The 72,089-nt window shown below is 38.4% G+C and overlaps 2 protein-coding genes and 1 non-coding gene across 3 annotated transcripts; 2 read left to right on the top strand and 1 right to left on the bottom strand.

Annotated features, from left to right (window-relative positions):
- Window positions 1-22,264: 22,264 nt before the first annotated feature.
- On the bottom strand, window positions 22,265-27,782 carry LOC149685927 (uncharacterized). The gene is made up of 3 exons (XM_089871076.1): window positions 25,724-27,782; window positions 25,556-25,645; window positions 22,265-25,461 (listed from the first exon to the last, which is right to left on the bottom strand). The coding sequence occupies exons 1-3, from the start codon at window positions 27,780-27,782 to the stop codon at window positions 22,265-22,267; spliced, it is 5,346 nt and encodes a 1,781-aa protein (XP_089727202.1).
- Window positions 27,783-33,605: 5,823 nt separating this feature from the next.
- Window positions 33,606-33,678, top strand: TRNAV-UAC (transfer RNA valine (anticodon UAC)). The gene has a single exon. It is a non-coding gene; the product is annotated as a tRNA-Val (tRNA).
- Window positions 33,679-46,346: 12,668 nt separating this feature from the next.
- LOC149685925 (uncharacterized) lies at window positions 46,347-48,794 on the top strand. Its single transcript, XM_089871075.1, has one exon. The coding sequence runs from the start codon at window positions 46,347-46,349 to the stop codon at window positions 48,792-48,794; it is 2,448 nt and encodes an 815-aa protein (XP_089727201.1).
- The last annotated feature ends 23,295 nt before the right edge of the window (window positions 48,795-72,089 follow it).

Below are 72,089 nucleotides of genomic sequence, written 5' to 3'. Positions count from 1 at the left end.
CAGCTGATAACGCCTGAAGGGAATTTCCTTCTGATAACGTTCTTCATCAAAATACTGTATTTAATATCTTATATTTGATTTATTATTACAATTAACTAGTCGTTAAAACCAATTAGCAAATATGTGAAAACCAAGTACTACAAGTATTGGGGGAAAATTATTTATTTTAAAAATTTGCCCAGCCCGTTTTAAAATGGCTAGAAGTCATCCAGAGTTGAAAAAACCACAAACTGAAAGTTTGATAGTTTTTAGAAAAATAACTATTAGTCCTAAGCCTTTCAAAATATTTTCTAAATTTTTAGTGTACTTTAATTTACAAATAGTAAAAAAATCAGGAAGCTAGAGCTTACATTTTTCACTTTCCTATAAAAGTTTGTTCATCAACTTGACAATTCTCCCTAACATTTCAGTGCTTTTTGTCTCAAAAATCTAGACTCGTTCATGTTTTTACTAGCTTTTCCACTACATCCTCTCGATTCTTGAAAATGCATGGGTTTTGAATTCTTTGAACGGGCTTCTATAGCGCGTGCAACTTGCGTGATCGAGAGGGCTATGGCTAGATATAGGGCGATCTTTTATATTACTTCTAATATTAGGTTGACTAGGCGTAAATGCATTTCATTAGTTCACTATTTTTTGTAATGCAGTTCTTAAAATATAGAATTTTTTTATTTTTAATCTAAAATTTAATACCTAAATGAATACAAACTAAGAAAATTAAAAACCAAATGTGAGGGGGCTGCGCCCCCTCACATTTCGTTAGAGCAGGGGCTTGAGCCCTCCCTGCCCCCCCGGTTCCGACGCCACTGCTCTATAATCTGAGGTGTTGGAGTCTTTAACCCAGGGAGATTTAACACGAATGGAAACGTTGTTCCGTCAATCTGACAAGTTTTTGTACCAAAGTCCAAGATGGCACGATGTTTATAAAGGAAATTTTTCCCCAGAATAAAATCGTTTGGCAGTGAGGGAACTACGTGGAACTCTTGTTTTAGTTTTAACTGTCCTAAGCGGAAGTCTATTCGCGCGCGTCCCTTCGTGAAGGTATAACGTCCATCGCCTAGCACTATACATTGAGTCTCTTCTTCTTCCGGAAGTACTAAGTCTGGTTTTAAAGTTCTGACTAAATTACGCCACTGATATAAGCTGATAAAACAAGCATCAGCGCCTGAATCTAGTCTAGTCGCGAAAGTCCCATGCGAATACACGGCTTCTATGGCCACGGGAGGATCAACCTCACAGCGACGCACATCCATAGAGCCAAATTCTATAGGGGGCTTTACTTTCTTCGCGCGGCGGGAAGACGTTCCCCTTTCGCTCTTCCCGCTTTCGCGTTTCCCGAAACTTGCTGCTGCGCGACTTCTTGTTTGCTCGGACAGGCGGTAGCATAATGCCCTAGGAGTCCGCACTAATAGCACTCTACGCGACTTAAGTCGTTTGGTTCTGTCTGAGCAGGAGTTTTTGGTCTATTGGTATTTCTTGCGGCTGGTGTCGCAACCTTTGATGTCGCACCTCCCCCCGCTGGTTTTGTTAAAACTGCGGCGGTGGGAGAATTTCTTCTCCCACTGGATTTATGCGGGGTGGACTTTGCACTGTCTCGAGGATACAATGTGCTAGAAGGGGTCGCCCGTAAAATTTCTTCTGTTCCTCCGCTCGTCCCGAAAAGAAATAGTCTCTAAAAGCGCCTTTCATGGTACGCCACGTAATTGTTTGATTTGGCCTATTCAAGTCTCTAAACCAGATTAATGCACGACCCCTTAATATTTGGGGTAGAAGCGCGATAATGTCAGGTCCTGACATGCTGTGATAATCCGCGAATTCCGTCAAGGTCCGAAGGAATTCCGGCGCGCTTTCACCCTTCAACACCACTAAATATTAAGTGAGGGGGCGGTTTTGGCCTATTTTTAGCGGCTGGTCTAGTACCTATATTTGCTAACGTAGCTGCAAGTGTTTGAATAGTTTGGACCAAAACATTGGATGCCACACCTTGCGGTAGCGGCGGCGGAGAGTTGAAACCTCCAGCCACTTGTCCTTGACCATGCGCAGGACTCTTACCAGGGCTTGGAGGGGGAGTGTCCCCAGTCGGGGGAGTATAGACTCCCGGTAACGGCGCGTTAATCGCATGCGGATCGGCAGGATTCATGACGCGACAGTTAATTAGTTCAAGCAATGGCACACGTTATGTTCACAAGTACGCGTTAAAGCACAAATAGTATTGGCAGTCTTAACGAGTCCTGGCAAGCTCGCCACTTTATGTAACCGTAAAATTTAAATGTAGGAAAGGGTCCTAATTTCACGGCGCATAAAGATATTTAATTAAAACTAAGAATTAAAGAAATTCCCAGGTTACCCGTTTAAAGGTCTTATTGACCATGACTAGTGATAAAAACCATAATTACCAGATGATCCATTTCTCTAATGAATAACGCAGTTGTAATTTGAACTAATCACTTTATTCTCGAAACAAAACACGTCTCAACTTGAGACTGAACGTGTAGACTGAGTACTGAGTATACAGCGGAGGCGGGGGTTTTTATCCCCGCCAAATAGATTTTTTAACTTTTTTACAAGAGCGAGTGGCGCTTAAGGCGCCATTTGTGAGAGAAATTGTGAAAAAAATGATGAAGCAGACGACTTCGGAGGAACGTGGAGGTCGTCGTTACAAGTTTCGCCATTATTCTCAATTTTTATGAAATTTCAAAGCATCACATTTTTTATTATTTGAAATTAAAATTATCAGAAAATTCGGAATTGCAAAATATCACATTTTTTACGATTTGAAATTAAAATTATATCAAAATTTTATCACATTAGGTGTAATCTAATGGCTAGTCCAGGCTTGCTCAGAACGCGATATTGTTCTGCCTCCGCACTTATATTGTGAAATTTAAGTGCTTTTACAATTGTGACTATTATTTCAAAGAGATAGATTTATTTATGGACCTATGAAATACATCAGAAATTAAATTGGCTCAATGTTTATCAAATAGTCAAATATTAAATTTGTTCTCGAACAGTACAATTGCTCTTTCCATCACGTGATCAACACATTACACTATGCAAATGAAACGCTTAGAATATTTTGAAAATTATAAACTAATAATCTCCAAGTGGATTTTATAACCAGCAAATCCGGAAATGTGTAGCTTTTCTTGAGTACCACAAATGAACCATTCAAAACATGTAAACTATTGTCTATTTGTTCCATTTTCATCACGTTATGTTCGCTTGACGGGTAATTACACAAAGATCAGAGATAATTAAGATAGTTAAAGTAACCAAATTATTGGGCATTGGCTAAGGTGTTGACTAGGGCATTGCGTTTTTGTAGTTCTTGTCGTGTCGGAGGCACACCACACTCCACATCAATTGCACGATCTATATAGTCACACGTGTCTGATTGAGCGTTACATGTTTCATCACTTAATATAGTTTCCATGTCTTTGTCATTGGGGTCTTGGGACCAGTTGTACAAAACGGCACAGGATATTATTAAATCGCACGCAATTTCAACCTTCCTCAGGTTTACAAATGTTAGGATTAGAAATGTTCGTTTTAAGCGCCCGATAGTTGTCTCAATAACTACTCTGGTTTGGCTGTGTTTGTAGTTTTATAGCTTTTGTGCCTCACTTAAGCGACCATTTTGCTTAAATGGTACCATGCAAAACGAATCTAGAGGATATGCGCTATCTCCCAAAATGTCTCCATCTGTAAAATCAAGAAGCAGTCATGAAAACCGAGTTAAAACGACGACAGTGTTGATTGCCAAAGCAATAATCAGTTCATGCACAATAGTAAACTGTGTACATTGGGCCAGTCTTGTGGTCTAAGATGTCTGTTTACCATTAATGTGTGTCACATTATTGGCCGTCTTAGCCTTCTTAAATAGTATAATAGAGGCCTGTAATTAGGTACATTGATCCAGTCCATTCCAGGCTCTAATACCTCTACTTTGGGATTGCAAGCTTTCTTTGCGAATAGGGAAGTAAGTCAAAATTGTGGCAGCAAAGGGTAATTCACTTTGACACCCAACTGTCAGAAGAACCCTTCAAATTACACGCAGGGCCGATTTAACAATTTTTTGGGCCCAAGGCACGGCTTTAGTTCCGGGCCCCCAGCCCCCACAGGACAGTTTAAGAGAATCTAAGAGACATACTATTTTTCATATGTTTAATTGACTTAAGACTTAACTGCATATTTAAATTTCTTTTTGAACTCAATAGTAAAATTTCTTTCTTTCTAACTCAAAACATTTATCAATTATCTATAATAGTCTATGAAGTCGTTTAGTAAATCCTTTTCAATATATATCAAAGATAAAGATCTTAATTTATTCTGGGCTAATGTGGCTCTTATGTAGTTCTTAAGTAAATTCTCAAAATAAATTCTAAGTTTGGAAAAGTTGAAATGATATTATTGGTACGAATGAAGGAATGAAAGAATTCTGGTTTTTTTTTCATTCTTAACGAAATTCTTGAAATGTAGCAGTTTGTTTTCAAGCTCTTCAAAATTTAAATCATTGAAATACGTTTCTGCCAATTCTTGGAAAGATTCATCGGGCGAATTAATGTTAAAAATAGGTTTGAACTTTTCATCAGTGTCCTTGTTAACTTCAGTTGTTTTTTTTTAGTATTTGTCATTAGATTGTCACATAAGACATAAAACACTTGTTTTGAAAGCGTCCCGTCCTCTCAAAGTGTTATCATCGATGTGGTTCTTAGTTTGGCCTACCCTGTTGTACTCGTTCTAGTACTAGTACCCGTAGACGTGAAAGAGTAGCGCGTTTGGCAGTATAGAATTTTTCGTTCGTCATTTAAGGGAGAGTGAATGGGAGAGAATTGTGGTGAGGTGATTTTTACGTTCGTGTATTTTAAGAGGATGGGGATTATAATAGTAACTTTAAGCATTACATTTAATTGTAATTATTTTTGTTAGGGCATCGAGGGGTTATTCACTCTCATTTTCTGTACTTCTTTTAATGGACATTTACGGGTATTTCGTTTAACCACTGTTAAAGGATGCTCATAGTGGGGATACTCACTATTATAATTATAACAGAAGTAAAAAAATTAAGTAATCATTTTAAAATAGTTAAGGTAACGCATCGAGGGCTATTCACTCAAATTTTCTCTACGCCTGTCAAGTACGGTGCGATGTGGATACTATTACGAGCCAGACTTGTAAATAGGGGATACCAGAGAGTCTGTTACACCCAAGAAACTTCACAGGACACCCTGTGTCGGGTACCACCCTGGTACCCTGAAAAATTCGGGCAATGAGAACTCTCCCCCCTAACCACAGACCAAACCAGCTCACAAAAAAGAGAAAAATATAAAATGACGAATATTTCCCCTCAAAACTGTGGCCGGAATGCATCCGTCCCTCCCTCACATTTTGTTTTGGGCCCGCTTCCTTACTCCCTAGCCTCTGTTCCCTTCCCTCCCTTTAGGCGAGTGTGACGCGGTTTCTAGGATCAAGAGTTCAAGACTCAAAAGTTAAAAATACGCGGGTTGACCTCGACACCAAAATAGTTGTATGCCTCAGTATGATATTCAAGTTATTTTATTTTTTTTATTTTATTTTATTTATTTACTTTTGTTCACTAGGGAGCCCCGGGTAGCCAAGAAAACTGGGCTCCCGATGAAATTATCACTATTTACAAGTCTGTTACGAGCCCAACCCTTGGGTCGCTTTGTTCTTTCCTGCGCCTTCATCAAAGAACCGTTTACGTAGTTTTCCCCCTTTCTTCGTTACTTTTGTAAATTATCTCTTTTGTGAGCTGAGCAATTATTTAAAATATTTAAAGTTATCACGAACACCCTGAATAAAGCTTATCAAGGAATCATAAAATGCAACTCCAGTGTTTAATGACGGTCAGTAACAACACGGATTCAAAATGATATTTCTTTCTCCGAGGATTGCGACTTCTGAAAATACATTTCCATTGAATGTTAAGTTTATTTTCGTCTTTTTTTTCTTACTTTATAAATTGCCATAATGTTTTGGGTAACGGATTTTTCAACATTAGGCTGCCGTTACATCTCACCTGGCTTTTCCATGGTGTCAGTGACGGTATGTTTCGGTAGAGAAAGAGGGGGAAATATATTTTTTGGTTTTTTATTTTCTCAATTTTTGAGAACTAGCTGATTACGGGCCCCTCAGATATCCGGGCCCTACGCAATTGCCTAACTTGCCTAGTGGTTAATCCGGCCCTGATTACACGCATTAAATACCTGCACTTATTTCTGCCAACTTAGGGTAGATAAACGAATTTGCGTAAACTCGAGCGTCATGTACGGAACCAGGGTAGCCACAAAATACGTCTAATAAGCGATGGTTGCTATCGCAGATGACCTGAAACTTTCAACAAGTGTGATCATTACAGATCTGGTAATAGCGAGTGTATTGTAAACTTCAATCTAATCTACCTGAATTGAGTAATCCTTCTTGCGGTTAAAATACGTCTCTGGCTTGGTATGTGGGGCGTTTATTACGACATGACTGCCATCAAGTGCACCTAAGATTATGTGCGTGTAATATATAAATTATTCCAAACATATGTCACCTGCTTGATCAACAGACAATTTGCCCCTTACGCATAAAGGGTTATCCTTTCATAATAAGGCTCGTGGATCACATAGCAAATGACATACCTAGTACGTGTGGAATCTGAGGAATAGAATAGAACCCTTCCATTTCCGGTGATGTATTTCTTGGCCAGCAAATGATACTTTTTGCAATAGAATCTAAGTACGCATTAAGTCGTGAGATGATGTTTCGCACCGACTTTTTAGTGATATTAAAGCGGTCTGATATTTCTACTAGAGTTTCTCCACGGTGTCCAACAAACCATAGAAACGCTAATATGTGTTTGTTAGGTGACATCAATTCCCGTCCACCACCTTGAAATATTTACCTTTAGTAAAGTATTTTACCCTAATGCCTATTGAGATAAAGTGCCAATGGTTCAGTAATTACCTTGTGGTCTTTCTTTGAGATAGAACTCTGAAGCTTCGAACTTTGCGGTCAATTGTTCATAAAAAGCCTTCTTTACTCTGAAGAATGTCTTAAATTCGTACGCAGTATAATTGCTAACAACGGCGCATTCATAATGCAATATACTAACTCGGAAATCTCTGCCAACTCCCATGCAAACGTTTATAATGTCCATTTCTTCGTCTGACGATGAAGAAGATTCCAAAAACTGCATTATAATTTCGAGTTCTCTTTCATTCACTGCCACCGGTGCTTCGGACGCCATCTTGATTTATGACGATACAACTTCCAAGTCACGTGCGAAAGAAGCCGGGAGTCTGGGACTGCGAAAAGTCTGCAAAGAAACAAGACCGAGCCTAGGACTAAAAATCTTGGACTGCTGGCAGTCCCAGGGCGAACTTTTGGTTTTGCTCCAGTTCGCTGCAACGGGTCTGAAATGCTACACAATTGACCTTTGGACCTCACTTTTCCTTAACCCATTACTATCCTGTCAGAACCATAAGAGTGAAACTGGAACTGCTCATCTGTGCCAGGCCTGCTCAAGATCATCCATTAGATTACAGCTATTAATCTTTGGTTTTAGTGTTCTAAAATTGATTTAAGAAGATAATTTTTATCATCTAAGTTTTAAGACTAAAACAAAATAATTTTTATCATCTAAGTTTTAAGACAAAAACAAAATAATTTTTATCATCTAAGTTTTAAGACTAAAACAAAATAATTTTTATCATCTAAGTTTTAAGACTAAAACAAAATAATTTTTATCATCTAAGTTTTAAGACTAAAATAAAATAATTTTATCATCTAAGTTTTAAGACTAAAACAAAATAATTTTTATAATCTAAGTTTTAAGACTAAAACAAAATAATTTTTATAATCTAAGTTTTAAGACTAAAACAAAATATCACAAATGATCTTTAGTTTGTGGTTTGAGATTATTATTATAAAAATAATATTTTTTGTTTCATACGTTTTAGGTTTTGTGGACTAGATTTAGGAACATTTAAGTATTTGTACATTTTGTGGAATTTCCTCTGTTTTTTGGTTTTGAAGTTAAGGCTCTTGAAGGTTTAGGTTTCATCGCTCTATCTTGTGTAGCGTTCTTATGTTTATCCATTTTAACTTGAGTTTTCATTGTGTGTTTTTCATTGGTTTATCCTTTTGATGGATAGTTTTTGTAGCTTTTATTCTTTTTATCTTTAGTTTTGTCTCTTGTTGCTTCATTACTGCAATTCTTTTCTTTCTTGTCATTTTTTTAATGATCTAAATTTTTTTAATTTGGAAATAGTTGCGTAAAGTTTATCACGCAAGTTTTAACCTCCTTTGCAAAGATTGGAAGCCATAGTGCAGATAAATTACTGTAACTCAGCATTAGTAATTTTTCTCAAACAGATTTTGTAGAAAAACTCTATGCTTTCTGTATCAAATGCTTCCAATACTTCTGGGAGGGTTTTTAATCCTTCTTCAAATAATTGCCACATGTTTTTATTTTGGTGGACCTTTTTTATACAGACCTAGTTAAGTGATTAATTTTAATAATTATTTGCAGAAACCCAAAGTATAATTTACTTACTTTAATTGTTTTGCTTTTATGCTCCTTGAAAGCTTCTGAATTATTGTAGTTACGGACCGTATCATTCACTTCTTTAACAAAGTCACGAAAGGCTACTTTAGGAAAAAACATTCCTCCTCGATTTTTGTACAACAGTTCTATTGGCAGCTGCTTTACCTTTTCTTCATCATCAAGTGACAATTTAAAAGTTAAACGGTGAACATTACGGTACATAGGTTTAGATTTTGAAGTTAATCGAGTAGAATGTTGTAGCCGCTTAGAAACTTTCCACATTTCACCGAATGTACCTCCACCTAATCTCAATATTCCACTTAAAGTTTCTTGTTTATTAAAGCCCTGGCTTGACATGATTTTGTTATCACGAAACATTTCCTCAGCAAAGCCTTCTGGTGACTCTAATTGATTATCACAATTGTCATCCTCTTATGTGGCAGTACATAAAGCTATAGCTACTAGTTTGGATAAGTTAGTTAGGGATTTACCTACGTTAATAAATAGAAGTTCAACTCCTCAGCCGGGAAAAGTCCCTATCGAACCTCCAGAAAGGTTAGCTTTTATGGGATCATCTAACGATAACGCCACCGAGTTTTTAGCAGCTTTTGAGGAGTATGCAAAATTTCATAAGCTATCAAATGAAGAAAGGTTAGCTGCATTGCCTCTCCTATTACGAGGGCATGCCTTGTATTGGTATAGGGATTTAGTCCGTCAATATGACGATATGTGTAGTGTAAACCCTTCCCACCCTCATCTAGCTCGGAGAGCATTTAAGAGACACTTTAAAGTTCAGTTTAGAGATTCCGAAGCTGACTCTAAGCTTAAGATAGAGATAAACCATAGAAGTCAGAAAGATAAGGAGTCGGTGGAGGATTTCTTCGGGGAAGTTATGAAGTTGAATCTAGGGATGACCCATCCCCTTTCCGAAAAGGAGTTAGTTCCTATTATTAAAAGTAATTTGAAAGATGAACTTAGAACTCCCCTCCTTTTCTTACAATTTACCACTATGGAACAGTTAAGGAATTCCTGTAAAACCATAGAAAAGGATATTGAAGTTAGGAAAAAGAACGCTGAGAAAAGGGAAAAGACGAAATCACCCCCTAAGCCTAAAGTTAAAGCTGAGTCTTCTTGCCCAGCTAATAAGGGCTCTGCCCATAGTCAGTGTTCCCCCGGGCATTGTCGAAGCCCTTATCCTACTTCTCCTTTACATCCTAAATGGGAATATCCCTTGAAACCCTTAGACTCTAGATCGCAAGCTAGAGCTCAAAACACTTCAAATAGAGGTCAACGATCTTATAATAGATATTATAACCAGAGATCGAAGTCCCCTGGTCGTCAATTGGCCTTGTCTCACCCATCTACTCGTTCTATCACTTGTTTTAGTTGTCAGGAACCAGGTCATCTTGCACCCGACTGTCCAAACAAAAAGATGATCCAGTCGGGGGAAGCCCAGACGGGAGAAGTCCCTCGTGGTACCTCTCCCGGTGCCCAATAAATTCCCCTAACAAGAAGCGTGTCGCGTTGCCCCTGCGGATCGAATCCGTCAGGAAGGGTTCAGTTTATAAAAGGGTTACTATCCCCGTTACTTTTGAACACGCGACAGTTCACGCTAAATTAGATAGTGGGGCCGATGCCTCTTTTGTCAGTCTAGATCAATGGCAAAAAATTTGTAAACATAGAAATTCTTCAGAATTACCTGAAGATGAACAACTAGATTGTTTAGTTTGGGGCGACGGCCATTATACGTTAACAAAAGGTCCTCACGAACTTGAGTTTACTCTTAAGTCAAATGAAAGTGAGAAACAATTTAAATTTAAATTCTACATAGTTCCTTCCCTCAACAGTGACTTTATACTAGGTCAAGATTTTCTTGAGGAAAATAGGGTCAAATTAGATTTTGAATCATCTCAATGCTTAGTAGGTAACTTAAGGATCCCTTTTTCAATACCATCAGAAAAGGATCCAATAGATAAGGAGATTGTAGAGAATATTAGGGACGCAGTTTCCGCAGCCCCTATCTCTGAGGAACAACGTCATCAACTAGAAACCCTTTTATTAAAATTTCCTGAGTTGTTTTCTGATAAAGTAGGAAGAACAGGACTAGTCTTCCACGAGATTCATACGGGTACTAGTCCGCCCATCAAATCTCAACCTTATCGTGTTAATGACCAGAAAAGGAAAATTATTGAACAACATGTTTGGGAAATGTTGGATGACGGGATAATTAGACCCTCAGTATCTCCTTGGGCTTCGCCCGTAGTTTTAGTTTATCAAACAAAACGGGGTAAACCCTATAGGTTTTGTGTTGATTACAGAAAACTAAATCAAGTTACCATCAAAGATCCTTATCCCTTACCTAATATAGAGGATATGTTAGCTAGAGTAGGAAGGCCAAAATACATAACTACACTTGACCTTAAATCAGGGTGCTGGCAAGTGGAAATGCACCCTAAGAGTAGAGAAAAAACAGCTTTTGTGACTCATATGGGAAAGTACGAATTCAATGTACTCTCTTTTGGGCTTTGTAATGCCCCTAGCTCCTTTCAGCGCTTAATCGACGAGATTTTTAGAGATGCCGATTACTTCCAATTAATCGATTATTTAGATGATTTAATCTCGCTTAGCGAAGATTGGGATCAGCACTTAACGTGTTTAGAGTACGTCTTAAATAGATTAAAGGAAGCGGGTCTCACCCTTCAGTTGAAGAAATGTCGGTTCGCCCAAAAAGAAGCTACCATATTTGGTCACATTGTAAATGAAAAAGGAGTGCATATAGATCCTTCTAAGATAGAAGCCATTCAGAAATTTCCTCCTCCTAAAAATATTAAGGAGGTTCAGAGATTTTTAGGGATGGCAGGTTGGCACAATAGGTTTATTAGCCACTATTCTCAAATAGTAGCCCCTATTAATAAACTTAAAAGAAAGGATCAAAAATTTATTTGGGGTTTCGAACAACAACAAGCGTTCGAAAAAATTAAGGAAGCCATTTGTAAAGCTCATCCGTTAGCTTCCTTTAGAAGGGATTCCCCGTGCATTTTAACTACAGATGCTAGTGATGCAGGGTTAGGTGCCCTTCTTTCCCAAATTCAGGATAATATAGAAGTCCCTATAGCTTATGCTAGCACAGGGCTAAAAGATGCCGAAACAAGGTACTCCACTAGCGAGAAAGGGTGTTTAGCCATATTTTGGGCAGTTGAAAAGTTTAGGCCCTTTCTAGAAGGTCATCAATTCACTGTCCTCACTGACCATCAGGCTTTACAGTGGTTGTTTAATATTAGGGAACCTAATTCTCGTCTAGTTAAATGGGCAATGTACCTTCAGACCTTTGACTTTACAATTAAGCATAAAAAAGGAGTAGAAAATGTAGTAGCCGACGCTTTATCGAGAGCTCCGATAAACGTCCTTAGCATCAACCTTAGCTCTGCTACTTCTAATTCTACTAGTAATATGGATCCAACTAGTAGTAGTACCAGTAAAAATTCTACCGGTAGTAGTAATTCAACTTCCTCTAGTGAGCCTGTTGAAGGTCGGATACGTCCTCCAGGTCCTAGAGCTTTATATTCAGTCTTTACCATAGAAAACGTAAGAAAGTTTCAAAGGGAAGACCCATTTGCTTCCCCTATTATCACTCCCTGCAAAGACCTAACCCAGTTAGGCATAAAATGTTCGAAATGAAAAATGATCTTCTTTATAGAAGACCTTACAGGAACCATCCTGAAAAGATTTATTTACCTCCTCGTTTAAGGCTAGAAGCCATGAGGTTATTACACGACCACCCTTCATCGGCTCACAGGGGCAAAGATAAGACCCTTAGTAAAGTTACATATAGATATTGGTGGCCCTCTATAATTAGTGACGTCCAGGATTAAGTTCGAGGATGCTCTTTATGCCAACAATTTAAGGCTAGAAACAGGAAAAAGCCAGGGCTAATGCAACCCTCAGAAATAACAAGTCCTTGGGACCAGATTAGTGTCGACATAATGGGACCTTACCCTTCCAGTAGACACCACTATAAATATTTAATAGTCTTTGTCGATTACATGACTAAATTTGTGGAAATGATTCCACTAAAAACTATTACTGCTAAGACCTGTGTACAGGCTTTTAAGTCTATTATTACTAGGTGGGGAGCACCGAAAGCTATTCTTAGTGATAGAGGGGTACAGTTTACTTCAAAACTTTGGCTGCAAACTTGCAGAGCATTTCGAATTAACCCAAAGTTTACCACCCCCTATACTCCTAAGGGAAACCCCACTGAAAGAGTCAATAGAGTAATAGGCGAGTTAATATCGCTTTATGTTGGGAATCACCATGATAGATGGGATGAATCCCTTGACCTTCTTCAGTTCGCAATAAATTCCGCACCCCATGATACGACGGGAAGATCCCCTTTCTTCTTGAACTTAGGGCGGGAGCCACGTCTCCCTTGGGATTTAGATTTTGAAGAACCCATTCAGGACAATGACGACCCCAGTCGTGATAAGGCTTTGAAGGTTCTTAAGGAACAATTAGCATTCAGTAATGAATTGTCTATGTTAGCTAAAGCCCACCAAAAGAAATACTATGACCTCCGCCATGACCCTTTAGAGTTTGAGGTAGGAACTTTAGTATGGATGGAAACTCATCCTTAATCTAGTACGACGGGTCAGCTTATGAAAAAGCTTAGTCCTAAATGGGCAGGTCCGTTTAAGATAGTTGCAAAACATTCCCCCGTTGTCTATGAGTTAGAGGATGCTAACTCAAGGCAGAATGTAGGGAAGGTTAATCTCGAACATCTGAAACTCTACTGGACAAACGTAGCTGTCTTCGACCAGGCCGGAAATGCCCCCACTTCTCAATCGGACGTTGCAGACGAAATTGAACCTAGTCCTTCTACGGATGGTGATAGAGCGCTCCACCAGCCTGAAGAGACTTCCTCAATCACGTCATCCGAATCATCATCATCTTCTACGTCACCGTCACCGCCTCAGCTAGGACGGTCAGGAAATCAATCAACCGATTATTCCTGTTATGCTAGATGTCCTTCAAACCTCGACATCAACTACTCTAGAAGATCAAGCAGCGGATCAACAGATCCCTCCTGCAGTTCGAGATGATTCACATCAACCTACAGATTCTGATAGTGAACCGGGCATGGCCCTTTCCGAAGACCCACCTCTCCTCCTTTTTACCTATCACGATATGAGGGCTTTTCAGCTCGATCATCCCTCTAATGATAGTCCGCCTTCTGCGGCAAGGGAGGCTTCCCCGTCTGATCATGAATCAGTCGTGGAAACTAAGCTACCTACACCAACATCCAGTTTTACAGAAGAAATTGTAACGCCGGAGGACAAATCAACCTCTTCTGACCAAACAGAATCGGAACCGGCGTTGCAACATTCTCCTTCTTCTGGTTTTTCGGAGGAAATAGTACCTCCTGAACCGATTTCTACTCCTTCGGAGGAAATATCTAACCCTGAACAGATTCCTCAACCGCAATCCCAATCACAGCGTGCGTCTGACAGTTCGTCGACCACGTTGTCAGAATCAATGAGAACTCCTCGTCTAAATAGGGCAACATTACCCGACATTTATTTAGAACCGTTTAAATTGAGGTGTGTAAGAGGGCAACGGTTCAGCCCGGAGGTAATGAAGTAGACATCTACTATCGACCTCCTGATGATAAAAGGTTAAGGTCACCCTATGAGGTTCAAGTTTACCTTAACAATAATAAGATCACGACCCTAAAAAGGGAATACTTCTGTTTCTCCCGAGAGCCAATTTCCGTTTTTCCTTGGGAATTTATTTCCCAAGCAACAAAAAGAACATACTAAAAATCATTATTCTTAGATGGCCGAAGGAGGAAACGAGGGGAAGACACTTGAGAACTCAGGTGTACAATATGACTTGAACTCAATGTACTGTCAAAGCTGAACTCTGAGTTCCGAAGGATTTGAACTCGATGCGCTGTCAAAGCTGAACTCTTTTCAACTCAGGTGTACACAGAGATCTAGAGCGTCTACCCCCTCGGGAGGAAAGGATCAAGGACGCCTTATTTATTTCGACCCTCCAGTAGGAGCAACAATTAGAAATAATACAAGATCAAGCTTATCCAAAGTAGAATCTTCACAAAAAATCTGCGCCAAATACGCAGAGTTCTGCCTCAACTGCGGCCAAGACTCACACGAAGTAAAAGACTGCTATTTTCCTAAAAGGCAAAAGGGGGAACCTCTCCGTTGCATTGAATGCGGACGAAGGGAGCACTTATCAAAAGATTGCAAGACCCCTCCTGATGAAATACTGTTAGTATTAAATATCACCCAAGAGGAAAGAAGTTCCCTAATTGAAGACGCCTCATCTAGTCAAGAGCTCCTCAAGAAGGAAAATCAAAGAAAGAACGAATTGAAACCACAGTTGGCAGAGTTAAAAGGCCGAGGACTCCAGACTCACCTCGAGAAGAAAATAACGGAAGTAGTGAAACGAGAAATAGACAATAAAGGAGAATATCATGCTGGACGTGATCACATTGATATGGAGAACGAAGGTTTGGATGAACCTCCTACAATTCCGCCTTCTCCCACAGAAATCAAATCTGATATAGAGTCTCAGGCCAACTTTGACGAAGCCCAAGAAGCTCATGACGGTTATCAAGAAATCGAGCATGGCCCTGTTGCAGCCTTCAGGCATCAAAAGATACCTGATCTAGGTCACCGAGTACCGTGGCCTCAACCTCCGGCACGGTTTCCTGCCCCTCCTGCTCCCCAAAAATGGAGCCCAGTGTTGGATCTAGACGAGGAAGATAAGCTCCGTTGGGAACGCTTTGGACGATTGGGGTGGACCCCGAAATTACCTCCAAAAATATTAATTCCAGCAAAGGTTGAAGGGGCTAAACACCCTCTTGTTTGGAATACCATAGTCTGCAAACGATGCAGAAAAACGGGCCATCATGTCGTGTCGGATTGCCCGGGAGGACGTAGCAAAGAGTCTCTTGCCCGTCGGGAAGCCAGAAGACGTGCGAGATTAGAGAAAAAACATTCGTCTAAATGAAAAAAAAAATCTTGTGATAAATATGTGCCTTACCCCTGCTAAATTGTTAATGGTTCCTCGGGGTAACCTTTTTTTCTCTCTCTCCTTTTTTTTTTTGATTTTGTTCAGCGTTCCTAAAGAGGGGGGGATAAAACATGGCTGCCAGATTCCTGGAATTTCTACTCCTTGGATCTGGCAGGGTGTCATACCTCCATGTGTTATAAATGTAGTCATTACTCTATGACTAAGTTCTTATCTATTTAGTCTATTTCTATTATCTAATCAATCGGAGTTGTAGACCATTTGACGTAGAACCACATTAACTGTATATAAGCGAGCTCTTTAGCATAATAGGCCACTTCTTATCGGGCTATGTAACTGACTGCACATGTGTATTTTAACTGACGTACTACACGAGTAGGATAATAAATATACCTTTATGTTGAGTTAACTATCTTTGAGTATTATTAGTAACGAACATAATAATTGGCGACGGAGGCGAGATAGTCGTAGACTAAACTTTCGGACTCCCTACTCGTACGCGTAACGGAATTCAACATGGCGACATCCACCACAGGAGCGTCTGTGCAATTCGACAGTAAGATCCACACATGGACATTGTATTCAGAGCGATTGGAACAATATTTTGCGGCGAATTTGATCGAGACAACGGCCACGATGACCCAAGAAGAGAAGTCAGCCATCAACAAAAGAAAACGAGCTATTCTTTTGACGGTATGCGGAGACGATACTTATTCATTGATCAGAAGTCTGATTTCACCAGCACTGCCTAAAGATAAGACGTATGACGAGTTACTAAGCGCCCTGAACAATCACTTCAATCCAGTACCAAACGAAGTGGTCGAGCGACTTAAATTCTACGCAAGATGCAGGCTCCCGAACGAATCGGTCTCCACTTTCGTATCAGAGTTAGGAAAAATGGCAGAATTTTGCAACTTCCGGGAATTGGACAACATGATAAGGGATCGAATTGTTGGAGGGATAGAAGACAAAGCCATGCAAGATCGTTTAATCGACAAAGGCTCAGCTCTCACTCTACAAGACGCCATCACCTTAATCCAAACCATGGAGTGCACAAGAAGTAACACAAGTGCATTGAAAGCTGCGAATGGTCAATCAGGAGACATGGAGTCAGTAAACAAGATGTCAATCCTAAAGAAAAATTCCCGAAGCAGGATCAAGAGTAAACCACAAGTTCATTCGAGACAAGACACGAACCCATGTTACCGATGTCAAGCAAGTGGTCACGATCCTACAAGCTGCCCATTCAAAACCGCCAAGTGTTACGCATGTCAACGAATCGGACATATTGGCAAAACTTGTCGCAGCGAGAATGCGAAAACGGCAAAACCTATGGAGAAACGTAAACCAAAGCAGTTCATCAGAGCCAACCTCATAATGGAAGCAGAAGATGAAACTCCCCAAGAATATGAGCTCCATCACGTCAAAGCGAGGCCAGCAAAGTTTGCAGAAACGCCACCGGAACCTTACTTAATGGACTTCAAAGTCAATAATCATCCAGTAAGATTGGAGATAGATACGGGATCAGCGCACACGATCATCTCCAAGAAAACTTACCAGCGGATTGCACCGGAAATTCCACTTCAACCGACGAACGTTGGCCTGTACTCGTGGTCAGGTCATTCAGTTCGCATCGAAGGAGAAGTCAAATTGAAGGTCCAGTTAGGAGGAAAAACACTCGAATTACCTCTGATGGTGGTATCTGACGAATCAAGACCGGACTTATGCGGCCGCACTTGGATATTCTCCGAGTTTAACATCTTTACGAGAAGACGGGATCAGTCAACGCTATACAAGACTGCCGTTCAGAGGAACACAATTCCACGCTTCTTCAAATAGTGGATAAACACGAGAAACTGTTCGATGACGCTGTTGGTTGCCTCAAAGATGTCAAGATTCATCTTTACGTCAAACCCAACGCAGTACCACGATTTTTTAAACCACGTTCAGTTCCCTACGCTCTGAAGGACAAGGTCGATGCCGAATTGACAAGACTGGAAAAAGCTAACATCATATCACCAATCCTATTCTCGGAGTATGCAGCACCCATTGTACCAGTCATGAAGAACCACAACAACGTGAGAATATGTGGCGATTTCAAGGTCACAGCCAACAAAGTCAACAATATCGAGAAGTACCCGCTACCAAGGGCAGATGACATCTTTGCGTCCATGGCAGGTTGCAAGATCTTCACCAGACTGGACATGAAGGACGCCTACAACCAGCTGATGCTTGATGACGAATCAAAGAAACTATTCGCAATCAACACGCCCAAAGGCCTCTACACTTACAATCGCTTGCCTTTCGGGATAGCATCAGCGTCCGCTATCTTTCAACGATATATGGAAACACTACTTGGTCAAGAGCCCGGAGTATATCCGTATCAAGACGACATCCTTTTGGGAGGAAAATCAGCGAAAGATCACCTGCAGAAGCTGGACAGAGTCTTAACCATCTTCGAAGACGCTGGATTGAAATTAAGACGCGATAAATGTCTCTTCATGCAAACATCAATCGACTTTTTGGGCTATCGCCTCGATGGACAGGGACTACATCCTAAACAGGACAAACCTAAAGCTATCATGGAAGCTCCAGAGTCCAAGTCCGTAGAAGAGTTACGTTCCTTTCTTGGACTCTTCAATTATTACGCAAGATTCATTCCGGACGCCTCAACTCTTCTCGCACCACTGCACGAATTGCTGACTAAACACAAACGATGGGAATGGACCGAAAAACAATCTACTGCTCTACATAAAGCCAAAGAAACGTTAAAAGCTTCCAAGTTTCTGGTACATTACGATCCGAAGAAACAAGTCTCTCTATCCTGTGATGCGTCACCAGTTGGTCTAGGCGCGGTCCTGTCCCACCTGATAGAAGGAAAAGAATATCCTATTGCCTTCGCATCGAGGTCCTTGGCAACTGCGGAAAGGAACTGTTCGCAGATAGAACGGGAGGCCCTGGCGATCGTTTACGGAGTCACTCATTTTCGCGACTATCTGATGGGAAGAAAGTTTCATATAATCACCGACCATCAGCCTCTGCTGTCGCTGTTTTCCGAGAATAAACCGGTACCCGCCTTGGCTGCATCCAGAATACAACGCTGGGCACTCGTGCTGTCAGGATACGATTACACCATTAAATACAAGAAGGGAATACTCCATGGGAACGCAGACGCACTCAGCAGATTGCCATTACGAACCAGAGATTTTGAACCTCCAATGATGGCCGAACACGTTCTACTCATCAAAACCATCGATAACGGACCAATTAATGTCCAGAAAATGCGTGAAGGAACAATAAATGATTCTACCTTATCCAAAGTAGCGCAATATCTCAAAGATGGATGGACAACGAAGCCCATAGAAGACGAGGAACTCGCTGTGCTGTCAAAAAGACGCGAGGAAATATCCATGGAAAAAGGAATTCTGCTCATGGGCAATAGAGTCATTGTTCCGAAGAAATACCGACCATGGATGCTGAAGGAGTTACACGAATCTCACCAAGGGATAGTCCACATGAAGAACATAGCCAGAACTACGATATGGTGGCCGAAAATTGATCTTCACATCAAAGAAACCGCTCAAAATTGCTCAAGCTGCACAGAGAATGCATCAATGCCGCCGAAGTCATTTTCACCATGGCCAAGATCCGATGCACCCTGGACCAGAGTTCACGTCGACTATGCCGGCCCAGTTGAGAACAAATATCTCTTCATAATCATGGATGCATATTCCAAGTGGATGGAGATAGAAATAACGTCGAACATCACTTCTGCAACGACAATCAACATCCTTCGCCAAAACATAGCAAGATACGGCATCATGCCCACCTTGATATCGGATAACGCAACGTGCTTTACCAGCGCAGAATTCAAAGAATTTACCAGTCTCAACGGGATTAATCATCTGACCATAGCGCCGCATCATCCAGAATCCAATGGACAAGCCGAAAGATCAGTACGCACAGTCAAAACGGCGTTGAAGAAGATCACGAATGGCCTCTGCGAGGAAGTCAATACTATAGAGGAGGGCTTAAACAAATTCCAACAAGGAACCCTTCAGTCAAGAATTGCGAGATTTCTACTTAATTACCGTAGAACTCCCAAAGTTCAAGGGAAGTCGCCCGCTCTCTTGATGCTTGGACGCGAACTGCTAACAAGACTGGATTTATTCCACCCAAGATATGCCAGACATGACGAACCTAAAGCGGAATCCCAGCACAAGTTCCCAGTGAGAGACAACGTTTCCATCAGAAACTTTGGTAATGGTCCAAAATGGATACCAGGCACGATCAGTCAGCACTTGGGCAGAATGATGTATCTCGTATTAACGGAAAAGGGGAACCTGAGGAGACATCAAAATCAAATACGCACAGCCAGTCAAGTCCAGAGCAACATTCCGCAACAGGAACCAAACAACCTGGCCGATTCAGAACGACGGAGTTCCAGCGCCCTACCTATCATCGCCTTTGATTTCCAAGCAGTAGACGACACACGATCGAATCACCATCAAGCCCGAAAAAGCAATATCACGGATGAACCAATGTCGACAGAGCCCACGACTAATGAAGAACCATCTCTATTGAGAGCAGATCGACAACATCCCACGGCGCCTACCCATGAAAACAACAACGAGATGAAAGACACCAGAACCAGGAAATCTACCCGAATAAGAAAAGAACCTGATAGACTAAATTATTATGGAATAGAGTAACTTATTAACTTATTAATTTTAATCTTAAATTGGTAATGTCTTATAATGACGATTTTAAATTACATGTAACATAACCAAAAGAAATTTAAGGGAGATGTAATGTTATAGATGTAGTCATTACTCTATGACTAAGTTCTTATCTATTTAGTCTATTTCTATTATCTAATCAATCGGAGTTGTAGACCATTTGACGTAGCACCACATTAACTGTATATAAGCGAGCTCTTATAATAATAGGCCACTTCTTATCGGGCTATGTAACTGACTGCACATGTGTAATTTAACTGACGTACTACACGAGTAGGATAATAAATATACCTTTATGTTGAGTTAACTATCTTCGAGTATTATTAGTAACGAACATAATAATTGGCGACGGAGGCGAGATAGTCGTAGACTAAACTTTCGGACTCCCTACTCGTACGCGTAACGGAATTCAACATGGCGACATCCACCACAGGAGCGTCTGTGCAATTCGACAGTAAGATCCACACATGGACATTGTATTCAGAGCGATTGGAACAATACTACACGAGTAGGATAATAAATATACCTTTGTGTTGAGTTAACTATCTTTGAGTATTATTAGTAACGAACATAATACCATGTTACATACTCCTCCTCTTCAAAATACCTCTGTGATTTTTAGTTAGTCAGTCTCTAGTGAGATCTCGGACGGAGTTGTTGACTTTTTATTTTGATAAACGGTAAAGTGTACGTTTAAGTTGGGATTATCCCGTTTACTTTTGTATTAATAAAGTCTTGGAAGATTAGTCTTCTAAGTTTTGGATTATTAAAGTAAGTTGTCTTTATTTCTTTTTATGGCCCTCGGGAGTTTCCCCTCTTAGTTTGGTTATTTCATACCGAGGGTTACAACGTTGTTAACGAAGCCAGACTTATGATTAATGGAAACTCAAACAATGTACCTAGTCTTTCACCAATGTGCTCCAAGGGGTTTATGAATTCAGTTGGTAAGTTTCGAAATTTAATGTATCTTCAAATGTATAAATGTTCAAAAAATGGCCATTTTAACCACTTTCAAAAACAGTAACGAGGAGGCCAGATCAAATTTAAGTTGTAACTCTAAGATTGCACCTGCTCTTCCACAAAACTGCTCCCAAGATGTTACAATATTCTGTTTGTAAGTTTAATTTCAGCATTCAGTAATATAGTTATATTACAGAATACCCAGAAAGCATAAACGTAACAGAAGTTATTTTTAGCTCTTAGCAAACCAACGAACAATGGTTTTAGGTCAATGTTTAGTGGCCGCTCAAAAATTGCGTCTAGTCAAAATGAATGTGAGTATTAATTTACTATATAATTAAATTTAATTGTTATTGAAACTAAATTGTTGGTCTATTGCCTTAGAAACTGAAGCCTTGTTATAACTCTGGGAGAGCCGTTGAATTTTTGCTCTAACTCTCGGACTGAAACAAGAGCTAGTTTGCGTTTGTATTGACTATTCCAAGTCCTTTACTTCAAAACAGAGTCCAAATTTCTATCTTTCAAGAAATTGCAAGTGCATAACGACAACAAAAAGAAATACTTTATTTTCCAAAATGACCTTTTGGGTCCGTCCAGGAGAAAGTTTCAAACAGTTCTGATTTTACAAGAAGCTCGCTCGCCTTTCAGGTGAGGGCTTTACAATAGGCAATAGTTTCTGGCGCCATGTAGACGGAAACCATTGCCTTTACAAGACTTTACCCAAAATTTCCCATGCTGATATAACTGATAAGAAATAGCCGAAAGAAGCTTCCAAGTAATTGGCGACCCTTTTCTTAAAATAGCTTCATTGCCCATTTTTCAACATTGACAGATCCCATAGGTAAAGATTAGGTAGGTATACTTAAAATGAAAAGAGTTAAGCGCGTTTTCTCCATTTATTTTCTCAATATATTTAACACTCCCCCGGTAATACCCGGTTATTATTATTTAACGCGCTTTAGTTTAATTCCAAATTACATAAATGTTGTACCGCCCTTCGAATTAATTGTTCATTTTTTGTTTTCACCACGCACATTCTATTCCGACCGTCGCGACCATCGATCACTTCGCGTATTACACCAATTTTCCACATATGTCGTGGTAACTTATCTTCTTGGATTAACACAACATCACCAATTTTAAATTGAACATCGTTCTTTGCTAATTTTGAATGGTGCGCGGATTTTAGTTCCATCATATAATCGTGCCGCCAACGCTTCCATGTTTTATTTAGAACATTTTCCCGATATTTTAACCGTTTTGTTAATTCCATACGCGTAGTTGGTACGTTTTTATTTTCCAATTTTAAAGGTGGCAAAGAATTTAACCTTTGCCCTATTAGGAATTCAGCCGGTGAAAGCGGGGTAGGCTCTTCCGGATCATTGTAAATATATGTTATAGGCCTGCTATTTATCAAGGCCTCAACCTCCAAAATAGAGGTTTCTAATTCCGTATAGTTGAAATTAGCCTGACCTAAGATTTTTCTTAATGCAGTTTTGGTGGTGCGAACAAGTCGCTCCCACCACCCTCCATGCCAGGGTGCCCTTTCAACGATAAACTTCCATTGAATTCCCTTATTACCAAAAAATTCCTGTAGCTCCCGCTCTTTAAGATTTCTCCAGATATTGCACAAATCAGTGTTGGCTTTTTTGAATGTTTTCGCGTTATCAGTATATATGACTGATGGTAACCCCCTCCGCGAAATTATCCTTCTCAGGGCTAAGATGAATTCATCCGTGCTAAGGGAAGGGACCAACTCCAAATGGACCGCCCGGGTAACCGCACATGTTGCCAAACAAATGTATACCTTTTTATTGTTAAGGTTTCCGTCTTTCACAAACAAAGGTCCCGCAAAATCTATTCCCATTTTCGCGAACGGTGGGGATTCATCTATCCTATCTGACGGCAAGGATGCCGTTGGCCTATCCGCTTGTTTCACTGTAGTTTTTCTACATTTTATGCAATTTTTAACCACTTTCCTTGCCAATTGCTTGTTTGCGGGAATCCAATACCTTTCCCTGTTTTGAGTTATAGTATCATTGATACCTCCATGCAATACCTGCTCGTGACTCCTCATCATTAATAGCTTAGAAAAATGAAGATTTTTACTGAGAATAATGGGGTGCTTCTCTTCGAAACGTAAATTAGAACTCTCGATCCTCCCCCCAACACAAATAATTCCGTCTATTAACATCGGACTTAACTGAGCGATTTTAGAGGAATGCTCAATTTCTTCCCCCTTTTTTAAGGATCTTAGCTCCTCTTCATATTCCTCCGATTGAATGTCTCTTACCCAAGTCAATTCCGCGTGCAACATTTCCACCGCGCTAATTGGCCCTATCTTTTTATTTCTATTAATGAATCGGAATACGTACGCAGTAATGCGCAAAATCTTATCTAACGAATTGTGCCTGTTCAAATCCAATATGTGTTGAATGCCAATTTTTTGCTTAACACTAACCCCAAGAATTAATTTTCGCCTTTCGTAGGAAACCACTTCCAGATTTGTTTCTGGAATTGATTTAGGCCAGTATTCTTCAGTTTGTTTCAACCATTTTGGGCCCGACCACCAAAGTTCGCTTTTTAACAGGTCCTGCGCTGCCATACCCCTTGTTGGAAGATCAGCCGGGTTTTCAGTCCCCGGACAATGACCCCATACTCCCCCTTTCGTTAAATTTTGAATCTCTTGAACCCTGTTGGAGACGAAAGGTTTCCAACTCTTAGCCGCGCTCGTTATCCACCCCAGTGCGATGGTTGAGTCTGTCCAGAAAAATAGGCGATCCAATTTATCTTGAAATGTTTCCCTAATATAATTCGTTAATCTCGCCCCTATTAAACATCCCATCAACTCCAGTCTAGGAATTGTTTGACTTTGATCCTTGTCATTTCCTGAATTTTTTATCGGCGCAATCCTAGTTTTAGAGACCACCAACGCCGCCCCCACCTGATTGTTCTCCGTTTCATATTTGACGTAGACTGCTGCCGCGTACCCTTTCAGACTAGAATCGCAAAAACAGTGCAATTCTAATCGTTTTAATTTTCCATCAGTTTCCCAAAAGTAATTTCTGGCAATTTTGACATCGTTCAGAACGGGCAATTCCGAACACCAACTCAAGAATTGTTCGCTTATATCGGCTGGGGTTTCGGAGTCCCACCCGATTTTTTCTCTTTGCAGCCACAGCTTTTGAAATAGCATTTTACCCCTAATCACAAAGGGTGAAATGAGACCCATTGGATCGAAGATCTGAGAGATCAAGCTTAACATATGACGTTTAGTGTTTTTAACTTCCTTGCTATAGGAAATTATGCTGTTCAGGTCATACTTGAAACAGTCTGATAGCGGTTCCCATTTAATACCCAAGACTTTGGTCTCTTTTTGCATGATCCCCTTTTCAAACAAGCCTCCCTCGTATTCATTCCACTTCGATATCAATTCTTGACTGTTGGAACCCCACTTTCTAAATTTCATACCCGCCCTTTGCATGGTTTCTGCCGCGCCTACCGATATCTCGAATGCCTCGTCTACTTCGTCCGCTCCAGTCCCCAGGTCGTCGACGTACAAATCTTGATCTAATCTCTCTTTGACTCTTTTGTCCACCCCGTCGCTCACCTTTAGATGATGCTTTATTGTGCATGCTAGCAAGAACGGACTACTCTTTACGCCGAAAGGTACCCGCGTTAGTCTCATGGTTGTAAAGTCCGAATGACTAATTTCCCCGTCCTTTTCTCGCACCCATAAGAATCTGGTGGAATCCTTTTCTTGATCATCCAATTTAATTTGAAGGAAAGCCTTCTCTATATCCGCTACCATTGCAATTTTGTGCTTCCTAAACCTCAATAGGAGGAGAAGAAGATCCGGATATAGATTGGGCCCCTGTGCTAAACAATCGTTAAGTGATGGAGCATTGTAGGCGTGTGAGCTCGCGTCATAAACAACCCTTAATTTTGTGGTTTCCACATTTTCCCTAACCACCCCTTGATGTGGAAGATAGTATGTCCCAGGTTTTGATGCGCCTAATTCATTTTTAGGGACCTCCTCAATGACGCCGTTTTCCAATTGATCTGCTATGATACCCTTGTATTCCTCATAAAATTTGGGTTTACCTTCAAATTTTCTAATTAACCCTTGCATTCTTTTTGACGCAACCGCATTTTCTAATTAACCCTTGCATTCTTTTTGACGCAACCGCGAAATTGTCAGGTAGGGTTTCTTTTGTCACCAACCAGGGGAAATTAACGCAGTACCTACCATCTTCCATTTTAACTGTGTCAAAAAAGTTGTTTAGCGTCACCTCATCCGAGATGTCCAGACTTTCCTTTTCAGTTATGCCCAAACTTTCTAAGTTCCAAAAATTTTCCAAGGTTTGGTGCACCTGTTTTTGACCTACTCTAACCAACATTGTTTTTACGGATTTACCTGTTCCGTTTCCACCCCGTTTGACTACCATATCTGTTGGCCCCTGAATAGTCCAACCCAGCTTAGTTTGTTGGGCCATTAAATTTGAAGACAATCTTTCAAAATTTTCTATGGCTACATCCCAATAGTGATCAGCGCCAATCAAAAGATCACATTGCGTGTTTGAGTTTTCGATACTTTTGGTATCTTCCGCCATTTTTAATCCCTTTGATTCCATTATTATTTCTAAATCACGCAATGAGTTAGCACTGCCAACCGCCTCGTAGCAGATGAACGGTAACTCTATAGCCACTATGTCTGAAAACTCGTTTTTATTGTCTCTATTTTCAAGCCTTAATTTTACCATTTTTGCTTTAGTCTCTCTGGGCTCTTCGTTCCCACAACTAAATATTTGTAGGTTTTGTTCGCCAACAATTGGAAGCCCTAACTTTCTGGACAACTCCTCTCTTATAAAAGTCGCCTCGCTCCCCCCATCCAAGAAACATCGTATTTTCGCCCCCTGCTGCGAATGTGTCGGGTTCTTTAGAATACCAACCGCAGTTTGCAGTAAGACTTTTCTATCCCCCACGCTACCAACCCTTGCCGCTGCCGAATTGACTTGGACAATTTCTTTAGCGTGTGTATTTTTATTTTCATCGTTTTCCGACCCATTCTCGACGTTTTTAGAATTCACCTCATTTTTGTGGCATATCGCGTAATTATGCCGCCTGTGGCACCCTTTACAGCTTTTAAACTTGGACCTACAATGTTTAACCCCGTGTCCTGAGCGAAGGCAAATATAGCACCTAAATGTTTCCGCGAGAATTTCCCTTTTTCTTTCCAATGAATGATTATTGCAGTTTACTGACTTATGAGTGTCAGCGTTACAAAAAGCGCAGAACATAACTTCCGGATTATTACTGACCTTTGCTGTGAAAGCCCTTGCCGTAACGTTATGCTTGTTTCTATCCGAATTAACACTAACTCGAGGTTTTTCATCCTCTTTTTTACCTTGCTTAGTTTTGCACGCGCTTTTCCCCGGCCCGGCACCCAGAAATTCAGCCATTTCCCTACTTTCAATTTGATCTCGGATGAAATCAACCAGTTCCTGAATATCCCAATTAACATTATTAGCCGAAGACCTATATTTTATGCAATAATCTGTCCTAATCTCGCTCGGCAGACTCGCCATAATGGCAGGACAAACAATGGAAGCTTTGTCTTTCACGTTAAACCCTAGAATTTCGAGACTCCTTAAACTAATTTCACATGTGTCTAACAAGTTACGCAATGATCTCAGATTACCCACATCTTCCACAGGCTCAAGATTGTATAATTTCTTCATATGATAATTAACACTATATCCCGATTTTTCGAACCTTCTTTTTAACAACCTAACAGCCTCATCGTACGACGCGCCTGATTGTGTCAAGCCATCTATTGTTTGAAGCGCGTCGCCTACTAGATACGAGGAAAGGTAAATAAACTTTTCTACCTTTGATAACCGTTGGTTAGAACCTACTGTAGCTTCGAAACGTCCCCAAAAATTGTTCCAATTTTCATATGTTCCGTCATAGGTTGGGATAATCAACTGTGGCAGTCTGACTTCCTGTTGATACGCGACGTTCGCGTTTGATGGTACCGCGGTCGGACTGACGATTGTTGAAAACGATCCACACGCTGACCCTGCTGGTGTCCTTGTAGCCTTCTTAATCCTCCTAGTTAAGGATTGTTTCGTATCCAGTAGCCTTTCTTTATAGGCGATAGCGTCTGCTGTTTCTTTTTCCATTTCCGCTTCGTCCTCAATGAGGGCTTCCACCTTTGCGCCGATTTGAGTTAGATCATCCTCCTTTTGATTTAAAGCCTCCAATGCATCCTCCAAATCTTCTACCTCCGTTTCTGGTATTGCTAATAAAGCTTCCGCCGACTTAATTCGGTTTGTTGCTGCCGTTCGAATGCTCTTCCTCGCTGATTTCACGAGTTTAAAAGCCGCCGCCTTTTTGGCGTTTTGTCCATTGCTACTGGCGTGAGTAGCATTACCCGTGCCGCTTGCACTCGTTGAGTTTTCGTCATTATCCATTTTAAAGCCAAGGATTACCGATTATTTAAAGTCAATCCCGGGTTTCGTACACCATGTTATAACTCTGGGAGAGCCGTTGAATTTTTGCTCTAACTCTCGGACTGAAACAAGAGCTAGTTTGCGTTTGCATTGACTATTCCAAGTCCTTTACTTCAAAACAGAGTCCAAATTTCTATCTTTCAAGAAATTGCAAGTGCATAACGACAACAAAAAGAAATACTTTATTTTCCAAAATGACCTTTTGGGTCCGTCCAGGAGAAAGTTTCAAACAGTTCTGATTTTACAAGAAGCTCGCTCGCCTTTCAGGTGAGGGCTTTACAATAGGCAATAGTTTCTGGCGCCATGTAGACGGAAACCATTGCCTTTACAAGACTTTACCCAAAATTTCCCATGCTGATATAACTGATAAGAAATAGCCGAAAGAAGCTTCCAAGTAATTGGCGACCCTTTTCTTAAAATAGCTTCATTGCCCATTTTTCAACATTGACAGATCCCATAGGTAAAGATTTTAAAGGTATACTTAAAATGAAAAGAGTTAAGCGCGTTTTTTCCATTTATTTTCTCAATATATTTAACAAGCCTTTCAAAAGTCAGTGTTGTTAATGCTAGCTGACGCCAATACAAAGTTAGATGTACTAAGCAAGCTAGTTCAAGCTCTAACTGGCTCCAGTCGCCAGCAAACTGATTCGGACGAATTCCAAATTGATGGCTTTCCTAATTTACCTTTAAAATCAGTTGAAGACCTTGAGCGCCTAGAAGAACTTTTAGAATCTGCTGACATTAGGATTAAAACTGTAAGTTTTTAAGTGTATTTCACACTAAAGCATATTTTTACCCCATGTGGGTCATAACTGGTTCGAGGTGCTATTGTAAATATTTCATTCCATGAATTTTTGACCAATAAGTTTGCATCATTTGGTGGAAAGAAAGTAGCGCAGTGTTGCCGTACAATTCTCACAAGAGTTTTTCCCATAATCTAATTCTCAAATTTAACTGGATTGGAGCAAACGGAAAAAATGCTTTCCAGAATCTCAACACGAAAAGAGTTATCATTGGTAACATATATATAATCAAAAGTTTGATTGAATATTTTATCACGCGTCATGTTAATCGTTTATTAAATAGGCGCTGTGTTAAAAAACATAAAGAACAGTAAGGAACTGGAGGTCGAAGATGTGATTAAAAAATGGATAAGAAGGTCTGGTGACAGAGATGGTGATCGGGCTAGGAGGGATAAAGGTGCCACAGAACGTAAAGCTCAGGCAGCTGATAATGAAGATGAATATGAATAAAGACATCAAAATTAAACAAAGCCAAAATAAAAATTCGATTGTGCGGTTTTCAATAATGTGTATTTTTTAATGTAGTTCTTAAATATATTAACACTGAAAAGGGAATTGATGGGTCAGGGGCGGCGAAGGCGACGGGTCAGGGGCGGCGAAGGCGACGGGTCAGGGACGGCGAAGGCGACGGTTCAGGGGCGGCGAAGGCGACGGGTCAGGGGCGGCGAAGGCGACGGGTCAGGGGCGGCGAAGGCGACGGTTCAGGGACGGCGAAGGCGACGGGTCAGGGGCGGCGAAGGCGACGGGTCAGGGGCGGCGAAGGCGACGGGTCAGGGGCGGCGAAGGCGACGGGTCAGGGGCGGCGAAGGCGACGGGTCAGGGGCGGCGAAGGCGACGGGTCAGGGGCGGCAAAGGCGACGGGTCAGGGGCGGCGAAGGCGACGGGTCAAGGGCGGTAAAAGGTCGGATAACAGGCCGAAAAGGTAACGGTTAAGAGATGGCAAGGTTACCGTTTTTGTTGTGGGGTTTTAGCCATCCCCAACACAAAAACGCATTGTGGGCCAAGTAGGACATTTCGACTCCAAAAAGGGTGGTGGACCGACACTGTTGGCCAACTCATGCCCAACGGTTGCCGGCCCAACACTTATGTGCTACTAGGGGATTATCTCTTTCCAATTCTTGTTGAACGTATTCGGGATTTTCCCGCCTTTGTTGTCTACTCTGATTATCTCTTTGCAATTCTTGTTGAACGTAATCAGGATTTTCACGTCTTTTCTTTCTAGTTAAATTATTCCTTTGCAATTCAGATGTAGCAATTTCAAGATATTTACGTTTCTCACCAATTTTAATTGCATTAGTTGTCTTAGGCATATTGCTACATGATACTGAATCTGAGGTTTTAGCCATTTCCAATAGTCGTAGCTTTTTCAACGCATAAGCTTCCCGTCTTCGTGCATCTTCTCTTTCTCGAAACTCTGGGTTTTGGCGGAGCCGCTTCATTCTTTCACTTGGACTTTCTTTTGAATTTTGATCCCTTTTTGATATCAATATAGTCAAACACTTTAATTTGGGGATATTACGGGTCACGGCCGTCTTTCTGCATACTACGGGTCACAGCCCTCTTTCTGGATACTACGGGTCACAGCCCTCTTTCTGGATACTACGGGTCACAGCCCTCTTTCTGGATACTACGGGTCACAGCCCTCTTTCTGGATACTACGGGTCACAGCCCTCTTTCTGGATACTACGGGTCACAGCCCTCTTTCTGTATACTACGGGTCACAGCCCTCTTTCTGGATACTGCCACGGGTCACAGCCCTCTTTCTGAATACTGCCACGGGTCACAGCCCTCTTTCTGGATACTACGGGTCACAGCCCTCTTTCTGAATACTGCCACAGGTCACAGCCCTCTTTCTGAATACTGCCACGGGTCACAGCCCTCTTTCTGGATACTACGGGTCACAGCCCTCTTTCTGGATACTACGGGTCACAGCCCTCTTTCTGTATACTACGGGTCACAGCCCTCTTTCTGGATACTGCCACGGGTCACAGCCCTCTTTCTGGATACTGCCACGGGTCACAGCCCTCTTTCTGGATACTACGGGTCACAGCCCTCTTTCTGAATACTGCCACGGGTCACAGCCCTCTTTCTGGATACTACGGGTCACAGCCCTCTTTCTGAATACTGCCACGGGTCACAGCCCTCTTTCTGAATACTGCCACGGGTCACAGCCCTCTTTCTGAATACTGCCACGGGTCACAGCCCTCTTTCTGAATACTGCCACGGGTCACAGCCCTCTTTCTGAATACTGCCACGGGTCACAGCCCTTTTTCTGAATACTGCCACGGGTCACAGCCCTCTTTCTGAATACTGCCACGGGTCACAGCCCTCTTTCTGAATACTGCCACGGGTCACAGCCCTCTTTCTGAATACTGCCACGGGTCACAGCCCTTTTTCTGAATACTGCCACGGGTCACAGCCCTCTTTCTGAATACTGCCACGGGTCACAGCCCTCTTTCTGAATACTGCCACGGGTCACAGCCCTCTTTCTGAATACTGCTACGGGACAAAATAGGCCTAATAATGTTAAATGGTTTGATATTTACATAAGTAGTACTAATGATCATGCAAAACAACAAATCTACAAAAGCTTATTTCTATATCTTCGATCAGAAGTTGATCTAACTCTAGCCAAATGAAACTGTCATATCTAGATAAATTAAAATGAAACAAAATGGGAAAAAAGTGAACTTAATTGAAATGAACAAAGCAAAACGTAGCTCTCCACGGACCACCGCCGAAGACAGAAGCTTAGAACGGAAAACGAAATAAACACGAACTAGAAAACCAGGCATCGGCAGCGTTGCCAGATTTGAAAATCCATATTATGGTATTCTTTTTTTTCTTCTTCTTCTTTTTCCTACTACCCACACTTAGAGCGTATAGCCATGAGGCTTTGTGCTCCAGGAAGAATTGATGGAATGTGAGACCCAGTCTGGGAAATAGCACACTTCCTCTGGTCCAAAACCAGTTTATTAATTGCTCGGACTAGTTTTTTAATTCGAAAAGTGGGGCTTACTGGTCCTTGGGACCAGTTTATTAATTGCAAATCTATAGGAGAACAAAGGCTGGGACCATTACGGAGACGAGTTTATTATTTAGGTCCCTAGGGGATCACTGGTCCCAAGGACCAGTTTAAAAAATATCCTTATTTCCCAGACTGGTGAGACCCTACGCGGGGGCCGCTAGGTCGTATGTGTGTAAACAGGGAAGGAAATGAGGTTTACTTGGGAGGTGACGGAAGGTGGAAATGGGGTAAGTCACCTCCGGCGGACACGGGAAAGTCGGCACCTATAGGGTAGGATTGCCGACATGTGTCGTATTCCCTCAAACTTTGCCGCGCAGAAGCTTGGTTTACAGGAGTGCGCCACACTCTGGCTTATGGTATTCTTGCTCCAAAATTATTCAATTCTTGCAAAAAATTATGGTACGGCCTAAATCGCCATCTACGGCCCTTCACGATAGTTTTAGCGACCTTTTTTTAGAGAGACCAATTTACCAAGGTAGTTTTACCAAGTTTTACCGTCGAAAGTCTGTGCAACCTAAGACTACCTTTCGGCGTTGGAAGATGGTTATTCATGTTGGCCATGCGCTATTAATTACACCAAGCATGGAAAATAATACATGGCACCAATAGCACGTACAGTATAAGATCATAGTTCAAATTTTCAAGGGAAATTCAAACGTGAAGCCATTCAAGCCAAATGTAAAGTCAGCTTACAAAGTTACATTATTTACATATATCAGAAATGCTTTAGCTAAGCTGTTATGTATTCCTGCTAATATGAAGTAGAAATATATTTAAATATAAATGTAAGAAAGTTATTTTGAAATAGAAATATATTTAAATATAAATGTAAGAAAGTTATTTTGAAATAGAAATATATTTAAATATAAATGTAAGAAAGTTATTTTGAAATAGAAATATATTTAAATATAAATGTAAGAAAGTTATTTTGAAATAGAAATATATTTAAATATAAATGTAAGAAAGTTATTTTGAAATAGAAATATATTTAAATATAAATGTAAGAAAGTTATTTATTCATTTAATAAACAGAAAGTTTAGTTTAAACAATTTTTTTAATGAGACTAATTTTAAGGGCCAAAAATAAACTGTGACATAACCCACTTGATTATTAACTTTTAATCTTAAAGGGAGGGTAAGCCCATTATGTAGGGGCTGAGTCTTTAGTAAGCTCTCTCTTGCATTTTGATGGATAAGGAACTTTCGATAATATCACGACAGAGTTTTTACTTTTCTATTAAACTAAGACTAATTTATAAATTTTCAAAAACGCAAATTAAGGCTATTAATTTGCTATTTTTTCATTTAATAAGACTAAATTATAAATAATTACCTTTACCGTTAACTTGTTACCATAAGATACATAAACATTTTATGAAAATAATAGGAGAAAATGTTTTAACTTTTAGATACGCAAATAGAAACTGACAATAAAATGTAGTACGAGAGTTCAATGAGACTAAATGATATTTAAAGTTTTACGACAAAAAAATATGTGTCATATTCCTAATTTATTAATAATCCACTTGATTATTAATTTTTAGCCTTATTAAGGAACTTTACCGTTAATTTGTTACCATTAGATACATGAACATTTTATGAAAATAAGGGGAGAAAATTCTACAGGGCCGGTAGGCCCTTGTAGATATGACTTGATACTCTTTTGTAACGTTAAATCAAAATTCACATGCTTTTACCAATTTTCCTATGGAGATTAACATGGGGTTTTTCGTGATATTTAACCACCTCTAACTGAAAAACTAGAGCGAAGTTACTTTTCGGAATACTCTTAATTTAACAATTAAGTATTCAGGGTGTGCGATCGGCTAGTCTAATCAGAAACAATTAAGTCTAAGTATGTTAATTTTAGTTAATTACAGAAGTACTTGTTTCGACCATCGTGATTGGACATAATAATAATGCTAGAGCTCTTCGAAAACTCAAAATAACCAAGTATCTATGGTGTAGTGGTTATCACGTCCGCTTTACACTCGGAAGGTCCCAGGTTCGAGCCCTGGTAGATACATGACTTGACTATCGTTATTGGACACAATAATAAGCTAGATCTCTTCGAAAACTCAGAATAACCAAGTATTCATTGTGTAGTGGTTATCACGTCCGTTTTACACGCGGAAGGTCCCGGGTTCGAGCCCTGGTAGATACATGTTTTGACCATCGTGATTGGACATAATAATAAGCTAGATCTCTTAGGAATCTCAGTATTACCAGGTATGTGTAGTGTAGTGGTAATCTCGTCCGCCTAACACGCGGAAGGTGCAACGTTTGGGCCCTGCTAGATACATGTTTTGACCATCGTAATTGGACATAATAATAAGCGGTAAAGAAAACATAATTACTCAAAATTTAATTACATGAAGACTGAAGCGACAGATATTATATAAAAACGTCTTGGTTTGGACCAAGGCCGAAAAAACAAACGATATGTGTGAGGTTTATCAATTGACTGAAGTTTCAGATATTGAAATTTTTTCTAGTTATTTTTATACACTCAATCCTTAATCAATATTTAATTCAATCAACTGATTTTACTGTTAATCGACCTAGTCCCTCTAAATTAATTGAAAAAATTACATATCTACGCTTTTTCAAGAACAATTACATTTTCCGAAAACATTTTATCATGAAATTAATTATTTTGAAGGGATTTCGTGTCGATACTCACTAACTTGTGAGCATCTTGACCGACATAGTTTTAATTGTTGCTGGCTTGACAAATTTTCAAGTTTGCACCAAAAGAAGTTTAAATCTGTTTTAAGTTGTTGATAAGACTGTCGTTTAGAGTGAATGTCGTCTACTTAAGACAAAGCAACAAAGTTTATCCTGTGTGGTAAAGGGTAAAGATCACATAAACAGAAATACTTCTCAGACTTGTTATATTCATTTCCCGCGGAAATAATATGGTTAAACAAATCATTCATTACTAGTTATGCCAAGAAGGTCACATTTAACTCCGACACCCCCTCCCTTCCTCTATTTTCCCAATATATGGCATTTTATAATCACCAGTGGTTTCAGTGTATGGGTCATCTGAGCCGTCGCAACACACTCAGCCAATATTACCATAGACTGAGTTATGACCAAGAAATTCTTAAGTACGGAAAAGGAAGTTCCAGTGCAACTTTACCATCAAAGAGGCGACAATAGAAATGTAGCATTTCGATATACGAAATTAAATGTATAAATTCGCGCAACACCCTTGTTTGGCATCCACGATCAAATATTTACATTTTCCATTCGAGTTATGCCAAAGTTCGCTTGCTTGTTTTAGACATCCAGTAGAACATTTCAAATATTCAATACTGTATCCTCAACATGATAAATTAATTTCACGATAGAATGTTTTCGGAAAATGTAATTGTTCTTGAAAAAGCGTAGATATGTAATTTTTTCAATTAATTTAGAGGGACTAGGTCGATTAACAGTATAGAAACTGACATTAAAATTAAAATGTAGTACGAGAGTTCAATGAGACTAAATGATATTTAAATTTTTACGACAAAAATGTGTCAATTACTAATTTTTTAATAATCCACTGGATTATTAATTTTTAGCCTTATCAAGGAACTTTACCATTAATTTGTTACCATAGGATTCATGAAAATTTTATGAAAATAAGGGGAGAAAATAAATGTTTTAGAAAATAGAAACTGTCATTAAAATATAGTACGAAAGTTCAATGAGTCCAAATGATATCTAAACTTTTACGACAAAAAAATATGTCATATTCCTAATTTATTAATAATCCACTTGATTATTAATTTTTAGCCTTATTAAGGAACTTTAGACTGTGTCTTGTCCTCTGTCATTCTTTTCAATTCTGTCTTTCTCCAAATAGTTTTTAATGAGACTACTTGATTTTTATTTTTTAAATTTTAAGGGCAAAAAGTAAAATGTGACATATGACTAATTAATAATCCCACTTGATTATTAACTTTTAATCTTAATGAGGAACTATTCACAATGTCATGATAGAATTTTTACTTTTCTATAAAACTAAGATTAAATAAAAATTAAATTTTCAAAAACACTAATTAAGGCTATAAATAATAATTTATAGTATTAATTTGGTTTTTTTCAGGGGAAAAAATAAATGTTTTAGAAACTGACATTAAAATGTAGTACGAGAAGAATAAAGAAACCACTGAAAGCCCTTTGTTCAAGGAACTTTACATCCCAAAAAGAAAATCTTTTAAGGTTCTACTTTTAGTACAAGCACGCGTACTAGATATGACTAGTAAAAAATTGTACTCTCTTGGGTTGAAAGAATGTGTAATTAATGGTGTACATTAAAAAAAAGGCCTAGGAAATGAGTTACCAGGAAGCATGGGATATACCATAGAAGAAGCTTTTAAATGCCAACAATTAGCTTTGTAATGGCCAGGTTTTTTGCAAAAATGGAAAATAACGTTAAAATTTTTAATTTTTCCTTCACCAGTGGTGACAGTTGGTTTTTCTTGAGCTGGCTAATCTTCTGGGTTTTTTTGACGTTGAGAAGATTTCTTTCGATAGTAAGAAGAACGATTATTGTCAGAGCAACTGCTTTTGGACGTGTTATCAGAAAAACTACTTTTTTGAAAATCATTAGAACAAGTTCTCGACCTCTTGTGAGATATACGTGAACTTTAGACAGAATCAGGAGATTCTCTCCTACTTTTGCGAATTTTATGAGACCTTCGTGGATCACCTGTTTTGATTTTTTTTTTCATATTCTCTTGAATGACTTCTATCCCTCCTTTTGTGAAAATCTCTCGAATTACTTCTTTCGTTCTTTTTTCGAGGGCTTGTCAAATATTTTCTGCTCCTTTTACGACCTTCTTGTGAGTCACCTCTTCCATGGTGGATACTTCTTTTCCGACTTTTTTGAGATACATCATATCTTCTTTAATCAGATTTTTTAGCACTGCCAGGTCTGTCCGAGCTCTGTGAACTTCTTTCACTATATTCACTTGAACTAAAACTTCTTTCGTAAGAGTTATAACTCCTTGGAGAACGGCTTCTGCGAGAACTTGAAGAACGATTTTTAATGCCCAATTTGGGAGATTGGTCATTTTTGAGGGATCCAGAAGCAAATGTGTGAATTTTGCGAGAACTCAATCCATCTGAATTTTTCTTTTTGACTATTTCTTTTTCTAGCGAAAAATTAACATTTTCTTCAGATGAGAATTGTGAAACATCACCACGAGAAATGGAAAATGACATTTTTCCAAAATCAGCAATGGCATAAAGTTCATTCAAGGAAGTCTGATTCAAATACAGAGCTATTTTCTTATCTTTGATGACATGCAATGTTTGAATATTAATTTTGTCGGATCGATACTTTAATGTTAATGTAATAACCAACTGTTTTACTGATTGTTTTTTACTTTTTCATCGTGTTCTTTAACTATTAACCCATAGTCTTGACACGCCTGACGACTTATCATTGGTGTTGGAAGAGCTGTATTTATATAAACTAATATATTTCTTCCGTCTAATAACGCGAACTGCCATGGCCTTTGAGCAAGGGCTGCTCCACCATTGTCAGTTTCACCATCCATGGTTTCACCATGTTTAAACTATCTTTCAGGAGTGTTGGAACTCATTTGGTCAAAACCTTAAGAATAGATGTAGATTATATAATAAAAACGTTATTTACTGGAAATACAAAAAACATCTCCTTGTTAATCTTACCCAAGTTTTCGAAAGCTAGTTTCAACACAAACGCAACGGCGCCAATGAATTATAGGTAGACAAAGAACAGTTATGCCAGATCAAGTTGTCGAAAACGCGCAAAAAAATTCTCCGGGTCAGGGTAGGAAATAAGACAGGTTTACAAGTCCGAAACCAGTTTATTAATTTCTCGGACCAGTTTATTTATTCCAAAACCTGGGATCACTTTATTAATTTACGTTTTTGAAAAAAATAGACGGTGGGACCAGTTTATAAATTCGGGGTTCCTTATTAGAATTTTTCTAGCTCAACACATTTTCTACCAAGTCTACTCCTATGTAGTTAGTACTCCTTCGCTACAGCTTCCCTACAAAAGTTTTTTAGTCTATACATAGTTTACAGGAATGGAGGATTCTTACCATTAACACAAGGAGACCCAGCGACTTAGAGTGTAAAATCGTCTGCTATTTTACACTCTAAGTTGCCTGGTATCCTTGTGCAAATTGTATGAATCCTCCTTGCGTGTAAACTATGTATTGACTATTGATCTTGACTAGCGTAATATCCTAGAATGAGTCTCTTGTAGTAGACAGTCTAGACCATAGCCAGTACTAGTTGTCAGTAGTCGTATTAGGCACATTACAGAATTTTGATCTGGCCACTGAGAGCGAGAGAAGATATTGCCACTGAATTTATGTAAAATGCTATAAGGATAGTTCAGAAAAGGATTAAGAACTTTAAATATCATTAGACATGTTGATTGATATTTAGTGGCAACTAGTTGAAAAATTGTGATAAGAAATAAAAGTTAACTGTTTAATTTTGATACTAGTTTTTCCTACAGTAAAAAATTCAAAATCAATTAGAATTTTCAGCTTCTTTACTTTTGTGTCTATACGTGGTTTTTATTTTCACCATTTTAGAAATTTAATTTATAGTGGGGCCGGTAAAATAATAATTAATGCGAGGGTCACTGGTCCCAAGGACCAGTTTAATAATTCCAACATGAGAGGTCGCTGGTCCCGAGTACCATTAACAAAATTCACCTTATATCCAACCCTGCTCCGGGTGGTATAAACTTCCCTGAACGACCGTTTACCCACAGCCCACTCGATTGGGCTGTGGTTCACCCGAATGTTTCAAAAGGGTGTATATCTGTTATACGGCATCTATAAACCTGTAAACCTGTAAACCGAATACCGAGATCAAGATTCAAGCCTAACAGCACAGCCGTGGCGTGAGCAGCGGAGCGCGTGATCGAGTGGGCTGTGCTAACAGCAAACGTTTAATAGGATTAAACTAGGAGCAGGCTGACTGGGACCCTAATATGATCCGGTGGATCTTAGGGAATTGGGAACAGGAGATGAAACTATGGAGGAAGGCCAACCTGCATTCAGATGCCCCCAAACTAATTTTTTTTTTTTTTTTTTACGCTGAGCTCCTTTGGGAGCCGCCCTGTTTCAAAAAGCATCTATAAACCTGTGAACCAGTAAACGTGCTTTCGGGGAAGTGGGACTGGCCCGGCCCAATACGGGGGTGAGGGACGTTGAGGCTTGAGGGTAGTGTTCATCAAAACAGTAATGAAAATAACCAAAACATACTGCCCTATAACTTTTTTCACAAGTCCACCTTGGAGCAAATCCTAGCAATAATAACGAGCCCTGGCCTGGCCGTGAATTTTGAGCCTCTGCGGCAATTTTCCGGGAAATTCAAACGTGAAACTTTATGTAAATGTGCTTCCATACAAAATACAAATATCAGAAATATTCCTCCTAATATCAAGAGAAAATCTAATATGAAATAGAAATAAATTTCCATGTAATTGTAATTGTCAGAAAGTTGTTAATCATTTAATGAACAGAAACGTTTTCGAACACAACGTAAAAAAACTAAAAATACAGTTTTTTTATGAGACTTAATTATTAATAACCCACTTGATTATTAATTTACACAACGTAAAAAAAAACTAAATACAGTTTTTAACGAGACTTTTAAAGCAAAAATAAAATGTCAGTACTAATTGATATTTAAACTTTTACACCAAAAAATAAATTCTGTGTTATGACTAATTATTAATAATAATAATCCTTTGATTATTAATTTTTCTTTTTAGCCTTACTACGGAACTTTATATTTCATCTTAAACAGAAAAATGACTAAATAAAAATTATGTTTAAACTTATAGAACAAAAAATATGACTAATTATACTATGGAACTTTAGATTTCACCTTAAACAGAAAAATTACCAATTGATATTTAAACTTTTAGAACAAAAAGTTTAAATATATGATTGGTTTAAACTCAACGTAAAAACAGTTTTTTAATGAGACTTCTAAGGCAAAAAATAAATGACTTATATAACCCACTTGATTATTAATTAACACAACGTAAAAAAACTAAATTAATTTTCTTTTCTACCCTCCGTTTGTGGCAAAAAAAGGAAATGTCATAAGACTATTTAAGGAACTTTAGATTCTACCCTCCGTTTAAGGCAAAAAAAGGAAATGTCATAAGACTAATTAAGGAACTTTAGATTCCGTCTTGTCCTCTGTCATTCTTTTCAATACTGTCTTTTTCCGAAACTTTGTTCTCAACTAAATTTTCATTCTGCACTTCATGTTCCTCTGACATCAAAATACTTTTTGACGGTGATAACAGGGAATCAGGTATGCTAGATATCAGTGTGTCTGTTTCATCATCGTCAGCAAATTCAGTTTCACAATCACTGCTGAATTTGATTCTTTTTGGAGTGGCAAAATTTGGTGATTTTGAGGATACTGGGCTTAACTGAGTATACTTTTTAGAAGGGTTTTCATCAGATTCAATCTTTTTAGCCGAGGCGGTATCACTTAGAGTTATCACTACTGGGACTGGGGTTTCTTTCACTGAAGATTTTACGTAACCAACAGCCCTTGCATTTGAGAATGGTGGAAACATACGTTTTGTAGACTTTCTAAATAATGTGGAAGAGACAATACAGGTTTTACTGAGGTCGGAATAACTTAAAGAGATAATGAAATAGATAAAACAAGTTATTTTTAATTATGAGCGTTAAAATATGCTTATCAAAATTTCTATTTAATTTAAGAAATACTCTTTTAATCAATAAAATAACTGGTTATTCTATTTATCCCTTTAATGTGAAATGAGAACACCTTACGATTCATAACACATATTGAGAACCATTCCACGCGTCACTGAATACGCAATAAAATTGCGAGCTATGTCTTTCCTTGCACGAAATGCATCGTATAGGTGAAAGATAGCAGCAGAGGCGTCATCAAACGCGATCAAAGTACCTATTTGTCTCATGACTCGAATGAGTACTTCGGGTGGCACATCATTTATATATGAAAAGGCACATATCTTAAAAATTTGGTCAGTTGATTCAGAATGTGTCAGGAAAAGAAGCCGTTTTATTTCCTCTGGCCAAAATGCTCTTGGTTTTTTTTACGTAATATTCCATTTCCAGCAATGGATTTTTATGGAGAGGGCTTTGAGAAGGTGAAGTCATTTTCTGAAATTCACCAGAAGCAAACTACACTGTTAGAAAAAAGGGTGTTTTGCAGGTGCGCTGAAACACCTCAAGTTACATTTTCGCACCATTTAGGGTGATTTCACACCGAGAGGGTATTTAACGAATTAAAAGGTGTTTATGAAAACCGTGGTCTAAGAAATATTTTATGGAGTGTTTATAAACACCATTTTTCTAGAATGGGACTATTTCGGAACGGGTTGAAAAGTACTAGTACAATTTTTTCGGGTAGAGGGCTATAAACTTGATCGAACTCTTATTTCGTCTCTCCCTACTTTGTCCAATAAACCATTTCGATGTAACTAATAGCGTTTTCCATAGGTGTCGCCCGAGAACGCTCCGAGATCGCTTTGTATTTTCTTGTAACGTCATCGCTCTAGCTCGCAGGACCTGATCTAGTTGCTCCCACTAATAGCGTTTTCCTTTGGGTCCTCGCGGAGCGCTCCCATGGAGGAATAAAACTAGGAGATCCTATTCTTCAAGAACAGTCTTTGGGAGCGCTCCGCGAGGACCCAAAGGAAAACGCTTTGAAAGACGAAAGGTTTTCCAGAGCGGTTTTGTGACGTCATCAGGCGCTCGATTTTGGTCTTCCGAGTGACGTATGTCACGGAGAGGTTCTGTAACGATCGTGTGTGTCTGTGTCTGTTGTTACACCCACGTGACCGCGTTCGCAGTTTCCATATCGGAGCAAACGGGTTCGCCATTTCCGAACTGCTTTCACAGTCACGGAAATGGCTCCTCTACTTGAGTTCTCACACCACCATCTTCTGGTCTTTGTCCATCCCACACGGACACCAGTCTGTACTTACTGGCTTCTAATCACCACCATCTTTCGGTCTTCGTCCATCCCACATGGACACCAGTCTGTACATACTAGCTTCTAATCACCACCATCTTTTGGTCATTGTCCATCCCACATGGACACCGCTCTGTACATACTGGCTTCTAATCACCACCATCTTCTGGTCTTTGTTTTTGTCCATTCCACTTGGACACCAGTCTGTACATACTGGCTTCTAACACCACCATCTTCTGGTCATTGTCCATCCCACATGGACACCAGTCTGTACACACTGTCTTCTAACACCACCATCTTCTGGTCTTTGTTTTTGTCCATCCCACATGGACACCAGTCTGTACACCTGGCTTCTAACACCACCATCTTCTGGTCTTTGTTTTTGTCCATCCCACATGGACACCAGTCTGTACACCTGGCTTCTACACCACCATCTTCTGGTCTTTGTTTTTGTCCATCCCACATGGACACCAGTCTGCACACCTGGCTTCTACTCCATCGTCATCGTTATCGTTGGGTTTAAGACATTCGCGGCGATCAGCCATTGTTACGAGAAACGTCTAGCCTCCCTAGGGTGGGTTGTCCACAATGGATTTTCGCAATTGCGGTTGTTCTTGCTTTTAGCTGTAGTTCGACACCCTTATATACTACCTTTTTGAGTAAGGCAAAGCAACTGGCGTATGCTTCATTTCAAACGCCAATATTAGTCAAGTCTCTCAAGAATGTTTAATTGTTCTTTTTTAAAACGATGTAACGTTCAATAAGGCGAATAACTAACGAAGAAAATATTAAATATTAATTATATTTATTTTAATAATTAAGATAATCTTGTTTCTCAATTCAAAATTAATACGGAAAGAGTTAAAAATCAGTCTATGTTTTTGTCTGTGTGTGTCCGTCCGTTGTTACAGTAGTGCGCTGCGTTAGAAGTTCGTTTTGTTTTGATGTGTAAAGAAATCCTACAGAACCATAATATTCCCTTTATCCTTAATATAAAGTGAATATGTGGAAATATTTTACGTAATTATGATGCATTTAGTACTTTTGTAGCTTTAAAGCTCTATTTCATTTTGATATTCCAAAGATGTTTTTTAATATTATTATTTAAAATGGATGTTTATATATTACTTAAGCTATACTACATCTGTTTATAGCATAATCCTTTCGAAAGTGAATACAAGAACAACGCTACTATGTTGGTCAAATGAACTTATATTGGTCACTAGGCCTAATTAACCAAAAAGTAAACGCTTGGGTTTGGTTTTCGTTTATGTAATGCAGAGACATTAACGGTTCAGAGTGAGCCGAAAGTTAAATACACTTTTAAATAATTAGGCTTAGATTATATAATTATGGTGGAAATCTGGGCCGCGTTCAGCAGAGCCCAGCGCTGTTAGCAGTGTCCTACATAACGGGATTTTGTTTTTGAATTTTGACGTCACGGTGGTTAGCGCTGAGCTAGTGCGGTCTTCAAAGAAAATAGTCGGCTTTTTGGATAACGTGACGTAAAACGCGTAGTTCTCAGCTTGGCGAAAAAACCATGGAGGAATTAATACAAATAGCTCTATGGGACTATAGCTATTTAATTGGCGTGAAACCAGTTAGTTGATCACGCGAGAATTTTAAGAGATATGTTAGTTTCTAATTTTAATTATAAAAGTTGTTATCTATCTCTATAAATATGTTATCATACAACTTTTGTTAAGCCTTGGTACCTTGCACGCTTTATTGCGCTAGCGTCATTTATAAAACGCCGAACAATACTGGACTCGTATGAAGCCAATATAGAGGCTAGATTTTTTACTTCACCGAGTGATGATTGTTTTGGAAACGTGCTGTTCTCGACGTATCCATCTGTCTGTGTGTTTGTGTGTCTGTCTGCCTGTTGTTACACCCCAGGGGATCGCGTTCGTAGTTTCCTAGTCTGAATAAAAGGGTTCTCATTTCCGGATCGTATTCATAGTTGACGGATATCCGAAAAACTGTACTGACCACTATTCTATTAACTGTCATCACCAATCTAACTACACCATTTTAAGGTCTTTCAGACACTCGCGAAAGATGCATGCTCTAGGAAAAACGTCTCTTAAAACGATACAACTAGAAGAATAATATGTAACTTCAGATAAAAATAATTCTTATCATATAATTTTAATAAATTATTTGAGAAAAACCTCTCTTAACTGAAAAATCTGTAGTCAAAGTTTATAAAGGACGAGTAACGAAGATTGGGTATAAAGTTGATTGACTGGATACATTTAATAGTTTGTATAAAGCGAGATATTGAGACTTTACTCCACTGTAGCATGAAATTCTTTCCAAAGTTAATATAGGATGAGTATTGATATCGACGATACGGTAAACGGTATTGCGAGATATCTATGGCGAAAATATCACAGATATACGCTTAAGGTGCTTGGAGGAAAGTATTTTGCTATAGAGTCCACTAACGTAATAACTATGGCTTTTTGGAATTGAGTTTTATTGAAAAGATTATAACAATAAGTGAGTTAGGCGATCTGATCATAAATAATTGATACGGAGAAAAGCGTTTACATGTTAAATTCTAATAAAAAATAATAGTGGCAATATTCCAGATGAATGTCTGCTACAAAAAAATGATTTAGATATTTTTTACAAAGCTTAAATTACAAAATATTACGCTAAAAGTTAGACTTAAAGCAAGTGCATTTTATAATAGAAAATATTTTTAACTTAACCGAACGTAGAGTACGACCCTTTTTTCCTACATAATTTTTTTTCGGACAATTTTGGCGATTGAATACATTTGTCGGTTAAAATCTTACTAAGATTATTCACTCTCAAAAAATGTCATCTAAAATGGTTTTATTGTTTAAACGAATAAACTTCCGAATAGTTTTCGATTATTTGTAGTTAATCGTATTTTTCGGAAAATACCAACCAAAAAACCCCGAGCCCTACATACCGAAGGTAGAACCCATCACTAACACCACGTGCTATCTCCTTAAAAAAAAACATAGATACACCTTGACCTTTGTCCCTCCATTTTTTTAAACATCGTGTTTTCACTTTTTTAAGGCTTATGCGATAAAAAAACGCGTGTTGGATTTTTACGAGTTAGCCACAATGAATGTTAGCCGCGTAGGCTACTAGTTTCGAGTATTCGCCTTTCGTTGTTTTTCGAGCCATTTTAGTAACGGCGCGGTAGCCCTGAGTAAAGAAGCGAAAATCTAGAAATTCAGCGGCCGGAGCGTATTTTTAAAAAGTAAGTTATGCTTTTATTTTTTTCTAATTAAGACGTAAAATGAAGCACTTTTCAGTATTCACGGAGGAAATTCCTGTGCTTTACCGAGAGGAAAACTTCTTTTTGGATAGGAAAGGTAGTACGAGAAGATTATCTAATTTTTTCGCGGAAAATGTGACCGTTTTAGAATTGTTTTCGTATTTAAATATTAGGCGTGAGAAAACATTTAAAAATATTGTTTTTTTTAATCCAACTAAAAAAAGATTATCAGCTAATTTGATATAAAAATTTTAAAAATTTCCAAAGTTAAAGTGTAAAGCCTAACGCAATTTTTTTAAAAAAGATGGGCGTGTTTTAATTTTAATTTGCGCTAACTTTTTATTCCCTATCGCCGGAAGTTAGGCTTATCTCGGGATTCGTAGAGAGGTGTAACGGGAAGAAATTCGTCTGTCGTCTGCTACAAAGGCCAAAATATGTACTGTAGCGGACGACACACGATTTTTTTCACGTTACTCCCCTTATCGATTTCCGAGATAAGTCTAACTTCCGGCGATAACGAATAAGGTGAATTACAGAAAACAGGTTCTTTCAGAACCTAAAAAAAGCGCTCTCAGTTGAAAGATATGGTGATGTCGCTGTCGCTAATCCACCTTATTCCCTTTCGCCGGAAGTTAGGCTTAGCTCGGGATTCATGGGGGGGTGAGTAACGGGAAGAAATTGGTCTGTCGTCCTCTACAGTACATATTTTTGACTTTTGTAGCAGACGACAGACGAATTTCTTCCCGTTACTCACCCCCCCCCCATGAATCCCGAGCTAAGCCTAACTTCCGGCGAAAGGGAATAAGGTGGATTGTTTAGAGCGAGGTAAACATTTCGGTTTTCCTTTAAAAAGTAGTGGTAGAGGTAAAAATTTAGGTTGCCCTTTAAAGAAGTGGTGGTAAACATTTCGGTTTTCCTTTAAAAAAGTAGTGGTAGAGGTAAAAATTTAGGTTTCCCTTTAAAGAAGTAGTGGTAAACATTTAGGTTTTCCCTTAAAAAAGTAGTGTTATAGGCTTAGCAAGTCCAACTTCAGAAACCTTGAAAATTTTCACAAAATTGAAGAATAGATGTTGGTAAGATTTCTTAATGATTTTGATAGTCTTTTATCAGTCTAAAACAATTAAAAATAGTTGTCTGGCCAGTGGCCACTTCATTATCCCTATAAATATTCGGGGAAATTTACTCCAGCAGCAGCACTCAAGTCAAAGGTACGCCTACCGACTACGCCGAGTGACATGCCTTTAGTGTTATGTAACGCTTAGTCTATGCTCAATCAATGGAAGGTGGGGATAATATTTCTAATTTTATTTAATCCCGCAAGGGTGAATAGTTAAGTGAACTGCCCCCATCCCCGTGATTTAGTAAAGTGTCATTATATTTGTAGAGCCGATGTTAATATCTACGATCATGTTTTTTATAGGATAACTATGTACCAGTGCTCGATTTGTAGTGTGAAAAGGGTTACCTTAGGAAAATTGTTAGGCCACATCAGAAGCCTCCATATTCACGATCCACATTTAAAAATTAGATGCTTCATTGAAAATTGTTCCAATTGCTTTAAGAACTTCAACTCGTATCGAAGCCATTTACAGCGAAAACATAAAGCACACCTACGGAAGAAAGATTCAGACGAATCATTACAAATCCCAGAATATCACGACAATAACGTCGTTGATGATGTTGATGATGCAGTTGACACTGCAAATGATACTGAGACTGATCCTCCAGCTACTTGCGAAGAGAAATTAAGCAAAGTTCAAACCAACTTAGCTCTCATGATGCTTAAAATCAGAGAAAAATACATGCTCCCACGTTCAATAGCTTCAAATATATCTAATGACATAGCCGCGGTTATTGAGAATTTAGACGATTTGTACAGATCAACATTATGTAATGGCACTGCGCAGGAAATATTTAGAACAGATACAATAACGGAAATTGTGAAAAGCGAGTATAGGCTTAACCAATTTTGCAAAACGAAGTTAAATTTGATACTGCCAACTGAATTTATCTTGGGTGAAAGTGTTAGGAACGGTAAAACATACAAAGATAGCTTTCAGTATGTGGGTATATTGGAGGTTTTGAAGAGAATTTTATCTTTTGATGATGTTTGGGAGGAAATGATGCGATACACGAAGCCGGGTTCAAGAAACAGTCAAATATTATCAGACTTTAATGATGGTGAATTTTTTAACCGTAAGCCAGCTTATAATTCTCAAGAAATGTTTTTAAGGTTACATTTCTACACTGATGAAGTTGAATTGGTAAATCCTCTCGGTTCAAAAAGAGGTAAACATAAAATTTGCGTATTCTACTTCATTATTGGCAATTTACCCCCTAGATTTAGATGTAAGTTGAATTATATTTATTTATCCATAGTAGTTCGTTATGTTTTTGTTAAAAAATATGGTTATTCAATAATTCTGAAACCCCTTCTTAGAGATATTAAGACGTTACAAACAGAAGGGATTTACATTGAAAAGAGAGGGGTGAATGTTAAAGGAACAATTTTTACTGTATCGGGGGACAACCTTTCCTCGCATGCGCTTAGCGGGTTTATGCAATCGTTTTGCAATGGTAGAATATGCCGCCAGTGTATGGCTTTAAGAAAAGACATAGATAACAAATTTGACGAATCCGATTTCGTCTTACGAGATGAAAACGTCCATAGGTATCACGTCGATGCTGTAAAAGCTAATCCAGCTAATTCAGCCGTATATGGAGTGAAAGGTGAATCTCCTTTCTTAGAAATCCCAAACTTTTTGGTGACTGAAAGTTTTCCACCCGATATCATGCACGATATTTATGAAGGGGTTGTGCCATTAGTTTTGAAGATAGTTTTGAATAACCTAGTTCTAGATAAATTGCTCAGTGTCGATAAGATTAATGAGATATTACTTAATTTTCCTTACGGGTGTCTGGAACAAGTAAACAAACCCGGTTCCATTTCACGAGGAATGATCTTAGAAAACAAACATTTTTCTGGGTCGGCAGCTCAAAAATGTTGTCTTTTCTATATGTTTGCCTTTCTATTTGGTGGATATGTTCCTTTGGACCATAAATATTGGCAGTTGTACTTGAGTCTGAGGGAAATTATTGATATCATCGTGGCACCTGTAATTGATAAAGCTTGGCTACCGTATTTGTCTGAACAAACTACGATGTTTTACGCGCAACTCAAAGAATTATCCCCTGATAGCTTTACGCCAAAAGTACACTACATTTTACATTACCCTAGATTAATTTTAAATTTTGGGCCACTGAGGAGATTTAGTTGCATTCGGTTCGAAGCGAAGCATCAGTATTTGAAAAACCTGGCTTCTGCTTGTAGAAATTTCATAAATGTTCCAAGAACTGTTGCCGAAAGGCACCAGTATGCGCAGTGCCACGATTTTAGTACTGAAGAAGGGTTGGTCTTAGATAATGAGGAAATTGGTTGCAAAACTATCTTGTTTAATTCTCTTCCCAGTGGTTTGAAGACTAAAATTCAAAATTTTAGTTTTCTTCGTTTTAACCCCGAAACTGATGTAATATGCAAAGCTTCGCAGTTAAAAGTTAATTCTGTAACATACAAAGCAGGAACATTTTTAACAATTGCATTCACTCACGGGGAAGATATTCCGGTTTTCATGAAAGTGACACACCTCTTGAAAATAAACTTAGCTTGGCTTATTTGTGGAAAAGTATACGGGGCAGAGAGCTTTTCATACCATACGTATTCGTATGAAATAATTGACGATCAGAAGTGGGAAATAATTTTTCCAGGCCAGGAAAAAGATTATTCATCATTGAATGCATACAAGATCAATAATAAGCTTTGCATCAGCCCTCGATACAAACTGTGTTGCACTTCACGAGGTTCGACCTTAATTTAGTTATTAATATTACATTTATAAATTAGCTTTCATATCATATTTAGAAAATGCGTAGCTATTACGTCACCTTTCAAGAGTTCCGGAAAGAAGTGGTGGTTGAAGAGCCCTATACTTACGACAATTTGAAAAGTTCGATCAAAAGGTTATTCAAAACAGACGTGCGACTTATACAGTCCTTTTCGAAAAAGTGGAACGATTGGATTGACCTTGATAACGACGATGAAATACCTGATGATGGAACGAAACTCAATGTCTTGGGATTTAAAGAGATCACTGCTAAAGAACCATGTATTTCAGCTGATCTTTCAAGGCAAGAACTTAAAGTTAAATATCCTACGTTATGGAAAAATTACTAAGAAAATAATGTTTCTTACAGTTCAACTGAAGAAAATTCTAGGGGTTCGTGTTTGGTGGAGTCGGAGACGGAATTAAACGATTCATCTGGAATTGTGAATCGGCCCTTACCCTTGATGTATCGAGTTCCAAAATTTCCTCGAATTATCAGAGAGCTCATAGATGAAAAGAGCAGTTTGTTGTTCAGTGGAAAGTTCAAATGCCAAATAGTGAATCTCATATATGAGGATCTCAGCACATATAAAACGTATGTCTAGGCACACTTGGTTTATATAAGTTTTTGAAAATAAGTATTTGCTCATTTATTTCAGTTATCCATCGCATGATGATTACGTTAGAGTAGTTTCTGCTCTAATTAGGGAGCACAAGTGTTTAAAGGATCGTGCGCAAAATGGAACCGGATATGTAAATTTTAGACACAATGAAAGTATTTAATCTGAAGTAAATTACTAATTTTATTTTTTTTAAATTCGTCAGGATACATGGTTAGAAAGCTTGAAAAATAAATTCAAGAGAGAAAGAAAGCCATTGCGCCACAAAACTTATGTTGCTGAGCAAGTAGCGAAACATGGAAACATCAAAAGACGTGAAGCATCTTCAAATTCAGTGCATGGTATCGTCAAAAAGACGAAATTCCTTCCGTCTGTAGGTTTTATTTATATTTGTGTTAAAGGTACATCACAACTTAATTTCCTTTTTTTTTTATTCGAATGATCATATAAAATAATGAATATATCAAATTCAAACCTATATTTAAGAAGATATGAGGGTTAAAGTTTATTTAATGGACTACGCGGCGGAGAAGCCTAACGCGTAGTGCCCATTAAGTAAACTTAAATGCGCGTATCTACTTCAATATTCAACTTAATTTATTGCAATTTGAAGTATTCATTATTTTGTATGACTTTTCGAATAAAAACTAAAATATTTTAAGTCGACATTTGCCTTTAACTTCTTTAACTCCGAGGAAATGTAGCGAAAAGAAGAAGGTGCGTCTTTGCCAAGGAATTAGGTTTAAAAGTTTCATGTTTTTGGTTATTGGCATATCTGTATCGCTTTTATTGGTTTATAACCATAAGTAAAATTCCTAGTCGCCCACTTTAGTTTCTACCTCCTCTTGCTACATTTTTGCTAGCTAACCTGTAAGTGGATCAATTTACAAACGACACAACCTCGTAACAATTTCAGAATGAAGATGGAGTAGGCGAAGACGAACACAGTATTGAGCTTCACATTAATGATCTAATTTTTGAGAGCTCTAAGGCAAAGCCATGCATGGCGCTCGTAGACGAGAAAATGCAGAGAACGTTTATATACAGGCGTGGGTTGATTTCAACTTCAACAGCTCCTAAAATACTAGAAAAATTTCCAAACCTACTAAAACCAGACGAGGTAGTTAACCCTCAGACTTATATACTGTGTTTTAGTTTCCTGCGTATTACAAAACATTTTTCTTTGTCACCAAAAATTTAATAAAATTATTTTGCAGTTGATAAAAGAATTCCAAAGGGTGGTGAAAACGGACAAAAATCCAGTGGACGTTGTTGTGAAATATTTGAAATGTAAGACGGCTAAGATCTTTCAACTAACAATGAAAACAAACATGTTTAAGCTAGTCAAAGCCCAGCTAGACGAGGAAAAAGATATCCTATCAGATGAAAAATACTCAGGTATTTGTTTTAATCGATTTTTGCTTAAACTTCTGAGCAATTATTTAAATCGGACTTTTACTTTTTAGAGATAGAAATTCAAGCGTGTTGTTTGTTGCTACCTTTCTTAGTCAAAGAAAAGAACGAAAATATATTCATATTCACGGTAAGGTGAAAAGGAAAATGCTTAACATGAAGTTTAAGAAATAAACCAAAAAAAGGTGGAAAAACGTTTAGCACTCAAGAGAAAAATTATCGCACGTGATTTTTGATTTTCATGTCAATATTAGGGTTAAGAACTACTAACTTCTGTTGAATTTCAACTAGACGAATTAAGGTGCACTACGTTTAAAGTGAAACATGTTGATGAGTGCGCTTTTGATATAGTTTCTTAAACTTTATCAAGGTTAAATAAAAACAAACCCATTTTATAAGGAATGATGAAGATCGTCTCGCTAATGAGCTACTTCTCTTCTGAATGTATAAGCTGAATTCCTCTATTTTAGGATGTGCCACACTTGCCTATTCCTCTTTTGTCCGTGGAAAAAGAGGCACTTTTCAAAGTGACGTCAAATGTGGTAGTACATTTGGAAGGCGCCAAAATAACAGTCTCAAACATTCTTGAAGGGTTCGTCATTTTATTCATTTCGTATTACGTTTTCGAAATGGAATATCCTGGAACTTTATCTAAAACGTTTGAGTTTGTTCAAAAAGTCATACTGGGGATCGAACCAGCGCTTAACAAAATATCCGTTCCCATTAAGGGACTAATAAATAGACTTTCGGTGTGAGAAAACTATACTAGAAATTGTAAAAATCGAAATAAATATTCCTTGGAAAAATATAAATATTAAAAATGTTTTCACTTATTGCTACCGAGAATCAACCCATAGAGAGGTTTTTAAACACTTGATTGGTGTTTTAGACTCTTCAGGGTACTTTAAAAAGCCTACTTGGTGTCTTAAAGCACCCTTTTCTACTTCAGATGGTGTAATGAAACACCTACTTGGTGTCAAATCACTCCATTTTCCAACTTTCGGCGTTACAATAACACCTACTTGGTGTCTTAAAGCACCTTTTTAGACTCTCAAATGTATAATGAAACGCCTAATTGGTGGCTAAAAGCACCTTCTTCGACTACAGATGGTATATAAAAACACCTACTTAGTGTCAAAAAGAGCCTTTTTCCACTTTCGGGGTTACAATAAACTCCGAATTCGTGTCAAAAGGCACCTTTTTAGACTCTTCAAAGTATAATGAAACGCCTTATTGGTGTCTAAAAGCACCTTCTTCGACTACAGATGGTATATTAAAACACCTACTTAGTGTCAAAAAGAGCCTTTTTCCACTTTCGAGGTTACAATAAACACCGAATTCGTGTCAAAAGGCACCTTTTTAGACTCTTCAAAGTATAATAAACCGCCTTATTGGTGTCTAAAAGCACCTTCTTCGACTACAGATGGTATATAAAAACACCTACTTAGTGTCTAAAAGCACCTTCTTCGACTACTGATGGTATATAAAAACACCTACTTAGTGTCTAAAAGCACCTTCTTCGACTACAGATGGTATATAAAAACACCTACTTAGTGTCAAAAGGCACCTTTTTAGACTCTTCAAAGTATAATGAAACGCCTTATTGGTGTCTAAAAGCACCTTCTTCGACTACAGATGGTATATAAAAACACCTACTTAGTGTCAAAAAGAGCCTTTTTCCACAATCGGGGTTACAATAAACACCGAATTCGTGTCAAAAGGCACCTTTTCAGACTCTTCAAAGTATAATAAAACGCCTTATTGGTGTCTAAAAGCACCTTCTTCGACTACAGATGGTATATAAAAACACCTACTTAGTGTCAAAAAGGGCCTTTTTCCACTTTCGGGGTTACAATAAACACCGAATTCGTGTCAAAAGGCACCTTTTTAGACTCTTCAAAGTATAATGAAACGCCTTATTGGTGTCTAAAAGCACCTTCTTCGACTACAGATGGTATATAGAAACACCTACTTAGTGTCAAAAAGAGCCTTTTTCCACAATCGGGGTTACAATAAACACCGAATTCGTGTCAAAAGGCACCTTTTCAGACTCTTCAAAGTATAATAAAACGCCTTATTGGTGTCTAAAAGCACCTTCTTCGACTACAGATGGTATATTAAAACACATACTTAGTGTCAAAAAGAGCCTTTTTCCACTTTCGAGGTTACAATAAACACCGAATTCGTGTCAAAAGGCACCTTTTTAGACTCTTCAAAGTATAATAAAACGCCTTATTGGTGTCTAAAAGCACCTTCTTCGACTACAGATGGTATATAAAACACCTACTTAGTGTCAAAAAGGGCCTTTTTCCACTTTCGGGGTTACAATAAACACCGAATTCGTGTCCAAAGGCACCTTTTTAGACTCTTCAAAGTATAATGAAACGCCTTATTGGTGTCTAAAAGCACCTTCTTCGACTACAGATGGTATATAGAAACACCTACTTAGTGTCAAAAGGAGCCTTTTTCCACTTTCGGGGTTACAATAAACACCGAATTCGTGTCAAAAGGCACCTTTTTAGACTCTTCAAAGTATAATGAAACGCCTTATTGGTTTCTAAAAGCACCTTCTTCAACTACAGATGGTATATAAAAACACCTACTTAGTGTCTAAAAGCACCTTCTTCGACTACAGATGGTATATCAAAACACCTACTTAGTGTCAAAAAGAGCCTTTTTCCACTTTCGGGGTTACAATAAACTCCGAATTCGTGTCAAAAGGCACCTTTTTAGACTCTTCAAAGTATAATGAAACGCCTTATTGGTGTCTAAAAGCACCTTCTTCGACTACAGATGGTATATAAAAACACCTACTTAGTGTCAAAAAGAGCCTTTTTCCACAATCGGGGTTACAATAAACACCGAATTCGTGTCAAAAGGCACCTTTTTAGACTCTTCAAAGTATAATAAAACGCCTTATTGGTGTCTAAAAGCACCTTCTTCGACTACAGATGGTATATAGAAACACCTACTTAGTGTCAAAAGGAGCCTTTTTCCACTTTCGGGATTCCAATAAACACCTAGTTCGTGTCAAAAGGCACCTTTTAAGACTCTCCAAGGTATTATGAAACGCCTAATTGGTGTCTAAAAGCACTTTTTCGACTTTCCTGGGCATTATAAAATACCTAATTTGTATTTAAAAAGCACCCTTTTTTAATTTCGAGGGTATGACAAATCACTTAATTGGAATTTATAAGCACTTAGTTTTATGGGGTGAAATGACACCTCGTTCGAAGGTGTAATTTTGCTCCAAAAAAGGTGCTTCTGGTGATGCATTTGAAAACACCTCTAAAGGTGTTAAATAATACCATATTTTTTAACAGTGTACATATAAGTATAAACCATCTAAATATAAGTATTTGGAAGTATGTTAACATTTAATCAGATTTAATCTTACCAAAGTAAGTCTTCAAATGCAACCGATGGTTAGAAACGAAACTAAAACTACTGATAATTTGACAAATAGTACAGGAAAAATAGGTTTTAACCCGCAACAAATTGAAACAAAGCTGCAAATTTCAGATCTTATAGATTTTTGGGCGCTCTTTAACGTCATGTGGTCTCCCACACTCTCCCATTGGAGGAATTTCCGCCATTTTGGAAAATGGCGGTCAAAATCGAGAAAACATTTAATAACTCCGGTTCTACTTAACCGATTAACACGCAATTAGGCTTCAATTGTAGATCACCTTCAACCACATAATTCATCTCTTAAGATATTTTGCCCTACAACTAACCGGAAGTTCACATTCTGACCCTGAAGATTTGCCTCATATAAAAAATGGGGATTTAGAGCATTTATGGTTTCTATTTTCAGAATACGTTTCCAAAATCTATATCTATTTTTCCAATCCGCCGCCATCTTAAAAAATGGCGCCCAGAAATGTAAAATATATTTTCTATGCAATGAAGTACGCGCGTTTCAACCGATTTCACAAATATTTAGTACACTGTTTTGCTTTAACCTTGAGACGGGCTGAATGGTCTTTCGGGTTAGATTTTTTGCCATCTTTTAAAATGGCGCCCAGAAATGTAAGAAAATATTCTCTATGCAAAAAGTCCGCGCGTTTCAACCGATTTCACAAATATTTAGTACAATGGTTTCCTTTAACCTATAGACGGGCTGAAAGGTCTTTTGGGTTCGATTTGTTGCCATCTTTTTAAATGGCGGCCAAAAACTTAAAAACCCTTCTTTATGGAATAATGTCCGCGCGAAAAGTAATAAAAAATATCCCGACGGGCTGACGGACTGTGCCGAGTGCCTTCGCTCCTACGGTGCTACAAAAATATTAGTCATCAGTAAAATATACACATTATTTATATCATTTTAGATGGAAGTTCTAATTACACGCGAGCGACGCCGCGGGTAACGGCTAGTTAAACATATAGTTCCTATTTCTGACAAATTTTGTTTCTTTTCTGACAAGAGCTATAATGTATAGTACGGAAGAGGGTAAAACAGCCTTTGTACCATCATAAAACTTAATGTTTTAATAAACCATTCTTCGCCCACACTTGTCAAAAAAGCGTGTAACAAAGTTGACAAGACCAAGTGTATACTTTAAATGAAGATTATGGAATTGAGCTTTTGAATTAGCTTCTCTTCCACCAACAATTGCGGCAGCAAAGCAGCATTCAAATAGAGTTTATCACCAAGTTCAAACGTGGTTTGGAAGCAGCCTAAATGCTAGAGAATGGGGTTGGAGACAGGTAGGATCTGAACTCTAACCAATCGTTACCACTCTATAACCTGCTCCAGCTGAGCTTCTGCAGATGATCCCTCGTAAATGCAAGGAAGACTGTGACTTGAAATGTGAATGCGGTAAAACTGGTCCAGTCTGTACTTCAATTTGTAGACAATGCAAGGGAGTATCTTGTTCAAATAAACATAGAGATTTTGAGGCTAAACCTCAAGTATAGGACTATGATTAAAATTAAGCATAACCAATATTGATAAACATACTAATATACAAGTTGGTAAACCAAAATAAACCTCTCCGATACGAGACGCAATTAATAATATTAAGAAAATATTTAAGAAAATATAATTGATATTAATTACTTTAGTCGACAGTAGTTTAACGTAATTTTATTGAAGTCATTTTAAGAAACTTAATTGCTAAAATAATTTTAAACATAGCTATTGTTGACGTTTAACAATTTTTGGAAATTTAGGGTAAATAAGGCGACTGATTCACAATAAATGATAAGAAATCCGCAATTGCATGAACCTTTGGTTGAAGCCCTGCAATTGGGAGGCTAGACGTTTCTCGTAACCCTAGCCGATCGCCACGCACCTCTTGATCCTAACGTTGGGAGTAGAAGCCAAAAATTATACTGCGAACACGTTTGCTCCAATTTGCCAACTGCGAACGCAGTGACCGACACACACAGACAGACACCCCCCCCCATTCACGTCCAGTATAATACCTCTCCGTGACGTCATCGTCACTTAAAGAGGTAAAAATATAATGGGAATAATATATTTTAGGTTTAAAACCCGCTTTGCATTTATTTCGCTTGAAACCGTTTCGAAATACTCAAAAATTAGATTTGCCTTACCTTCCGGGCTGGATTGTGAACTTCCGGTTAGTTGTAGGACAACATATCTTAGGATGAACTATGTGTTTGAAAGTAATCTACAATTGAAGCCTAATAACTTGTTAATCGGATTAGTAGAACCAAAGTTATTAAACTTTTTCTCGATTTTGGAAATGTATTCTGAATATAGAAACCATAAAATGCTTTAAATTCCCAATTTTATATGTGGCTAATCTTCAGAGTCAGATTGTGAACTTCCGGTTAGTTGTAGGACAAAATATCTTAAGAATTGAATTATGTGTTTGAAGGTGATCTACAATTGAAGCCTAATTACGTGTTAATCGGTTAAGTAGAACCGGAGGTATTAAACGTTTTCTCGATTTCGTCCGCCATTATCCAATATGGCGGAAATTCCTCCAATGGGAGAGTGTGGGAGACCACACCACGTTAAAGATCGCCCAAAAATCTATAAGATCTGAAATTTTCAGCTTTGTTTCAATTTGTTGCGGGTTCCCTCTATTTTTGGGCTAAAATGACTGTACTAAAAGAACAAATTCACCAGAAGCAAACTACATATAAGTATAAACCAACTAAATATAAGTATTTGGAAGTATGTTAACATTTAATCAGATTAAATCTTACCAAAGTAAGTCTTCAAATGCAACCGATGGTTAGTAACGAAATTAAAACTTTTTCTGATAATTTGAGTTATTTGACAAAGAACAGGATCACGTTGAGTGAGACATGGAAATAAGTAAAAAATAAGCAAAGGCGTGTGGCAAAGCAGGGCTGTCAGATCACGTTCAGACATGGAAATAAACAAATAAGCAAAGGCGTGGAAAAGTAAAGGAAAAATATCTATAGCTAAACAACAATCCGTAGTGGCGCAAACGTTGAGTATCCGCATCCCACACCGGCGACGTCAGTTCGGTTCCCGCTACCTCCGAGAGACCGCATTTTCTCGTCGAAAATGTGATCGAATTTAGTATAGATGTCGCTAGAGCGGTGGAGAATCAAATTCCGGCGAGCTCTGCCGCGTAATTTAAATTTACGAAAATGTACGCGAACGCGAAACAGCCAGCCGTCCTGCCTGCTATCCAGCCAGCCTGCTTCCAGGGGTCTTCGTATAAAGCTTTTGCTATGGGCAAAAAGCTTAAAAAGGACAAAAACAACGTGGCCATCCATATAAACGCGCTTATCAATCTGACATTTTAAAAGTGAAATAATAAAAAAATATTAGAGCATACAGTGATTTTGACGTATCATTTTCTCGGCATCTACTGGTAATCGTGGCGTTTTAATTCCTATTAGAAAATTGGTCTCCGTATTTAGCCCAGGTTGGTTATGTGCTATGAAGAGTTAAAAGTAGTCTATTTATTTACCTACTCGAAGGCCTACCAACCATTGAGAGGGACTCTCCGACTCCCTCTTCTTTTTTACCCACTCTACAAAGACCAGGATATCTTCCTTGAAGTAGACTTTCTCAAAAAGGGGTGAAAGCCGAAACCTATTTTCCTAGAAAATAGGTTTCAGAAGCTCAGTAGATCATTATCATAGCCAAGTCAATAAAAAGATCTACAGAATTGTCATTGGGAGTAGAAGGTAGGGGCAGAAAATGTCGCTTTAAAAACCACGTGATCATCTCAGGGAGGAGGGGGCGGGTTTCCTGCTTAGCGTTACTGGAAGCTAGCTTTAGACCCAAAACTTGCCTGACCTGCTACGACCCCCTTAGCTTTAAGAGTAAATGCACCTCTTTTAAAACTGTTATAGGCTATAGCTTCCTCTCCGTTACTTAATTCTCTCTGGTGTTATCGCACCGAGTATATTTTTCACCGCGATCTATTGTTTAAAAAAAGCGTTCAAATAAATAATATTTTCTCTTGTCTAACCTTTAACCGCTTTGCCGTTCATTTTCATAAGAAAACCATATTTCGTCTAATTTCGTGAAAGATTGCCAGTACGTGGTCGAATTTTATTGCATCGAGACGCGTTGATGCCGAGTTATAACTTATTTGTGATTTGAATTAGTGTTGCGCCTTGACAACGACAGTATTTATAATACCTTGCTTCTTTCGGTCAAATTGTAAGTGCTTGATTATATTTAATCACTTATTTGTATGGGAATCCCATACATTGATGTATTTATGCCCGAGTCTATCTTAAATTTTTTTAAGCTCCAGCTGGTGGAGAAGGGTGATGTTAAAAAATTAATCAATGGTGACATGATCTAGGTATTTCGCTAATGCAGCCCGATATTTGTGATGCTCGCGCTCACCGTAGTATTAGGCTTACGCATGTAAAATAATTACGGGTCAGTGGGATACTTATTGTTTCTATTGTTGTCAGATCTTACCTTAGCCGAAATTAATCTATTTAGGAAATCATAGTTTTCGTAACCATGTAAGATATCAGATACATTCATTTCGAATAACGCTTTAGATGGCTCAAAGGCCTTCAAAATTTCGTGCTAAATTTAATGCGTGGAATGTACTTCAACGAGTAGCTGGATCGCCTGCTTCACCATGGCCAAAAACAATTTCACAATTATTTTTTAAGACAAAAATAATATATCCAAATCAAATTTCAATGATCTCTGCTTTCGGTTATTTATACGGCATTCCATCGAATGTGATTGTGGAATGTTTGGAGTATAATAAAGTTGCCGGCATCTACAATAACTTAGAAAAAACCATCAACCTTTTCTACGACTTATGGGAAGGGGAGTCCGGATGCTTGTGGCGCAGTTGGGAGCTACTCAACTCAAAAACAAAAATATTTCTTTCTTAATGGAAACAAGTATTTCTTTATGTCAATATTTCAATCGTAAGTCTGTTCCTTACGATTAATGAATGAACTTAAAACTTTTAGAATTTCTCAACGTGATTTGATTGAGAAAGGAACCGTTTTTGGGATTGATTATGTTCCGACAGTTGGAGAGTAAGTGCATGTACATACGGGAACACATGTCGTGATTGTAACGAACTATTGCCATGTGTAACATATTTAGTGCACCAATGAATACAACAACTGAAATAAGCCTAGTAAGTGATTCATCGGATGAAGTGGATGATGGTAATGATGAGGATCTCTCCCAATGTCTAAACTCTTATGAAATACACGAGTATTTTAAAAGGTCCGTGGATGAAATAATGTAATAATGTGTAATATCGTGTTACTACTAGATATTCAAAAATGGATTATATGTACTTTTATACGTTCCAAGGAACAGGCTTAGAAGAGTTCATATAAATATTTGTTTTAAATTTCAGGAATGCAGCTAATATGAATGAAGACATTTTTATGGAAAAATAATATGAAAAAAAGGAATTGCCCGGACTGAGAGTTATTATTTGGGTTATTCCAACTCCTTTGCGCGAATGTCAAAGGCTATTGATATTTTCCAAAACAAAAAGGGTTTACGTTATCTCAAATATTATTTCATATCTTTCTCGTGTTTTAAAGTTCTGATATGTCTTCGAATATCCAAACAATATAGTGAGTAATAATAAGTAAGCGTTGAAAATATCGCTAATATTTGCCAACAAGTCTAATTCTTCGATAATCGTTAATTCATTAATGGAGTTGAGAGTAGGCAAAAATGTGTATTAAAGTTGAACCTATTGGGATCTAGATTAATGGCAGATTTCACTTTGCTGGTTTCGTGTCTCAATTATACCTGCAAAGCTAGTGGACTTGGTAACTTTGATAGATATCGTCTTAAAGAAAATATAGATTACTTAATAGACCAAACATAATATTTGGTCATATAAATAACCCATTACCAGTATATTTGAGTATATTATCCACCTCAATAACAGTTGTGTCAAGTTTGTCTGATGAGGATTTCCCGTAGAATCCTGCTTTATCTTTTTATTTCGTGGATAAGTTTGTAGCTGTTCTATAAATTGTTTTAAGAACTTTTAGGTAATTTATTTTATATTCCAAAACCGTTTTCACTTAAAGGTTTTTTTCTCAGGGTTGGCAGATTTTTGGTGATGTTAAAAACTACAGCATTTCGGTGTGAAACAGTACTTGACTTAAATAATTTAAAATGCCTCGTAAAGCTTAGTTAGGAGGAATTTTCTCTAGCCCTTCAATGAAAAATATCTATCAAAATGGATTTTCCAACGTCCTGTGTTTAATAAAGGGTTTGAGAAACATCATTTTCTAATCAAAATCATCATATATTTCGATAGGATCTGCACCACTACAACTGGCTTTTTCATGAAAGCGCGAACCGCTTTATCTCGAAGTTGAAGCGAACGTTTTTCACAATATGAAGCTGAAATTCAAATGAGACTATATTACAGAAATCAAAAGTTTAGGGTCTCTAGGCCGCTTTTGATTCTGACTTACGAGATGTTCCACATGCAATGATTTTGCTACCTTAATCCAATATCTTTGTTTCAGTGGTCTATTTTTGTGCTTAGGATGGTTTGAGTCAAACAAAATAGGATTTTTCTTTCACTTTTTCAAGAAGAGCTTCCTCAAAAAGTTCATTTTGATCTTCTATTGATCCACTTAGGCCTTGGCTACTCACACTTTCTTGACTCTCTACAGTATTTTGGGCATTATTCGCCTCTTTTCTCTTTTCCAATAATTTTTCTACCGATTTCACTTGTTTTCTATCTTTTCCACTTTTACGAACAAAGTTTTGAATTCTTAATTGTTTCTAACCGATAAAAAATTTGACAAAAAGTGGACGTTCTGTTTAGTGGCGAAAGCTTTTCAAATATATGGTATAACAGTAACGTTGAGAGCGCCCTCCTCTTTCGGAGAAGAACGTTAAATTTCTACCAGGTAGGAATTAAAGAGAGACGACTAGCATTCTTTAGAAGTTTGACTGGCAACCCTACTGTTTGTGGCGCCCCTGGCTGTCATACGGAACAAAAATATGGCGCCGCGCATAGGGTTTTCTCGTCACATAGGGCGGTAGCAGGCGGTAAAATAGCAATGGCGGCTTGGCATCAATTCGGAAGTTCAAGTTCTTCTTTTATAAATTGTACCAATTCCCAAGGCAAATTTTGTGAGTGAATTTCTTTTTCTAACTACCTGCAAGATAGAATAAGGTAAGAAATTCTGATTTTTAAGTTGGGGTTGAGGATAATTCTTGAAATGTTTTCTTAGTACGCCTTTGTTTTGTTATAGATGTAAACAATGGTTGGAGCAGGGAGGAAGGATTGACACCTAAAACCTTTTCCCAAGCAAAATTAAGCTAAAGCATCTATTGCAAAAGAAAACTAAAGAAACAAAAGCCTCTTATTAAAAGTGTCTAAAACCAAAATTAGCCAAGAAACATTGATGACAGAAATAAGACGATGTTTTAAAAAGGAAGGGGCTAATTTCTTTGAAATGCAGCTAAGAGCAGCTAAAACAAAAGCTAAGGGTAGAAGGTGGACTCCCAAAGAGAAAGAGCTAAGCCTAACCTTACATTATCATGGCCCAAAAGCTTACATGGTTTAAAAAAATGTTCATTCTTCCAAGCTCAAGCTCCCTCAAATGTTGGCTTAAAGAAATACCTTGTAAACCTGGCATTGTAAAAGGATTTTAGGATATTTTGGAAAAATGCAAAGTGTATGAACGAAAGAGAAAAATTGGCAATTTTAACTTTTGATGAAATATCACTGAAAGAAGGCCTAATGTATAATGAAGCAGAAGATATCATTGAGGGGTACTCTCATTTAGGCACAGATATGCCAAGCGCAGAAGTAGCGAATCATGCGACACTTTTCATGCTTGCTGAAATAACGTCAAAATGGAAACAACCCCTTTGCCATTATTTGACGAAAGGTACCATGAAAAAAGAAATTCTACGAGGTCTTCTTATGGATATTCTTCGTCGAGATGTATCTCTCTATGGAATTAATCTGAAAGTGGTCATTTGTGACCAAGGACCAATAATCAGAATGTTTATGGAAGATTGAACATAAATGAAACGACGTCTTACATTTATTTAGACAAGAAGAAATTTTTTTCATGCATGATCCTTCTCATTTGGTAAAAAACATTCGGAACAATTTAAAGAATCACGTCGCATTAATGGGATCCGCCAGAGCCTCTTGGACCCATATTGAAAGGCTTTTTTTACTTAGACTCAAGGAAAGTTTAAAAAATGTGCCCAAGCTGACTTTGAAATATTTAAATGTGACCGCATTTACGAAAATGAAGGTGAAATTAGTAACCCAAGTTATCAGTCGTAGCGTTGCTATGGGAATTATGTTTTTCATTTTGAAGAAAAAGCTTCCAGCCGAAGCCCAAGAAACTGCAAACTTTCTTATAGAATTCGACAAACTGTTTGATTGCCTCAATTTTTCTCGGAAATATGACCCAAAAGAGTACCGTTGCGCAGTTAGTAATAAATACAATCATTTGAAATTTTTGAGAGAAAAATTAACTTAGCTCAATGAGCTGAAATTTGACTCAGATAGACAGGCGCCAGTGAATAAAGGCTGGAAAACTACTGTGGCATGTGTAATTCAGCTGTCTGAAGAACTTCTTGAAACGGAAAGTTTAGACTGTATTTTTACAGCTCGATTTAGTCAAGATGTCTTGAAAACACTTGGAAAAGTCCGTAGACTTGGTGGTTGTTCAGACAATCCAACACCGCATTTGTTTAAATTACATTTAAGAAAAATAATGGCCTCTTCACTTTTTCAAGTTCCCGTATCAGCCAATTGTGCATCAAGCCCCGACATGTTTAAGGAAGACTTTTTAGTTGATCTCCTTAACAGGACAAGTGATCGCAATAAGCCCTTGCCTAAAGACCCAGTACCGTTTTATGATCGCAATTCTCGTGAATAACTATCAATAAGCGAGGCCGTCATCCCTGCTGGTGAAGATTCAAAGCACGCAAACGTAGTAACATACATAGGCGGTTTTCTTACGAGTAAGGTTTTAATGAAACACGAATGTGTTGTTTGCGAAAATGCTTTAAAGAAACTGCATAAAAAAATCACACGTACAAGGGAGACTCTCACGGTCCTTAAATCGTACCATCCTGAAGAAGGAAGCGACGTTTGGGGGTCTCACTCTAATTTCGACACAGTTTCACAAAGTAGTGGAGGAAATGGAGTATATTTTCAAAGAAAAATTCCCCTCTTTAGTACTCAAACCTGGAATTGGGGAAAGACTGGCTAAAGAGCTATTTTCCTTAAAATCATTTCCTCAGTTGTGCGAAATTACGAAACTGAAAATTATTAAGCTTTTTATAAGGTTAAGAACACACCATAATATTCGTCTCAAAAAAAGAGAAATTTTTGAGGAAAAAGAGAAAAAAAGAAAAGAAAATGAAAAGAAAAAAAAACTCCAAAATATATTACCTAAGAATCCCAAAACCAAAAAACAGTCTGGAGCTAAGAAACTTGCAAAATTAAAACATATTAGAGAGTAAGGGTAGCCTTATAAACCCAAAAATTTTACCCCTCCCCCTCTACTTTGGTGGTCATTCTTGCGACAGGTCTTTACGGCTTAAAAGGTGATGACCGAATGATCTTCATCGGGAGATTTTCTTGAGAGTGTGGGGGGGGGGTTGATATTTAGCCTGAAGGTATATTGACTGATGCTTATCTTCTTTTTATTGTCCTTTCTTCAATTGGCCACATACCCGCCGCCGTATTCTGCAGGCTTAGCCTTCCACGCCCACTTGGATTATCGTCTCTCATTGGTTCGTGGAGAACTGGATTCTGAATTCTTTTTGGCGGCTTAAATTTCGAGGCGAAATTGGACTCTAGGCTTAGATTGGTAGTTCATGCAAGCAAGGAAAGAGAGTGGTTCAGTTCAGTTAACTTTTCAATTGACACTGAACGTAGGGTGTAATGTCAGTATTTTGTGTAGATTATCGTCAAAGGTCAGTGCAATAACCTTTAACCTCTATGATTAGGTTCTTCACGCCATCTATTTCGTGAACCTTCAAACAGCAGTCTATTTTCCCCAATTCTCACGTGTTTAGGGTTAGTGTACTGTATCTCGGTAACATGACTCTGGAATGGAATGGAAGTTTATTCAAGTATTTAATGTGTAACGATAGTGTAGTGTATGGTAGACGAAGAATAATTTTACATTTTAATAATATAACTTCACAATCTTTTCTAAAATATAGCATTGTAACAGGGGTTAGTTCAGGTAGGAGTTAGTTGTAGCAGAGGTGTTTTATCATTGAAAGGGGCGTCTGTAGCTGCACCATGCTTTGGAGAGCGTATTTGTCTTTATGAAAGAGAGATTCCAATTCACAGAAATTGAAGACATTAGTGTTCTGATATATAATTCCAGTTCACGGGTAGAATGTATCATGTCACCAAATAATAAGCTGAGAAAAGGGGGAGTAAAAACGCTGCTGTAGGTTGAAGAAGCCTAAAACAATAGATTTTTGGTCATAATTCCCGGGTTTTATCTTGGCATTTGTAATTTCTGTTAGTCCTGGATGAGTACTAATTGTTGGTATCGAGTACCTCGATCGAATATCACTACAAGTACTTGTACCAATAATAAGTGATACATATCGTGAAGATTAACAATTACATGAATTGTCATTCGACATATAAATGCTCGAACGTAAGGACACCATTAAGACTTCACCCTGTTTCGATAGTGTCGCACACTCTATGGTATAACCTTGAATGAAACGTATCTTATTGATTGCGTTCCACTCATTTTGGCTTCTCAACTAACTTTGTAGCCTCTCCAGACACACTTCTATATTATGCAAACTTACACTCTACTATCACTTAAATCTAAGATGTTTTAGTTTGAAATGGTCAATTAGGCAAACGAAAAAGTCGAAACAGGAAGCTTCTTTTAATATGTCGGTTTCAATCAGTTTTACACTCTACTATCACTTAAATCTAAGATGTTTTAGTTTGAAATGGTCAATTAGGCAAACGAAAAAGTCGAAACAGGAAGCTTCTTGTAATATGTCGATTTCAGTCAGTTTTATTCATACTTCCAACCCAAAAATTTATATAAAATTATAACTATAATTAATTGATACAGAACGATATTTCGGAACATATAGCTTTATTTTGACCAGTTTTATGAAGAAACGTTGTCGATACTCTCATGACAAGAGAGCTAATTTTTGCCGTTGTCATATAATTGCTTATAACATTTTTCATCCAAATGTACCTTCCAACATTGTCTCTTATCTTTTACACAAGCAGGCTGATGTTACTTCATTTGAGGTCACTTTAAGTAGCAGCAAATCCTTTATATAGATAGCGTTGTTCATTTGCTGTTTGGAGTATGGGTGTCATCAAGAATGGCTGTTATGGGTAACCACTATCGCCCAATAGATACCCTTGTGGCATTTTTCCAACCTTAAAACTCCAAAATATATCGCTGAAACGCCAATTGAATGAGTCATGCGTCCCACCAGCATGTTTTGCCACAACATCCGTTATGCTTGTTTCATTATCACAAATCCAGTACAGAAAAACGACTGTCAGTATGCACAGAGTGATTCAAAGAGGACACCATTTACCAATTGAACATTAAGGGAGTAATTCCCTTTCCTATCCATGTGGGCATTAGGCTCAACAACTGGTGCTTTGATAAGCACATGAGTGCAATCGATTGCGCCCAAAATATCTGGGAAAGAGCACCTGGCATAGGAGGCACTTAATTTTAAATATTGTCTCTATGTTGAAGAAAAATGGAACTCTGAATTGAAGTTCACGTGAAATTGATAGTTCCATAAAACTTTCTTGCAAACTTAACTTGGCATGATGAATGTAACGCCAAAACCCCATTTAAAATGCATGAAAGTAAGTAAGCAAATGTCACCAAAACAAAACGAAATGACATTTAGGAAAAAACATTTTGATTGCCTCTGGCCAATTTACGGTTGTTGAACATGAATATCAATGTACTTTTGAAACATGTGTCTTATAAAGTAATCACATACCAGATATCCAGAGCTTTACGCTGGGGGAGAAGCTACACTTCTGATTTTAATACAAAAGTAAAGCTAAAACCGCGCATGCCCACCAAAACCGTCCTAAGGCTTAGGAGGGTTTCTCTTATCACATAATACCAACCTTCACCGCAAGCCACTTCAGCTTCACCAGTAGGAAGTTTCACTAGGTCCTACATGATAGCAATGATTGCTTCTGACACGTTATTTATGGCTCGGCTTACTGATGGCTGGCTTATGCCGTGCTCGTAGTTACTGGCGAGTACATGTGGGAAACTACCAGAACCATAGAATAAAAGGGCCACATGAACTTGGTGCTCCACCGTCAAAACTTACTCCTGCTTGGGTTTATTTCCGAGTTAGGGTCTTAATTTGTCACACAAGGCACGAACTTTGTCTTTACTGAGTCTATTTTGACTTAAATACTCCGCATCTGGCAAAGATATTTATCGCATCTATTTCTACGATAAATCTCACCGTTATCACGTTCATCAATATAGGCAGCAGCAGCTAAGTAAACACGGCCACGAATCGCAATTGTAGAATTAGGAATGAACAATCGAGCTGGCTGTAGTCTGCTTCAAAGTGCGTTCAGCACCATCAAAGTAACCTTAAAGTCGGTAACGTAACCGATTCAAGAACCTAAACGTTTCGACAGTCATCAAATTCATAATTTTGAATTTCGGGTTTATTGTTTATCCCCAAAATGATTATAGTATATCTATATAATATTTATTGTATTATCCCCAAAATGTTCATAGAGAATCCCTGAGATGTTTATGCTAATATCTACTGGAGAATAAGGGGAGTTTATTTCGAACATTTAATGGATATAGGATTTGTTATACGTAAGAAGAACTGATTTAAGTAAGGAAGAAACATTGAAAACCAGTTTAAAAATTAATTGATGTTTAACTCAGATTCTGGCAAAAGCTTTTTGTTAATTTTTACTCAACACTACGTTAAATTTTATTATCTTCAAATGCTATATTTTACAAACATGTTTTACATCATGAATACTTAAAAGTTAATTACATAAAATTGTGAAATACTTGGTTTATCGAATTTTTTTTGCGATGAAAAGAAATACTTGATTTGGAATTATTTACATTTACAATACCACATTTTACAGCATTATAAGTAAATAAGTAAAATTTAATCACGTATAGTTTGTGAATTACATTGTATGAATTAATTTGTAAATAAAATTTGTTATGCGATGGGAAGAAATACATGATTTTGAAGTATTTTAACTTCCAATTATCTCTTTACAGCTGTGGAGTACTATACTTCCTTTTTGGTCAAGAATACCTTGTGCATGACGAAGGCGTGACTTAATTTCATCTTCAACTCTTTTTTTGGTGTATGAAAGTGCATCTGGTGATATAGTTGCAGTTATTTCAATGAAGTTTATCGTACATTTACACCAACGATGCGTGAAAAATTTGTTATTGAAATGCAATGACATTTTCAAATATTGAAGCTAAAAGTGCAATAAAAGATAGTTTGTTAGTATTTAAATAAATCCAGGCGTATAAAAAATAATGAAGTCTTATTTCACTTTTACCACAAAAATTTGTGATATGGTTCGGACGTTTCATGAACTACAACACACAAGTTAGAGAGGGACTATTGGTTATTTTTACGTCCCTTATTGGGGAGGGAGAGAGTTAAATTTTTTTGAATTGATGACCTAGTTTATGAATGGTCTCTTGTAGAAATATGCAACATCAAATAGTAGTTCGCATATTAAAAAATATGTCGTTTCAATCTGTTACATATACTTGCAAATTGTCCCCTAGAATATGTAGCTTCAAATTTATCTTGAAGCTTGTCATGAGTTTGAATCAAACTCCATTGTAACGGATGAGGTTGAGAATGATGATGCATAGTTAACTTGTATGCTCTTCATAATGGTTTTTGTCATTGACATCATATCGTTAAAGTTTATTATAAGAATTTCAAGTTTTCTGTTGACACTACGATACCACTCCTCAAAGAAAATACCAAAAATTATGTTAATATTACATCCTGAGTTTGAAAAAGTGTATATAAAAACTTCTGCTCCAAGCAAAGATATATTTAATGGTTAATTTGACGACCTTGTATTTGTGACCTATGCATGGGGTCGTTATTTGATACCTTCTTAAACTAAAATCGTTCCTGGTTTTCTTTTAAGTTAGCATCACCTTCAGAAACATTATAGAGTAGAAAAAGGGTAATTAATGCCAAAAGTATACTATTAAATAAATTCATTCATTTAAAAAATACCTTTACTCTTCGAAACAGAAGAAATCTTTCTGTTAGTTGAATTCATAATTTCACCTTTAGATTGAATGTTATCAGTAATTTAGTTCCAAGTTATCACTGCTGTGATAACTTGATCACAGTGGCTGAAAGGGGTTTCTGGTACTCGTGAAACTCTTCTACCTCTTTTTCAATTATGAAATCAATTGCTCGCAACTTAACACACAATTAATACATTGGCGTTTGACGGACGACCATGAAATTGCCGAAATATATCAGTTTTCTACTGGCTTTCGAAGCCTCGAGACAGAAAAAAATTAAATATTCAAGCTCGCCCTAATCAGATTCGAGTTCCTATCTACTGCATCACAAAGCGCGACCGTCAATAATAACTAACCCTCTACTACGGGCCCACCCCGATTTTTTTAAAACCCGACTTCAAAACTGACTGGCCGGGTCGGGTTGGAAAAAACCAGGGATAACCGACTTCCCGGGTTGGGTTCGGTTTCCTCGTACGATCACTTATAAGTGTTGTGACGCAGTTACTAGCCATTGTTGTACCTAAGTTTAGTCATGGAATTTGTTACATTTAAAAGGTATTTAAATATTTTTTATTTATAAATTAGTACGGGTGATAGAAAAATTAAATTATTAATTCCTTCACATTTTAGTGTTGTCAGTCATTTAAAACCGGAAATTACTCTTCCTTCTCCCACCAACGTACACTAGTGCTTAGCCGTGAGGCCTTGAGCACCAGGGGGAGTGTGCAGAGAGGCGACGGAATCATCTCAGCGGGCACTGTCGATGCGCAGCGAGGCGAGCGCCGCTCAAGTGACTCGAACCGCGGTGACGTGGCCAGCGGCGGTGAGCGGGCAGTCCAAGAGAAGGTGTGCAGCGTCTGCCAGAGTCCCGCCGGAGTGGGGACGCAGTCGCAATGGAGGCGAGCGAGCAGGGATTCCCCATGCCGACCGAGGCGCAGTGAATGGACCGCATGGCTTCCTGGGGTCGGGCGATGGCGGTAAAGGAGGCGGCCGCCACGATCGGCGGACCAGGCCGAAGCCCAGGTGCAGAGGACGGCAGCCCGATGGACGAGGTTGACCTCGGACGCAGAGTAGGGGAAAGAGACCGTAATTGCCGGTGGGCGGGCAGCTAGAGTCTGGAGGGCTAGCCGGTCGGCGCTTTCGTTGCCCGGAATTCCCACGTGGCTGGAAACGGACCGTGCGTCGGGCGCGAGTCAGGAGACCGATGATGTCGAGGACCAGGGGGTTCAGAGCACGGGAGGAGGCCAGGAGAGAGAGTGCGGATTGAGAGTCCGAGCAGATGAGGAGAGGGAGGGAGCTGGACCGGAGGCCTAGCTCTACAGCCTGGCGGATGGCGAAGAGTTCGATGCGGCAAATACTGTGGCCCGGGTGAACCGTGAACGTGACTGGAGGGAGGGGAGCTGGTGGAAGGATCGCGGCGGCCCCGGGGTCTAACGAGCCGTCCGTGAGGAGGACGTAGTGGTCCGGGGAGAGGGCGCGGAACTGTTTCCCAAAGCGGTGCGCGAGTTCTGCCGAAGGATAGGCTGCACGCCGGCGAGGGAGCCAGTGAGCGTGGACAGTGTAGGGGCGAGACAAGTGTGCAAGGCACGTGGGCGGATCCGGGTGACGGCGAAGTTCGTCCAGTAGCCACGAGAGGTTGTGAGTGACGTACAGTAGGCCGGCCGCTCGAAGGACGGGCGGCCGGGGGCCGAAGCGCCCACGGAGAAGGCGTGGCGGAACGCCGAAGTGGGCGGTGCGGAAGAGCATCGAGCAAGAAATTGGCCGGCCAGCAGCGAGCACCGGATCAAGAGGGGCATCACGTTGGCCTCGGAGTGCATGGCGGCAATGGCTGGACCCCGAGTAGGGGCGCTGTCTGTAGGTCTTACCATGGAAGAAGGGGTTGGCCTTAGAATCTTTTGCGTTATCCGTGGAGTACTAGCAATCTCTTACCATGGAGTAATATTAAATGATCCAAAGAGAGAATTGATGTATTTTAATAAGAACTTTCGTTTACACGACAAAAAATCTACTCCAAGCAAAATATCCCACGGAAACGACAATCAAACTTAGCCTCTAAGATTTGCAAATTTCTTCGATAACATTTCAAACTAAACTGAATCATATGGTAGCTGGAAAATATAACACGTTGACTCGTGTTCAATTTTGGCTCGAGGACAGATAAATTCTTGTATTTTGAATTTATTTGACGAATTCTTGTTTATAGGACTACTTTTCTCCAAACCGTTTAATTACCCTTGCCGAAATCGCGGTTCGAATTTCAAGACTTATTTAAGTACCGTAATAAGTCCCCACTAGGTACACCGGCAGTCCAAAAACGAGACTTATTTGAGTTTGGATTTCTAAATTTACAAGACTTGTAGCAGTACCCTTCGAGTCTCTTAATTGGACATTCCATTAAGTCTCTTTTTTGGACACTATAGTAAGATTCTCTCGAATCTCTATTTTGGATACTATTGTAAGTTTCCATCGGGTGTTCATATTTTGATACTAGAGTAATACTCCCTCGAGTCTCTTTTTGGACACTTTAGTAAGATTCCCTCGAGTCCCTTATTTGGACATTATAGTAAGACTCCCCGAGTCACATTTTCGGACACTATAGTAAGATTCCCAGGAGTGTCTTATTGGGATACTATAGTAAGATTCCCTCGAGTTTATTTTTTTGACACTATAGTAAGATTTCCTCTAGTCTCCATTTCGGATACTGTAGTAAGACTTCCAGGAGTGTCGTATTTGAATGCTAATGTAAGATTTCCTGCAGTCTTTTTTTGGACACTATTGTAAGATTTCATAGAGTCTTTCATTTGGACACTATAGCAAGATTCCCTCTAGTCTCTACTTCGGACACTGTAGTAAGACTCCCTGGAGTGTCGTATTTGGATGCTATTGTAAGATTTCCTCGCATCTCTTATTTGTATACTATTGTAAGATTCCCTGGAGTCTCTTGCTTGTATACTATTGTAAGATTCCCTCGAGTCTCTTCCTTGTATACTATTATAAGATTCCCTGGAGTCTCTTGCTTGTATACTATTGTAAGATTCCCTCGAGTCTCTTACTTGTATACTATTGTAAGATTCGCTCGAGTCTCTTACTTGTATACTATAGTAAGATTCCCTCGAGTCTTTTACTTGTATATTATTGCAAGATTCCCTCGATTTTCTGTTGTTTAATTGCAAATTGCAAAAAAAACAAGGAAAAAACTATGCTGGTACACTCTAAGAATATGGGGTGTGCTTTAACACCTTTAAAAGTAGCTTATATGGGTCCAAATTTGACACCGTTACAGGTGTTCATTTACACCCCTAAAAGGGTTTAATAACACTTATTTGAGCCATTGTGTCAAAGATAAGAATAAAATGGTGCAATAGAGGTGTAGTTTAACACCTGTTTAACTGTTATATCGAACTAATAGTTAATTTTTTACTCTCATATGAGTGTCGCATAACACCTTTCAGAGTGTTTGATTTATTCGCGAATAGCGCTATATTCATAGCAAGGTTCCACCTTGAGAGAACTTAAGAGG

This window comes from Phalangium opilio, unplaced genomic scaffold (genome assembly GCF_054372755.1).
Source record: "Phalangium opilio isolate 3A_F unplaced genomic scaffold, DU_Popi_V2 ptg000032l_1, whole genome shotgun sequence".
NCBI classification, from domain to species: Eukaryota; Metazoa; Arthropoda; class Arachnida; order Opiliones; family Phalangiidae; genus Phalangium; species Phalangium opilio.
The sequence above is the reverse complement of the archived record's forward strand: the minus strand, read 5'-3'. Positions and strand labels throughout refer to the sequence as shown.

Excerpts from the sequence above, each read along its gene's own strand:
- LOC149685925 (XM_089871075.1), top strand. The coding sequence starts at position 46,347 with ATGTACCAGTGCTCGATTTGTAGTGTGAAAAGGGTTACCTTAGGAAAA.
- LOC149685927 (XM_089871076.1), bottom strand. The coding sequence starts at position 27,782 with ATGGATAATGACGAAAACTCAACGAGTGCAAGCGGCACGGGTAATGCT. Across the intron at positions 25,646-25,723 it reads ACGGGGTGGAAACGGAACAG|AAAGTTTGGGCATAACTGAA; the intron begins GTAAATCCGTAA and ends TTTGGAACTTAG. Across the intron at positions 25,462-25,555 it reads CACAGTTAAAATGGAAGATG|AAAATGCGGTTGCGTCAAAA; the intron begins GTAGGTACTGCG and ends AGGGTTAATTAG.